This window comes from Cibotium barometz, chromosome 21, assembly GCF_041138505.1.
Source record: "Cibotium barometz isolate CiBa-2024 chromosome 21, ASM4113850v1, whole genome shotgun sequence".
NCBI lineage: Eukaryota > Viridiplantae > Streptophyta > Polypodiopsida > Cyatheales > Cibotiaceae > Cibotium > Cibotium barometz.
In genome coordinates this window covers 44988892-45049839 of record NC_141066.1, presented here as the reverse complement: position 1 = coordinate 45049839, position 60948 = coordinate 44988892, and the positions used below count along the sequence as shown (strand labels likewise).

The 60948-nt window shown below is 38.3% G+C and overlaps 1 pseudogene across 1 annotated transcript; it reads left to right on the top strand.

The window, feature by feature from the left end:
• Positions 1 to 778: 778 nt before the first annotated feature.
• LOC147627216 (putative pentatricopeptide repeat-containing protein At3g13770, mitochondrial) lies at positions 779 to 3687 on the top strand (annotated as a pseudogene). Its single transcript, XR_015268464.1, has 3 exons — positions 779 to 1114; positions 1191 to 1874; positions 1940 to 3687. The product of XR_015268464.1 is annotated as a putative pentatricopeptide repeat-containing protein At3g13770, mitochondrial (transcript).
• Positions 3688 to 60948: the final 57261 nt, after the last annotated feature.

The window sequence follows — 60948 nt, the reverse complement described above, 5'->3', positions numbered from 1 at the left end:
ATCTTGCATTAAAACAACTCCTATGCTCGATCCACTCGCATATGTGACACCTGGAAGAAAGCTCGAGAGAAGTCAGAGAGCTGGAGGACATGAGCAGTAGATAGTCAAGAGGTATTTAAGACATCAAAAGATGTCTTACTGAGTATCACCCCAATGAAAAACTATGCGCTTCTTGAGAAGCAAGGTCAAAGGTAAAGCAATGTGAGAAACATTACACACAAATTTTTTATAAAAACCAGAGAGACCTAAAAAGGATCTAACTTCATGCAAATTCTTCGGAATAGTCTCTAATGGCAGCTACCTTCTTTGGGTCAACACGAATGCCATCTTTAGAAACAATGTGTCCTAAATATTTAATTTCACTTTGAAAGAAAATGCTTTTATCAGGGTTAGTATACATGTGATTCTCTTTAAGCAAACAAAAAACAACGTTTAAATGATGCTCATGGTCACTTTCAGAGTTACTGAAAACCAAAATATCATAAAAAAAAACTAACAAAATCCTAGTGATGTAAGAAAATCCTATTCATCATTCGACTAAAGGTTGCAGATGAATTAGTAAGGAGAAAAGGCATCATTAAAAATCAAAATGGCCTACTTGAGTGCAAAAAGCAATTTTATAGATATTAGCTGAGTCCATATGCACTTGGTGATATAACGAGACTTGAAATCTATTTTACTAAATAGACTTGCACCTTTTAATTTGTCCTATAGCTAAAAAAAAAATTGTCTAGATTTAGTAATGCATGTTCCAAGAATCATGTGTGAGTAAGAGCCATGAAAAGGAAACAAGAGGCCTGACAAAATAGTGTTCAGGGAGGTTGCATGGAAGATGGCAGACTCTCAGGAGGGCATGAGGCTATTGGCATAGACCCTTGCAAATGGCTCATGCCCTACTTTCTTAAAATTGGCCAGCTTTAGCTGCTCCTCTACACAGAGAGAGACATACCTCCTCTTACACAGAGAGAGACATAGCTGCTCCTCTACACAGAGAGAGACATACCTCCTCACGCTTGGAATGCGTGAAGGCTACGACCATCACAGCAGCACGGAAGTCTTATGGAAGAAGTACTTCAGCGATCCCTCGCAGTGGTGGGACAATCGGAACAGCAAGGTAAGCACTGCTACACTACATGTTTCTGCCTGTGAGAGCTACCTGCTTGTGACAGAGCCGGTTGTTTTGATCACAGACCAACCCAAGACTTCCAGACCTTAAGCACAAAACTACAGGGGAGTCCTTGTGGATTGATGGCTCTTGCAGTCCACCTTGGGTTCATGAAGAGCTGAGAAGAAGTGGAATATCAACAGAAGTTCAAGAGAAAAAGAACGAGAAGGGAATTCATCACAGAGCGATTGTTAGCAACGGCAACCACCAGAATTTTCAAGAGATTGCCGCTTTTGTTGCCTTACTGAAAACTTGTGCCAAGCACAAGGACCTACACAAAGGCGCTAGTGTACATGCTGATATTCTCAGAAGGGGCTTGCTTGAAAAGAGCCCTTTTGTAGCCAGCACATTGGTTAGTATGTATGCCAAATGTGGTGCACTCGCTAAAGCACAACAAGTGCTTGACGATCTTCCAGTTCGGAATGTAGGATATGCCCAACATGGGCATGGTGAGGAAGCACTGAATTGTTTTGAACGGATGCAACGCGAGGGCCACTCCGCGGATGCAATCACCTTTGCTTGCATCTTGAAAGCCTGTGGCAGCATAGGAGCACTTGACAAGGGTAAACTAATACATGCTGAAATTGATAGACAGGGATTGCTGGGAGGAAATATTGTGCTTGGCAATGCTTTGGTGGATATGTATGCCAAATGTGATGCACTTGCAAAAGCACAACAAGTGCTTGATGAGCTTCCCGTTCGGGATGTAGTCTCTTGGAATGTGCTGATTGCAGGATATACCCGACATGGGCATGGCAAGGAAGCACTGAACAGATCTCTTGGAATGTGCTAATTGCAGGATATGCCCAACATGGGCATGGTGAGGAAGCATTGAACTGTTTTGAACAGATGAAACGTGAGGGCCTCTCCCCAAATGCAGTCACCTTTGCTTGCGTCTTGAAAGCCTGTGGCAGCATAGGAGCAGCTGAGAAAGGCAAATACACGCTGAGATTGATAGACAGGGGTTGCTAGGAAAAGATATTGTGCTTGGCAGTGCGTTGGTGGATATGCATGCCAAATGTGGTGCACTTGCTAAAGCACAACAAGTGCTTGATGAGCTTCCCATTCGGGATGCAGTCTCTTGGAATGCGCTGATTGCAAGATATGCCCAACATGGCCATGGTGAAGAAGCACTGAACTGTTTTGAACGGATGCAATGCGAGGGCCTCTCTCCAGATGCAGTCACCTTTGCTTGCATCTTGAAAACCTGTGGCAGCATAGGAGCAACTGAGAAAGGTGAACAAATACATGCTGAGATTGACAGACAGGGGTTGCTGGAAGGAAATGTTGTGCTTGACGGTGCTTAGGTGGATATGTATGCCAAATGCGGTGCACTTTCAAAAGCCCAACGAGTGCTTGAGGAGCTTCCTGTTTGAGATGTAGTCTCTTGGTCTTCACTAATCGCAGGATATGCCGAGCACGGCCATGGTGAAGAAGCACTGAACTGTTTTGAGTGGATGCAACACGAGGGCCTCTCCCCAAATGAAATCACATTTGTTTGTGTGCTTAATGCATGTAGTCGCTCAGGTCTATTGGATGAGGGCTGAATGTATTTCACAAAAATGAGCACAAACTATGGCATTATACCTAATTCAGAACACCACACATGCATGGTTGATCTTTTTGGCTGTGCAGGGCACTTTGACAAGGTGGTAGCGATAATCAAGAAGATGCCATCTTCTAATTATCCTCCAGTGCGGTCTGCGCTGCTGGGTGCTTGTCGAAAATGGGGAAATGTGGAGCTTGGAAGCTGGGCCTTTGAACATGCAGTACAACTGGATGGAAAGGATGCTGCAGCTTATGTCTGTATGAGTAACATTTATGCAGCTGCTGGCATGAAAGAGGAAGCAGACAAGATTGAAGCTATGAGAGTGAAAAATGAAGCATGGAAGAAGCCAGGATGTACTTGGTGGACTGACACGAGTGGAAATGTCGTTCATTTTGTGTTGGGGATACAAAGCATGCACAAAGCAAATGTATCTATGCGAAGCTACAAGAGATCACACATAAAATATCACAGGAAGGGTATTCCCTAAGTTTGCAATGGGTGTCACGAGACATTTCTTATGATGCAAAGAAGGATGTGCTCTGTGGGCATAGTGGCACCCTCATCAATACACCTGGAGGGGCACCTATACGTGTTGTGAATAACATGCGGATGTGTGGTGATTGCCATGTTGCAACATTGCTTATATCAAAATTAGAGAAGCGTGAAATTTGTGTTAGAGATGCAAACTGCTTTCATGTGTTAGAAGATGGAAAATGTGCTTGTGGGGACTATTGGTGATGGTAGTGCAGCTAATTGATGTCTATTTCAGTTGGAATGCGACTGTTGTGTGCAGTGAGTGTTTTCAGTTATCTCTTATAGTTGTTTTAGTAAGTTCCTTGATTCTAAGGACTTTAGAAAACAGAAATTCCAAGGATGGAATCTATATATGTAGGGGGGATGTTAACACCATTTTGAAGTTAACTTCTGGTATCTCTTTGCTACACGTGAGAGATAGCACTAATAAGTCATGAAATGGCACTATATTGATTAGTCTAAAGTTTTGGGTTCCTAAGTATCAAGAAGGGAAAGGCCATATATATGTGTATGTATGTATGTATATATATATATGTGTGTGTGTGTGTGTGATCTCATTATATAGCCTTACACATGTTTTCATGAGATCACATGGTCTTACAAGGTTTCCTTATACTCATAGATTCATAGCTCCATGGTCTTCTTATATGTATGCATGAGGTCATATACACATGGTTTCATATACAGCCAAACACGTGTCATTAGGGTCCATATACATCCAAACACACGTCATTAGGGTCCCAATGACTACCTAATGCTAGCTTCAAGGTCTAGATTAGACATTTACGTATGTAAGGGATAGCTTTGATCTCCTAGATTGGCCATCTTTCTTACGATTTACTTTTTGTTGAGGTGTTGGCTTACCTGAAATCCGATGCAAACCATTTGTTGATGCTTTGAGACATCCACCGGAGTTGATGCTTTGAGATATCCCTAGAGGGATGCAGCTCAAACATAAACTTGCAATAATACTTCATAGAAGCATTGACAATTTACTTATTTGTAATGGCAATGTATTGAAAACGGCAATTCATGAGACAAAGCTTCCTTCATAGGATTACATGGGTGTGGGTGTGCTCTCATCTATTATGTCGCTTCAGTAATAAATTGTTATTCTCTATCTTTTTTATTGTGCAATTTAAATTTTAAAGTTTTGTGCTGTCAAAGATCCTACTACTTGTGAGTGTTCTTCATACACTCTTTTCAACCAAGAAAAACCCTATAATCCATACATTCCATGCTAAAACTTATCACATATGGTCTTAAGGGTCTCTCTAGAAATTTCCATAGCTTCTTTTTATAGTACTTTTGTAAAGTCTTCTTAGCCCTAGTATAAGAGGGGGCAATAAAAATACCCTAATGGTGGCGGCAATTCGCAAACCAAAGCAACCCGTTTTTGGGTCTTATGGAGCAACATAGATATTTAAACATAGTAGAAGCTTCTCACACTTGGCTTATGGTCTATCAATGGCCATTTGAAGTCCTAATACAGAGGTGAAAAGCTACAACACAATTTTGAGTAGTGTGTGGCTCCCTCTTGATGAAAATCAAGCCTTCACACCAAGCTAAGGCCACATAATGCTTTGACTAAGTGTTCTCATCCTTCTATTGTGCTGCTTGATGCTTCTTTTCATATCTATGAGCTAAAGAAAAGCTATGAGAATTCTTATTGAGATATCTTTCTACACCATTATGAAGTTGATGTGGTTGGTGGACTTTATTTGTGTTGTCGCTTTGATAGCTAGCACATAGAGTAGTTGAGTTATGATTACACACTATGGGCCAACCTTGTATTTTATGTTTTGTACATTATTAGGCTCTTATCTTTTATGCTGTGTAGAGAGAGCTCATGTGGTAGAAGAAGAAGAAGAAATAATTTAGCCCTCCACTTCTTTTTCCTTATCTATTTTTTAGCGAGAGAGTAGATAGCTTGTATTAGAGCTCCATCAAATCCTCTCCTCTGTATCTCTTTAATTCCCTATGATTTTCATGACAGATTCATTCCATTCATATTAGTCTTTAAGCATTCTCAATGCCTACATGCTTAACCTCCTATCCTCATTCCATGCTCCAATGCCATATTCTTTGCACAATTTGGGGGTTTTCATCCTACCCCTAACACTAAACCACATTGACCATTCCCTTTGTTGATTCAACCCATTTAGTGGTCATTACATACTTCCCTTTACATTATTGATTGGTGAGAACCATGAGCAAGGAAACCCTAATCCTTGAACCATTGGCATGCTTCATGCTCTTGTGAATGCATTAATGACATCATATGCCCAAGAGAGCCTTTCATGCATTTGGAGCCTTATCTCATGAAGGGAATAAGTGTTAAGCCATCATACATGCTTAATTGATTGGATATTTTACCATTAGTTCTAATTATAATTATATTTGATTTCATCAAGCATATTTGGATGCATGTAATTGTTACCATCATTTTGATGTCCATTTGCTATGGTAAGGGCATGAATCTTATGGTTGATGTTTTTGATACTATGGAGTAATACTTGGAGATGTAATAAGCATGGGTGCATGCTAAGTGAGTTCATGGCACAAGTAATTCAATCATTACCTTACTCCTTGAAAATTAATTTGTCAATTCTGTCTTTTAAGTTTCAAGCTAGATAGATATGTGTGAGGGTATCCTTGGCTAGATAGATATGTGTGATGGTATCCTTGGATAGAGGTGGAAGATGAGCCAAGAGAGTGTTTGCTTGAATACATCTATCCCTCCCCGAGTGCCTTGGAAAAGGGGATAGATGAAGGATTAGGTACCCCTAGAGAGGAGGTGGTTTTAGACCATGCGGCATTAATGATCTACTTTGCTTGGAGATTTATAATGGCAATGTATTGAAAATTCAAGTTTCCAACTAGCTATCTGGAAGCTCGCTTCACAAGAGCACATGGTGTGGGTGTGCTCCCATCTATTGTATCACTTTAGAAATATAGTATTGTTCTTGATCTCTATTATTGTGGAATGTTATTTTTTATAGTTTTGTGCTATCAAAGATCCTATTACTTGTGAGTGTTCTTCTTACACTCTTTTCAAGCAAGAAAAACCCTAGAATCCATATATTCCATGCTCAATCTTATCACATATGACATCAAGGGCCACTGTAACACTTTACATACCTTCTTTGGTGCTTGTAAAGTCTTCTTAGCCCTAGCATAATAGGTGGCAATAAAAATACGATTCCCAAAGAAGAACACCCATTTTTGGGTCTTATGAGCAACATATATCTTTAAAACTATATTAAGCATAGTAGAAGCTTCTCACACTTGGCTTATGACCTACCAATGGCCATTTTTAAAGCCCTAATATAGAGGCGACGAGTTGTAGCTAATAATAAGCATACATACCATTAGGAAGTTATGCTAATCATCGGCCTTTAATCCAGAAAGACACTTATGTACTTGGGTAAGAAGAACTTCATCGCTTCCCTCTTTGATTTGGAAGCAAGTCTTTGTAGGTAGCTGCAATAGCAAACCACTAGCACGTAGGTAGAGGCATGGACGTGCATTACCATATCTTGATCTGCCCTTTGAGATGGAGCTCAATCAAATTAAATATCATAAGTTTCAAGGATAATTTTTGGAGCTACTTTCAGGGTTGATTTTGGCTTTGCAAGTTTTCTACAGGCAATCTGGGAGATTGTTGATTTTGATAATATTTCTTGGTTGTGTGCAAGATACACACATATTAGAGAGTAAAGTTGGTTATAAGAAGTATATTGACAGATAGTGCCATATTTGTTGGTCTACAGTAGTTTATGATGTATATAGGTCACTGAAAGGTGTGATTGGTGTGGTACATCTAGTACAAGGCTCATTGTAGGTATGTAATTCATGTATGTGGATGTATGTAGTATCACCGACGAGTAGAACTTTCATTGTAGGTTGAGCTATTTTTGAAATAATTTGTAGTTTGCATACTTGGTAGCATTTCAAATTTCATGAGGATTGGCCATATACATAATGCAAGGACTCTGAAGGAGGCCTGGGATAGCACCAATACCAAGGCAAGAAAGATCCAACCTCAAGAAATAATTCCATACTATCAAGAAGAATAACTTGACTATCACTGAGTATGCATTCAAGATTATAGGGATTATGGATTATTATAGGATCTTTGTTCTAAGTATTATGTAAAGACTTCAATTTAACCAAGCATGAAGACTTCAATTTAACCAAGCATGAAGACTTCAAAAACTTCTCAAAATTAAAGCACAAAACATAAGGTAGAAATACAAGAGAAAGACCAAGACAAAAGCATTGGGTATAATCACCCCCCTCTATGTGAGTAGCTCTCCAATTTCTCATGCGAGTGTTTAAAGTTGTATTTCAAAAATAGTCCTTGGAACCAATAATAGCATAGGGTTCCAAAAGTAGGGCTTTTACAAATAACCTTAAACTATTATTTTCAAAGACCTCAAAAATGAAAGTGATGCCCAATAAATTTTTACCAGGACCTAAACCGTATACAATTCAAAATGCAGCTTGCATGCACATGGCTACTAATCAACATATAAATATGTGCTCATGCCAATGATCGATGTTCACACGATCAAAACTCACATTCCTCATCCTTGAACTTAAAACCTATAATCATACGATTCACCATGTTAGTTTGAAATTAAATCGAAATCACTCAACAAAATAATACTAACATGTGAGTAATTAAATTGGACTCGGTCAACAAATTAATTACTACATGTAACATAGAATTGACATTGGACTCACTCCTACAATCAACTCTCGAAATTAATCTTAATTGCTCACAATTAATTCTCGCATTCATATGATATATAAATGCAAACACAACAACGTAAGGCCGTTCCCTCGACACATGTATTAAAATGGTTTAACCCATGATACTATGTCGGCGGGCATAATGACTCCTCAGTTGCGTGTTTGTTAAGAGTGGAGAAGATTTGGAGTATCTGAGAGGATGATCCATGTCAATAACAATTAATTAAAGTCACATCAATCAATCACAACATGTCTATGAGATTTAAACACAATAAAAATGGCCAAGAACTAACACATGGGAATCCACCCTTTGTGAAAATCACATCCACCGTGGAAGTCACATCCACTGATGATCATCAAGTTGTATCAAAGATAAGTAGGCCACAACACATAGCCAATACGCCAACACAAGGCCAATTCACATGGGTGTAGCCAATAACCCAACACATGGCTAGTTCACACTGCGAATGATGGAGAACTAAGAAATTGTATTCAATCCACTTATTTGGACGTCACATAAAATTTAAAATAATCACACCCATGTGACAGTACCCCAGGTGAAGTAGCAATTGTCGTCAATTGCATCTCTATGAGTGGATGACTTCACATGGGAATCTAGGACTCTCGGGTTGTGAAGGTGGCTAGAAGTCAATTGTTTATTTGGAAAGGTGATTGTTCTAGGATGATAGAGTCCATGTTTTGAATGGTAATAAGTCTAGGAGGAAGCTCTTATTTGAGCGTCATGATTAGGAGGAAGATCTTATTTGAATGTCATCATTAGTCTAAAATAAAGGACTACGTGTTGACATGTCATCAATGTTAAAAGTAAATAAGGCTAAATGCCTTAGGGCTATAGGGTTCCTACATCCTCTAGACATAACTTTCAATAAATGGGAAAGTATTTCCATGGAATTTATTGTTAGATTATGAGAGGGACTAATAGAGAGCATAATGCTATCTAAGTGGTGAGTCGACATATTGAAAAAGATGGAAATATTTTAACCATAAGGAAAATCATGAAAGCAATTGCGAATTGGCACAATAGTTTGTCAAATAGTATGGTCTATCTTGTGACATAGTGAGTGACAAGGACTTGAAGTTTTATGGACAATTATTGTAGCTAGTTTTCCTTAACTTGGAGACTATGCTGAGTATGAGTTCCTTTGATCATTCTTAGTTCGATGGGAAAATGGAGAGGGTGAATTAGGTTTCAGAGAATATGCTTCATGCATACATCTCCAGGAAAGAAGAAATTGAGAAACAAAAAACCTCAAGATCTTGTAAAGCAACAAAGCCACCCAACACCACACAAGGTTCTTCTTAATCTCTTTTGAGAGATTACATAATTTTATGATTTAGTTCTCTAAGTATGACTTTAGCATTTACTTGTGGAGATTCCACCTTGTGATGTGGAGATGTGGAAGAAGAGAGAAAAAAAAAACAAATAAGCATGATCATGGTAGATAATCTTCTTCTTGTTTTTGTGAATTATTATCTTAATACATTGTAGTTTTGGGTTTCACTACAATGTTAAATGCATCATGACAAAAAAACCAAGATATTGGAAAAGCATATCACTCAATATGTCTTTTATATCCACCAACACCATTGGATGATGTGGTATCCCACAACCCAAACACAATGTATGGGTGTTGTGGGGGTGATTATATTGCCATGGGTGTGGACTTCACCACCACAAAAAAGAGTGTACCATACACAAAAGCACATGAGTTTTTCTCAAACAAGGATTATATGCAAATGGAAAATAAAGTTAAATAGTCTATTGACTTTATGCTTTTTCTTGAATTTTTGACTTGCTATGTGATGAAGGGTGATGTTGGTGTTCCAACATGGAATAAACCTAGTGAGGATTACTTGAGGTACGGTATTATGATGGCTATGGCTAGCGATTCACAATCAAGATTTAGAGAGGACCAAGTCATATAAGTTTGTGGGGGTGTTGATTTTACCTACTCTTTCTTTGAGTGATCCCATCAAAAGTGTAGATTCTCTACCAAGCCATGTAGTTCTTTAAGGTGGTTTCCCAAGTCAAATTGAGGTGGAAATAGTAATGCTAAATCTATGTGGCATTAGTGAAATTCACTTAACTACTATGAGAAGATATAGCATGTTTCTAAGCAAGTCAATCATACAAAGTGATGAAGGATATTCTTGAAGATACAACTACACCACCAAGCTCTTGCTGTGATAACCTAAATGATGTACACATAATCATGAATTTGGGAGTGCCTTCACTAATGATTAACTTACCCTTTTCACACATGTATCAAGCTTATTATATGATTGTTGATGAAGAGGCCAAGTAGGGCTAATGTGAAATGTCATGTGCAAATGGTTTTTAATTGTCGTTTGCTTTAGTTAGAGCTCAAGGGTAGATAAGTGCATTGCTATTTGGGCTTATAGCTTTGCTACACACACTATGACATATAGCAATGTCCCTTAACAATTCTCACAACTAAGGATGATCTACTTTTGTGAGGAACATAGTTTAGGATAGGCGTATCAAAGTAAGTTTAAGAGAGGCATGTCAAAGTAAGTTTTATTTTGTGAGCAACAAAGTTTAGGAGAGGCTTATCAAAGTAAGTTTTACATTAACTTTCACCTTGTATATGTAGAAGGTATGTTTGTGATGTGAAAGGGCTTTAAAATGGGCACTATTAATAGACATAGGAAGGGGATGCACTTTTCATGACTTGAGATCAACCTTGAGGGTTTGATCCTACTTCCAAATGTAAACTTGATTGGACCTTGCAAACCATATATGGACTATACAAATTCAATATAAACTATACCGACTACAAATGAACTCCATGTAAACCATGCCAACTATAAACAGATCATGTGTGTGGACTACAAAAAACTAACCATGCATTGGGACAATTCTAAGAACTCATTCATTTTGTTTTTCAGAAAAATCTGGGTGGGTAGACCGAGACGACCTCAAAATACTCATCCACCATCGATTCTATCCAATTTTCCACCACTTCTCCTAGGTTACACCTGTCACCCTTAAGGAATCCTGGTTGTGCTTTGTGACGGGCTTCCTTCACATCATTGTTGAGTGCTTCTATATCTAGAGCTCATGATGTCCTGATTTAAAAATTTTCTTTGTTTTAGGGATTTTTTATTACTTTGTATGAACTGCTCGTAGAGTGCTTTAAAAAATAAGTTTCTTGTTATGATCAAAAGCTTGATATTTAACTTGTTCATCAAACAACTTTAGGAAAAAACCTTACAGACCCAGTCTAGATACAAGGAAATCTTTAAAAAAAATATTACTTTAATGATATTTATACAATGATTACTGACGAGCTTAATCTTATAGCTTTATGCCACAATGTTCTAAGTCAAAAATATTTTAGGTAAGAGAACTGAATTACATATGGTTCCCCTCTTTCAGAGGTTTTTTCCCCCAAGCATGTAAACACCCTCCTATATCACTTATGAGGGGTTCCTTATCTATTATGTACTTGGTACACTTTAATCCATGTTGAGTTTTTCGCCTCACATTTCTGCTTTCAGTTGTGTGTGTATCTGTGTAGGCTTAAGAAAGCCTTGTATGGCCTTCAGCAAGTGGTATGAAAAGATTCATGCATACTTTGTTGCACATGGATTTTTCAACTATCCAACTGAGAGTACCCCCTATGTAAATAGGAGTAAGGATTCTTTCTTGTTCATCATTTTATACATTGATGACATGCTACTCACAAGCCCCGATGAGGATTAGTGAGGTGGGTGTCAGGTATCATTAGCTTCCCTGTTAGAGGTCTGTGTGTGTGTGTGTGTGTGTGTGTGTGTGTGTGAGAGAGAGAGAGAGAGAGAGAGAGAGAGAGAGAGAGAGAGAGAGAGAGAGAGAGAGAGCGCACGTGTGAGAGAGAGAGCTCTCTCGCAAAAATTTTATAGTTTTTTATGTGAAAAAAATGTATTCCATCATTCTGGAGATAATTTTTAGTGGTTTAAAGACTTTTATGGCTTAAAGTTTTTAATGGTTTGATTTTTTTAAATCTTAACAGTGTAAAAACCTTTATCTTTTTATCTCTAAGGTTCAAAACCTTACCCCAAAGGTTTAAAAACCTTAAGTCACCTTACAAGAACCTTAGGTCACCTTACCATAGGCATTAATTAATTAATGGAGAAAAGCCATAGGTAAGCATGGAGAAAATCACTCAAAAAACTATTTCTCCACAAAAGCAATATGCAGAATTGCCAATGTACACTCACATGGAAACAAAATTAAGATCATATAGGAAACATGGAGAAATCCATAGAGCACATATATACGATTTTATTCATGGTTCTTGAGCCTCACATAAGCTCTTGGCTTCTCACACCATTTCCATCAAGAAGGCACCTAGACTCTTACCACTTCTCCTTGAAAATAGGCTACTCACACACCTAAGCCCTCATACTTGGGTGGGGGTTAAGATAGCTATCCAAATACCCTTTCTCTCTTGAAAATAGGCTACTCACACACCTAAGCCCTCATACTTGGGTGGGGGTTGAGATAGCTATCCAAATACCCTTTCTCTCTCTACCAATGGTTTTGCTTACTTTTTGGGTGAGAATAGTCAATGAATTTGAGGCACAAGAGTGACCACCAATGTATAAGGGGGCTTTTATCTAAGCCTACCACATTAGGGAGAGGTACATTAGTAGCAGCTTAACCTTTATCCCAAATAATTGTGTGAAATATTGGTCACATATGTTACATAAATTAGGCTGAAAAGACATGTGATGGGTGATCTAGTTCAATGCATAATCATTTAAGGACTAGCAAGTTAGCACAAGCATAAGTGGGCCATATAGTTGTGGAATGTAGGTAGTCGTCTGTGACATTATTATAACTAAAATCTAGAAAGGGAAAACAATGAGATAACGTAAGAAGCTTGGTGGGGGTAGCTTTTAGGTTACAAAAAGAGGGGAGAGAGAGAAGAGTATCTATGTGCCACATGAGAGTAGAGAGAAGAAAAGGCACGTTGTGAATGAGAAATAAACTTATAAAAGAGATTACATTATTTTGTAGGATAAAATTTTAAACCCTCATAGCCTTAATAATAAAGGATTAAGAAGCCCATTTTCTCTGAAGATTCAATTACCACATCATAAATAAACTCCGTTGATATGTTCAAACATGTCAAGAAGCACTAGAAGATACCTTAAAAGACTCAGAGATTACTCCTCTTCTAGAGGTTGAGGGCTCTAATATCCCATGGAATGACAAGACATCAATCATAGCGCTCTATCCAAGGGGTCCCATCCCCAAATAGATGGTTGGACAAGGAAACCACATTGATCCCAAGATGACAGGACCTATAGTAAACACAAACACTCTACCCAGGGAGCCCAACCCTAAGTAGACGGTCAAACAAGGTGACACTCTCGATCCTAGGCCGACATAGCCATTAGTCTCACCAAGGAAGGGTTTGACGTCACTATGAGTGTACACCTGATGTGTGACCAACGAATGGATTAGCTGACCTTATCTTGGCCCTCGCATGGCTAATTCCATGATATAATTTCCATGCCACAGCCCCATGTCAATCCATCACATCATTTCTTGGTGTCATATATCATCACATAATTTATCAAATAGTTCATTCTTTTTGAAAACCGTTCTTTTAGCAAAGAATATATCAAAGTTTTTTTTTCCATCCATGTGTCCATGTCTAGAGTTATGAGTCATTAAATCTACTTTATCCTAAAAGGGTCTAATTGTCCTTAGTCCAATTTGGGTCGAATCATTCTTTTATCTCTATCATTGGTCTTAATCTCAAGGTTTTCAAAGAGCTTTATTAGTCAAAGTTATGAGAAGGCTTGTGAGGGTCTATTTCCAACCCCCTCGACCCCACTAGGTTACGAACATTGCCTTACACAAAGATTGGGTCCAATTTGATGTCGCTTGGTTACGAACATTGCCTTATTCTACACAAAGATTGGGTCCAATTTGATGTCGCTTGGTTATGTGAAGCATAAGTCATTTTACCCTTGAGTTCAAGTAGCTTCTCCCTTTCATCTCTAAATCATATATCATTTATTATAATCAAGAATCCTTCTCTTATTCTTAAGTACTAATTGATGTCACTTGATCTTGATGTTGCCATATGACTTAATTTTTGCTTATTTATAGTGGGTAGGCTCTTGCTCTTTTTTATTGAATCTCTATCCCTCAAACAAAGGCTATTTGGCTTACATGTTTCTTGATATGTTGAGAGCTAAGTCTCTTTGAGTTCATTTTTCATTTTTCTTGATATGTCGAGAGCTAAGTCTCTTGGAGTTCATTTTTCATTTAACTCTATCATGCTACTAATGGGAGTGACTATATTTTATCATTTACTCTTGTGTCATAGGTACATAAAATGGGATACAAATGTGTTGGAGCCTAGATGAACCATTATTCACATGAAGACTAAGGTAAGATTCATAATTGAAAAAAGAAAATCTTAAAGAAACAATTGTGACCTTAGCAGACAACTATTCACTTAGTCAGCTTCTTTATAATCACTTTACCGTACCACTTAACTATGGCAATAGCATTCAATGTAACATAGCAGCATAAGAAGATTTAGGGGTAATAATTAGCATCATAGAATGAATTACACGAGGTTTTCTTGATTAAACCCCTTGAACCCTTCAAGTGTTATCATGATTAGCAAGACATTTGTCTTCATTAAATCACATAGATTCTTTTGAGTAATTTAGTATGATAGACAAGATATTTCAATAACTTATGTATACCTTTCACATATTAGCAAGAAAACAAGAGGTCTGCGTTAATTAAGTCATCTACATATTCGAGTCTTAGTATAGTAAACAAGTTAATTCACCAAATATTTTAAGTTGATGTGATAAGCATGAGTTTTCTTTACTCATTTCTTTTAAGCATTATCCTAATCCATTTTTATGAAGCAAGTGTATGAGATTAAGTAATTCTCCTCGTTTATACATGTAGGTGGTTGGACCGGCCATTTGAACATGTCAAACTAAGATTAGCTCTTAAGATAATAAAGAAGTTACGATTTAATCATCATAAAACTTCTTATGTTAGCAAGAATATTTTCTTTATAAAGCATTTTTAGTGAGGTAATTATTATTGTTACTTTATTGTGGCTTAGTCGATCATTTAAGTTTAATCTTGACATGTTTAAAAGCTCTCTAGATGTGTACTAAAGTGAATCAAACCATTCATGAAATGTGCAAGAAATAAGACTAAGTACTTTACCCAAGCATTTATAGTGATTAGTGTACTTAAACATGAGCTTAAGCTCTAATTACAAAACCAATATTTTCAGCTTTTTCCCAAACTATGTGAACTTCAATGATCACCTTTCCAGCTCTATATAATATTTACTATGAATCATGTGCCAAGAGTTTAGAATAACATATATACAACATTTATATATGCTTCATGCACCCTATATATGCTATCATACCCATCTCCCTAGCTCTCAAACATGAGCAGTTTGCAGCATTGATTTTCATCTCACCCTCTCTTGGGTAGTGCCCAATCATTAATCCTAGCCTTATCGGCATTAAAACATCACATTTGAGCCATTAATTGCTTCATGCAAGTGCTAATTGGATTAATGACAATCATTTTCTAACTATGTTAAAAATTATGAAAATTAGTAAGCTTCTAATTATGCAATAATATCGGCTACATGAATGGGTTGCATAGGGTTATCAATGCAAAAACCATGCTAATGCACTATCTAATAATGGTGATTTAAAACTTTACAAGATTTCTTCACATATACATACATATACATATATATGTATATACATACATACATAAATACATACATACATACATACATACATACATACATACATATATATATTCACATATATGGTATGGGAAAACCCCAAGGGGCAGTTTCCAAACTGACTAGTTGTTTCAGTTCAGAGTAATCAAGTCTCGTCAACCACCCAAGTGGGAAAAGCGAAGAAGTTCATATCAACCCGAGCCATCTACATCTAAGGCAATCACTATTGTAGATCAAGAGAATGAAGAAAGAGATCAAATTTATGTTGTTGTTGAGCATCAAGGCCAAAACTAGTAGTTTTTGGTAGTCCAAATTCCAGCAAAATGCCAAGGTAAGCAATTTAAGCTTCTAATTGATTCAAGCAGTACACATTTATTTATGTCACCAGGCTACTTGCATAAACTAATCTTAAATAAAAAATTGGAAAACCAATGTAAGTGGAGTTGTCCAGTGGAAAGATTCGTACCACTCGCCATAAAACTGACCCAATTCAATTTCTATTGGATGAAAACCCTACCAGTTGGTTGCCAGTTCTAAATCCTTCCTTTAGGAATATATGAGTAAGTGCACATTTTTCACTGACCATGTAGATTTCCTGGGATTTATAGTATCTAAAAATGAAATCTCTATAGATGTAGTCAACGTTCACATTATGATAAATTGGCCAGATCCTAAGATAGTAAAGAAAGTCCGGGGATTTTTGGGACTAATGGGATGGTACCACATCTTTGTACCCTGCTATGCCAAAATAGCCTCTCCATTAACAGGACTTCTAAAGAAGAACATCCCATTTCAATGGATTACCATGTGCCAAAGTGTATTTGACAAATCGAAGGTTGTCTTGGGGTAAACCAATCCTATCCTCAAACTACCAGAGTTTGGTAAACCCTTTGAAGTGGTCACCTCGAGACATTAGGTTTCCAGCATGGTGACCAGGGGGTGCCACTTCAATGTTGAGGGGGATCGATCCGGGGATTTTGTGCCATGTAATGGGTGTTTTCAAATAGTCAGTCCACTCGTGGGTTTGGCAATATGGTTTGAATAGCAGTCATGGTATTGGTTCCCATGATGCTAGTTGTTCTACCAGGCGTGAAGCAAATCTCAGTTCCTCGTGCCAACCCTCTAACGAGGAGGCTGGGACCCTTCGCTAGCCTCCCCAAGAAAATTATCCCTTACAATAATCGAACCCGTTTCTTCAACATGAGAAGATGGATGCCAGTGGTTTTGCAATAGGATGTGTTCTTATGCAAGAGGGCCGCACTGCGGCATATGAGTCTAGGAATGTCACGCCTTATGAGAGAAAGTATGTCGTCCATGACTTGGAATTACTGGCAGTGGTGCATGTGGTAAAATTTTGGAGACATTATCTTGTAGGGAAAAAATTTACCTTGATGAGACCAATCACAAAAGCCAAATGGTGGGGATTACTCTTTTTGAATAATAAAAGATAAAACTTATTTCACAAAATTTAAGAAAATTTTGCCATAACCTCTTTTGTATGGCTGACCATTTTTCAATTTTTTTTTCATTCTCAAGTTACTTAGAAATTATCCCAAATGGTTTAAAGCATTCTAAACTAATCAAATTCCACTTTTTAAAGAGAAACAATATGAAAAGTTTAATTCTAAGAATTTGATTACATATCTAGGATAAAGAAAGGCTGAATTCAAGAATGAAGAGAGGGGGAAAGCCTTTCCAACAAGGTATAACATCATTTTTATTTTAAAGAAAACAAAAATTAGAAAACCATTAAATGGAATAAAGAAAAAGTAGGATTTCTAGCTTACATGAATTTTTGTGAGCTTTCCTTTGGCTTGATGGTTTGAGGGATCTACTCTTGTTTGCAACAAGAGTGGCCACCAATTCTTTTGAAGAGGAAATGGTCAAAAACTAATGAATTATCAATAAATTCACTGTTTTTGGCTTTGGGGAGGAGTAGAGTAACAGTGCATAAAACACTATTAAGTTTCTACAAAGTGGGAGGCTTCTCTTTATAGGAAAAAGTGAGCTTCTAACCAAGCAAACTGATTCTAGAATTTTCCAGATCAGTTTGGTCAATTTTTGACCATTTTTGGGTCAGTTTAGTTCACTTTTTGGATCCAATTTTGAATTAGGAGAGAGGAGAGATAAAATATCTAATTTTATTGATTTAAAATTCAAAAGCAATGATGGGAAAAAGACACCTACTTCATGAGGGGGAATCCCCACTCTAAGGTGTCAAAAAATTATTTTTTAGTACTTCCTTTGGTCCTTAGTCCACTCTTCATCTTATGTGAGAATTTACTCATTTTTGGGGGGATTTTCTTTATTTTTTCAATTTACCTCCTCCCTACATTCGGATTAATCTTATTGGTCCATAGGAACCTTAATTTAAAATTTTGAAAAAATCTGGACCCTTAGGATAAGGCCTTTTGAACATATTATAATTTATTTCTAATGCACCTTCTGAAATTCTTATTGAACTTCTGTTTCGGGGGAATTTATTTTAATAAGATGAGATATTTTTCCATCCAAAAAAATTTAAAAATTGAATCACCTCTCTCTAGAAGATTTTCTCTCTAGGCCAAAACAGGTAGAAACAAGATCTTTTATATTTCTGAAGAGGGATTTGATTTACAGGGGAAGATACTGGACTTCTTGAGAGGCTAGGGAGGAATCTTACATTCTCTTCCATACTGATGCATTTCCACTTCATCTGGGGGATGTCTAATGGATGTAACTTCCCAGGCATTTTTACTCTCAGCCTTGACTTTCAGACATGTCAGACATTGACGTACATGATTAAGTACATGATGTAACTTCCCAGACATTTTTACTCTCTCAGCCTTGACTTTCAGACATGTCAGACATTGACGTACATGATTAAGTACATCCTTTTTTAGTCCAGGCCAAAAGAAGCTTTTCTTCACACAAACATGTAGGTTTTGATGAAACCTGGATGTCCTGCAATAAGGCTGTCATGGGCTTCATTCAGAATTTGATCCTTAGTTCCCTCATCATTGGGAATGCATAGCCTGTGATTATAATACATAATTCCATCATCCAGGCTGTACCCTTGAACTCGGTTCAATTCCTGTGGAGTTTTGCTTTCCTGCATAATTAGGGTAGCAATAGCGCCAAAGAATCTATCCTGCATGATCTTCTCTCTTGCTTCAATAATCAAAGGATTTGACACTATAGTAATTGCAAGCAAGGAGGCTTTTCTGCTGAGGGCATCGGCTACCACATTTTCTTTGCCTAGGCGGTACTTGATTTCAAAATCAAATTCTTGCAGGGTCTGCATGCAGGGTCTGCATCCACCTTCTTTGGTGCATGTTGAGATCCTTCTGAGTGAAGATCCACTTTAAGCTCTGATGATCTGTCATCAAAGTGAATCTTTGACCCAGTAGGTAATGTCTCCATAACTTTAGGGCATATACTACTGAAAGTAGTTCCAGGTTGTGGACATCATAATTCCTCTCATGCGTTCTGAGTTTTCGGGATTCATAGGCCACTGCATGACCTTCCTACATGAGTGCACCTCCCAGGGCAAAACCATTGGCCACGGTAGAGTTTCCCCAGAGATGACATATGCTAGGGATGGCATTGTTTGACAATCTAAAATTTTACCGCTCTATTATGCTTCACTCCATTGCCATGATTTAAAGCAAACTGGTTGGGAAGCCATGAATTTTTAAAAAATTGGCTCAAGCAATGCTTGGATCCACCATTTGGCCATGTCTAGAAGGCCATCTCCATCAGTCATAGTTTATACCAATGTACATGCCATATACTGGGTGTCCTAAATTATGCCATTTTCATGGATAACCCAACCTCTCATTCACATCCATCTTATTGGCCAACCTTGCTACATACTTAATTCTTGATCTCAAACCATGTGTAAGAGTCTAAGGTCAAGATACTCCCTTAGCTTGCCACCCACCACAGACCATGTTGCAGGTGCATGCTTCAAACCATACAACAAGGCTTTTTGTGTGCATGAACCCCATATCCTCATGGTGGCTAGCCCGTGTAGAGTTTCTCCTATAAGTCACCATGTACAAATGCATTCTTTACATCCATATGATGTAATGACCATCCCTTAGCTGCAACCATACCAATGACTCCTCTTAGAGTTGTCATCCTAACAAACTAGTACAAATATTTCCTCATAATCAATGCTATATGTTTATACATATCCCTTGGAAAATATCCCTTAGAAACCAGTCTTAACTTGTACCTTCTTACAAAACCATTTGAATTATGTTTCACTTTGTAGACCCACTTACATCAATTTCCTTCTTTTCCTTAGGCAAAGGCACCAAATTCCATGTCCCATTAGCCATTAGCATCTAGTGTAGTCATCTCTTCATCCATGGTATCTTTCCAATGCTTATATCCATGTGTCTCCTTAAAACATGTGGGATCTGACTCTTGTATATCTTTGGCCATATATGCATAATGATGGGCTATATATCTCAATCAATAACTCGGTATCTGACTCTCGTAGTAGACCTCTGTACACCTAGTGTAACAATAGCCAGGATCCTCTCGTAGTAGACCTCTGTATACCTAGTGTAACAATAGCCGGGATCCTAAACTACTTATCAAGGCTCTATTGTTCAGAGCCACTATCTCCATTAACAAAGGAATGACTTGTTGAAATATCAAGCATTATAAAAGGGAAATCCATCTTTTTTTCCCTTGCATAATACATGTGATACATGTTATCAAGAAAGAAGTGATTTATTAATATCAAGCATTATAAAAGGACGATCCACCTTTTTTTCCCTTTTTTTTTCCTTACATGATGATACATGTGAACTTGCTAAATTTTCAGCACTTGTAGTACAACCACATGACACATCAGAATTCCTAACATGCTACCTCAACCAGCCTCACAATAGAGAACTATTGTGACAAGACTCTCTTGGTCCACTAAGTGCCTGGTGTAGTATTGATGCTTAGTATTTAAGGCACCCATCTAATTATTTACTTCAACCTCTATAGAATTCTTCACTCGCATATACCAATTTGCTCATCTCAGCAAACATAACATCCCTACTCACTCTTTCACATGTAGTGGGATTATAGCATATATATGTTTTCTACTCAAGGTATATGCATATACATTTTCCTTGCTTGGGATCCAACTTACTTTTTGCCTCATCTGTACATAAGCAATGCATCCAAATACTTTCAAGTGTGCCAAATTTAGTTTTTTTCTCCAAGTAAACTTTTGTTCCAACATCATGCCTTGACTTGCAACAATGGGTGTCTTGTTCATGATATAACTACAAACAGTTATTGCTTCATCCCAGGAATAATAACGCATCCCTTTCTCATTCATCAATACATAGGTAACTTTTGCAATATGCATGTCTTCTTTTTTATAACCCCATTACGCTGTGGGGTATACCCATGGTCTCTCAAATAGTCACTAAATTCATTGGAGAAACATTCTACCCCACCATGTCACCTTAAGAATTTTATGTGCATGCCTTTGTCTTTCTCTACCATAGCTTTGAAGCTTTAAAAGTGAGTAAAAACTTCATTTTTCTCTTTCATAAAATACACCCCCACCATCTCACCTTTAGGAATGTTATGTGCATGCCTTTGTCTTTCTCTACCATATCTTTGAAGCTTTCAAAGTGAATAAATACTTCTTTCTCTTTCATAAAATACACCCACACTACCATAAAAACTGCCTTTATCTTTCTCTACTGTAAATGCCTTTGTTTTTCTTTAACTAAATCTATGAAAGCTCTAGAAATAAGTAAACACTTTACTTTTCTCTTTCACAAAAATATACCCACACTTTCCTAGTGTGGTGAAAGATACATAATAATGGCTATTGGAACAGGAGAGCAAGCTAACTCTAGGTGTAGAAAGGAAAGATGGCAAACATAATGAAATGGAAATGAAGGATACATAATAATGGCTGTTGGAACAGGAGAGCAAGCTAACTCTAGGTGTAGAAAGGAAAGATGGCAAACATAATGAAATGGAAATGAAGGAAATGATACAATGAACAAAAACTTACATGTAGACCAAGATAGCTTGATTTGATTGATGTGACGCACAAGTACATCACCCTTATAGAGTGAACACACACAACACTCAAGTACCATATGCTTATGGGATAACTCCCAAAGTGACATGTGGCACTCTCTCACACAAAGACTCATAAACTAGTTCCTAGTACACACTAGAACACACTCTTTGACTATGATTTCTCCAACAATGGCATCCTCTGATTGATGCCATCTTCAAACATCAGAATGCACTATATCTAAAGGCCTTTGACTTACATACTTATCATGTGGAAATGCATGCTTTGTATGCTTACCCAATTGGCAAAATGCACTATGTCCAAAGGTCTTTTACTTACATACTTAATCACATGGAAATGCATGCTTAGGAGGCTTGGGCATTGCATCCACTTTGAACTTGGGGAAACCTATAATAATACTTTGGGGCAATATATTCTTCATCCTGAATATTGACATTACATTTATGCCAAATATGAATATGTACAATCACATATGTACCATGTGCAAACATTGCAGCCTTCACTTTAGACATGCTACAACCAAGGGTGGGGCACTGGTTATTGAAATCTTTCACATAACATCCATGAGGGCTAAACCTCACTTTTTCTTGACCCTACTGAATCATTTATCCATCAAAAACCAAGTTCTCTACTATACTCAACACATGAAGCACATCAGGAAGACACTTCATTTTACCATCCTGTGTAGATAACAGTTTTTTACTTTACTCAATACATGAAGCATGTCAATAAAATACTTCACTTCTCCTTCATGGATAGATAAAGGGACTTTCCCAACATGTACAATAGAGTGCGATGTATCTCGCCTACTTTTACATAACCTGGTTTTTACAATTCCATTAATTCTTTGAACCATTCAACATGGTTGATCACGTGGCTAGATACACTAAAATCAACATACCATCATACATCTCTTGAATTCGGTGCATTTGTAATCATGGAACTAAGAATTTGTTATATCACTAAAAGTTACGTCTTCTTAGCATGCTTATTTAACGATGCACAATTCCCTTGCTTGACGATGCACAATTCCCTTACTGTAGCTTCCCACTTTTATATCATTCTGATTTTAATGACAATACAATCGACTATAGCATATCATACCATGCTAGAAGAAAAAACTCCTTTGGATCCACCTCGAGCAAGGATCTCTAAGATGAGATGAGCCAACTAAACAGAGATGTGAGTAAAGGAACATTTGGCAATAGAATCCACTCTCCGGTCCTCTAAGACCTAGGTTCATCAAAACTGGCTCTATAAAAAACACCAAAACTTCATGAAAAGGGCATTAAATCACTTTATCTTCGGACAAAGCTCCAAAGGAGGAGCAGGAACAAGATCAGGAACCTAAACATTTGTGTGCCCTGTGGAAGTGGTCAAACCATGTCAGACACCATAATGTTTTATACATTGGTGTCGGCCCAGAGCTAGGTTTATCATCCTAATGGCCAAGTATCCTAATAACCATAGTTTATAAAAATTAAGGACAAGTGTTCCTCAAAACACCGAACAACATGTACACAACACAATGTGGAGTCCCATTTTCCCACAAGAACACATTATAGGAGCTTCTTCACCCACGGAACCAAGTTTTAGTTCTTCTTTGTTCAAATGAGGGAATAGGGAACATGGGAGGGGTAAAGAGTCAATGTCCAAGACTACCTCAAACCAAAGGGAATAGGGAACATGGGAGGGGTAAAGAGTCAATGTCCAAGACTACCTCAAACCAAAGGGAATAGGGAACATGGGAGGGGTAAAGTTTTAGTTCTTCTTTGTTCAGATGAGGGAATAGGGAACATGGGAGGGGTAAAGAGTCAATGTCCAAGACTACCTCAAACCAAAGGGATCCACAAGGGCATTCACATAATGTGTCACACGCAACGAGTCTAATGCTTCAAATCCAGGATGGTGGAGGAAAAGTGCCATTAAAAACTGCAAAGCCTAACCCCATATGGTACAAGAAATCCCAAACTCATCGGATATGGCAAATTATCACCAGTCTTGTGGGAAGTTGTATGAAAGTAAGCTTTGGCATTGATTTGGTTGACCTAATTATAGTAAAATATCTGCTCCAAAGCCTTTTTTAAAACCACTCAATGCATGCCATTGTGATACTTTTAATCTTGAGTGTTTTTGCATATATACATAGAAAGGAACAAGATATATGATCATTCCTACCTAGCTCTTACCATGTGTGTTCAAGATTGTAGTTTACTGAGAAAGGTCACATTTTTGTGTGTGTGCACCTATGGGACTACATTGATTCTATTTAGATGGTGGATTCCAAAACCACTCCCTTATGTTCCCACCACCATGTGAATATGTAGAAGACATGCTTATGCTTGGGATGGCATTTAAAATGGGAAGGGGGGGGGGGGATTACGTCAAACATAGCACATAGAGGCTTAGAGTTGGGCAAAAAAAAAGCCAATCCATATCTCAAGGATGATAACCAAATTTGATGGGGCTGGAGATCCCATTTAATCCCTAGTTTTTGAGGCCATGGGAAGGTTTTATGATCTTACCAAGATTTATTCTTTTGGACTTTCAATTAAATTTATGAGGCTAGATTTAAGGTTTTGAGACACACATTTATTGTGGCATTCTCATTTAATGGGACTAAATGGAGCCCTATTGCACAAATCTATAACCTCAAGCAAGAGGAGGGCGAAATAATGCAGGACTATATTGCTAGAACCAAGTATCTCCACATGAAATGCAGCCCTCCCATGACAAAATAGATGACTTACCACACATTGATTTATGGTTATGCATTAGTACTGTGCAATATATCTCATACTGATTGCTATGTAGTACATGTGAGCTATATAGCACATGCATAGTGCTATTTGTGAATCTTAGACTTATGCATCATTGTAAAAATGCTATATAATTGGTTCAGTGCTATATAACTGGTTCAGTGCTATATAACTGGTTGAGTGTGTTGTAGAGAGTGCTATATAGTACATGGTATGCAATATAACCCTAGGCTTTAATGATGTGTGCTATATTAGGGGTGGTCATTGAACATGTGCTATGTAACTGGTTAACTGTGCTATGTAGCTTGTATTAGTGACTGATATATACTACATGGTCATGCAAAATAGCCCTGGGGTTAGTAGTCAATGTGCTATACCAAGGTGTTGTGAGCTATATAGCACAAAGATGGTATAATGATAGTGCTGCATAAATCATTGATTTATATCATATCTCTATGCTTGAGTGATCATGTGCTCTATGAGTAGTTCTTTGAGCTATATAGCCCGTGCACAATGCTATTTGTGAATCTTAGACTTATACATCATTGTACAAATGCTATATAACTAGTACATGGCTATGCAATAGAACCCTACGATTTCATAATGCGTGCTATATTAGGGATGGTCATTCAACATGTGCTATCTAATTGGTTAACTATGCTATATAGCTCGTAGAGAGCGCTATTTACTACATGATCATGCTATATTAGGGATGGTCATTCAACATGTGCTATGTAATTGGTTAACTATGCTATATAGCTAGAGAGTGCTATTTACTACATGATCATACTATATTAGGGATGGTCATTCAACATGTGCTATGTAATTGGTTAACTATGATATATAGCTCGTAGAGAGTGCTATTTACTACATAATCATGCAAAATAGCCCTGTGCATTAGTCAATGTGCTATACCAAGGTGTTGTGAGCTATATAGCACAAGGATTGTGAAACAGGAATGCTATAGAGGACACTCATATGCACCACAACTGCTTGCTTGAGATATCATGTGCTATATAACTAGTTACATGAGCTATAAAGAACATGCATTATGCTATGAATGGAGAGCACGTGCATTTTATTATCATGAAACTTCATTGAGCATGTATGGTCATGCATCATGGCTTGAGACTTCAATGACATACTATATCACGGGTGTAGAAGAGCTATATAGCACAAGGTAGTATATATCACCGGTAGTGTGAGGTATATAGCATTCTTCAATGAGTAATCCATGACCTCTACACCATGATATGCAAGACATGAATAACAAACTACATTCTTATCCACAGTAAAGGTATGTACCTGAGATTCATCCAACAAGTGTACTGGATGTTCAATTAATTGCTTGTAGCCAGTTCAAAGCCGACAAACATCTTTCTTGTTTGGAGACACCCTTGTATGCTCCATCCAAAATTTCACTACTATTTCCTTGACCTCTTCAGTCAACTTAGAATGGGAACTCTTTCTTTTACATGCTTCTAGTGGCAATGGAGATGCTTGAACATCATTACTAGCTCTACTTATCATAGCATAAAGGTTTCTTGGGTGAATGTTAAGAAGCTTTGCAACTTGAAGAAGGCTGAGTTCTTCACCATATCCGAAAACGTGATTTAATCCATGAACAAGCATTGTTAGAGTGTTGTGTTGCAAAAACAATTCATCCGAGGATCATGAAGTCTTCAACACCTGTAATGAGCTACTGATTGTAGAGACCAAAAGAGAGAGACTTTTTGATTTATCCTCTGTATATGGTAGAATCTATTCATTGAGGACTTGCTTAACGAATTTTCCCTGTCATTTTTGCCGCCGTAAGGTTTTAGCTCTGTCAAAATGTGCCCAACTAGGTGTTTTACACTTTTTTGTTTCCTTAATTCAATGTCTTCCTCATTGTCTATGACCTGTGATGGTTCTGTTAATAACTGACACCTTTTTCGATACTCCCTCTTTGTAAAAGCTTCATACTTTCTAACTGCATCATGTTCATCTTTAGTGAGAAGCTGATTTCTTCTTTTGAAGAATGGGAACATTCTTGAAATGAAATGGAAATTTGTGCCTGTGAAGAGTTGCTTGCAACCATCAAATGTGCAACATAACATCCTTCCTGATTTGATGGCTCTATTCTATCTTCTTTGCCTTCCATTAAACAAAACCAAGGATAGATATGGAAATAGCCTCAATCAAATATGAAAATACCCTGTTAATCTGTGTGTGCGTGTGTGTGTGTGCGTGCACGCACGCGTGTATGTGTGTGTGTGTGTGTGTGTGTGTGAGAGAGAGAGAGAGAGAGAGAGAGAGAGAGAGAGAGAGAGAGAGAGAGAGATGGATAGAGGTTCTCTATACGGCTCTCTGTGTGATGACGAGGGGATGGGCAGAGAGAGATAGGTACAGAGAGGGAGGAGGAAGCTACAAAGGCTTCTAAAGAAAGAGGAAACCCACGTAGCAACCCCACTACATATGGGAGTTTCAAATCCGTTATACATATAATATAATTTAATTCTTTACATCCATTTGATGCATTTTTCAACCTTTTTACACATCTAATGCAATCACATATCTCATTGTTTCCATCTTAGCAACGGGGTTGAATGCTTTATCGTAATCCAAACCATGTGTATGTGCGCATATCCCTTTATGACTAGCCTTGCTTTATGGATCCATCTGACTTACATTTCACTTTATACACCCATTTACAACCAATGACATTCTTTCCACTTGGTAATGCAACCAAATCCCATGTATCATTATGTACTAAGGTGTCCATTGCTTTCTCCCACACATGCTTTTCAATAGTTTCTCCAAAACATGATGGTTCCACATGTTTAACCATTGATGTTAGTATGCACAATCCATTGCATACCATTTATATGTCAATCTCTCCACTGGATACCCTATGATTTGTGACCTTCTCAAAACCTATGGATCACTTTGTACATCCTCCACTCTAGCATGTGGAGGAACATATCTATCTTGTCTTACACCTGGAGTACGTAAGGCTAGGATGCCAAGTTCTTCATCTAGAATTCTCGAGCTAGATGACTCATAAACTACTACGCCGATTCCTTCAACCTTCTTTTTTCCTTTGTCAAAAACACTTCACTTATGCTCACACTACCATGTATCAACCTTCCTGACCATGGACTTACATTATCACTTTCACTAGATGTTTCACCTGGCCCCAGACAATGAAGTAGAACTCTCTTTTGGCAAGTTCACATGCACATCTCCATTCATGTCATCAACCATACCATCCTCTTTGTTTTTGTACCGATTTGCCAAATCATCAAACACTACATCTCTAGAAATGAGCACCTTTCTAGTTTTTGGATTGTAACATTTGTAAGCCTTTCTGTCTTGTGTATAACCAATGAATATGCACTTCTCAACCTTTGGTGTGCCAACTTCCTTCTCTTCTCATCCGGCACATGTTCATAAGCAATACTTCTAAAAACCTTGAGATGCACAATTTCCAACCTTAAACTTGTCATCCTCATCTCATGATGATGAGTACTCTCATGTATGGCAGGTGTAGGTGTCTTATTCAAGATGTACATGCTTCTACCAATAATACAAAGGCATACTCTTTTCATTCATTAATTCTCTTGCCACTTCACCTATCACTCAATTCTTTCTCTCAGCAACCCCATTTTACTGAGGAGTATACCTGCATGTGAGCTACCATTTAATACCATGCTCTCAAGAACCCATCAAGTTCATGGTGAGATATACTCATCACCACCACCATCTGTCCTCAAAATTTTAATCCAATGACCATATTTCTTTTCCACAAGTGCTTTAAATTCTTTAAACGTGTCCAATGCTTTACTCTTCTCATTCAAAAAGTAAATCTATGTCATCCTCTTGAAATCATCAATAAATGTAATGTAATACCTACTCCCATTTATTGATTGGGTTTGAGTGGAACCCCAAATATCACTATGCACAACCTCAAGTGGTCTTCTACTCAGTTGACTATCCCTGAGAAATGGCACACCAACAATGCCCTTTGTTTGCATAGATCTTAGCTTTTGTATGTTCACATGGCTAATCATTTTGTGCCAAATATAAATGTCTAGCACTTCCCATGAGAAAACATGACTGACTTCAATTCTGGTATGCTTGCATCTAGCTTTGATAATCTCCCTTCTTTTTTAACTTTGGAAATCAATTTGTAGCCATGCTTAAAGTCCTTAATAAAACACTTGTAATCCTTGTTCTACCATTTGTTCAAAAGATGCCAAACTCTTTGTAATCGATAGCACGTTGGACATCATTGGTGCTTCTACAACCGTGTACAGTTCAGCCCGACTCTTGGTCTTCCTAGATCTTGCGTTTGGCTATAATCGAGCTTGTTTTGCATCAATGCCACCAAATGAGTACTTGTAGACTTCAACCAAGAGTGTATGCTTGCTCGAGGGTCAATTGCTAAGCTATTTATACCTTGTATGACTCCATTTGAGCTTGTTTGTGAATTTCCAACACTGTAGGAAGATTTGCATTGATTTCTAGGCTGCTTGCAAACTGAACTTGTGCTTTGCTTGAGGCCCCGGGTGTGTGCTAGTGATTGTACATCATCAAAGGTCTCTAATCTCATCACATTTCTCAAGTACATCCACCACCTCAACTGCATCATTTGGTTGTTTCTTGCTTCAATGGCCAAATACATGCTCAAGAGAGCTCACAAAAGCAAACCCTAATCATCACATTTCTCAAGTACATCCACCTCAATTGTACATCATCTAAGGTCTCTAATCATCACATTTCTCAAGTACATCCACCTCAATTGCATCATTTGGTTGTTTCTTGCTTCAATGGCCAAATACATGCTCAAGAGAGTTTACACAAGCAAACCCTAATGTTTATTTGCATTTGAATACACCTCTTATAGCCTCTTCCACTTGCCAATATATCCCTAATGGCAAATACATCAAAATATCTAGTCTTCTTACAAATACATGTGCACATATTGTATGAAGCTTCAATGGAAAGCTTCAAAAAACTGATTTTCCTTTGTATGGGGCAGCCACCACTTGGCTTCAATCTCACTGAAAATACCACCACTTGGCTTCAATCTCACTGAAAATACCTGCAATCCACAGTAGAGAGAGTGTCTAGGGTTACTCACCGGTTAGGCCACGCTTCAGATCTGCTACATTTTTGAGCGTGTTCCACAGCTTCTCTTTGCTCCATAGCTCCAATGGAAAGCTCCAAAAACTAGAATTTTCCCTCTTTCTTACTCCAAGAAACCCTAATGAGATCTACTTGGCTTTGATACTATGAAAAGATAGAGGGGAACAAAGGAGATACAGCAAAACCATACTTGCTCTCATTTGATCGACACATACCAAGTAGAGAATCTCCATAGATTTTTCTTCATTAAACATAGCACATTTTCTAATGATAAGTTGACTGGTTTCCACACACTACCACTATCCACCAGCTCCCAATGACCTTGCATTCTCAACAACTCTCTCCAACCTAGCCCAGTGTTGCATACCTTCTAGTTAGCTAAGCATCTACATTTAGTCTCTTCATGTAGAAAGGCCTTGTGAAGGTGAGGGAGGAGGAGGAGGAGCAACAAGTATAGCACTAGCAGGAGCATCAACACTAGTATGAGCAACAAGAGCAACTAGAGAAGCAATAGTAGGGGGTACTAGCAGGAAGAGGTAGGAGGACATGGGAGCAGTATAGGTAGTAGCATGAGCATTAGAAAAAGTAGCAAGAGCAATGTAAGATTCCTCCTCGGGTTAAATATTGATTAAGCCTCTACTTCAATCCCTTGTAATCATTCTATGTTTGTGAATACAAGAAAATATTATTTTTCCTTGCTTTGCCTAGTGAGATAAAAATTTCTAGAGAGTGGTAAATCAATATTGGGATATGTTTGGATAAATAAATTCTACAGATATCAAAAAAAATGTTTCCCTGAAACAAAAAATCAAAATAGATTTTCCAAGGTGCAATTGGAATTAATAAAAATTGGTTTAGAAGACCTTAGCCTAAGGGTCAAGATTTTTGAAATTTTTTTGATTATGGTCCAATTAAGGTTCCTATGGACCAATAAGATTAATCCAAGTGTTGGGACAAGATAAATCCAAAGAATAAAAGAAAATACCCAAAAAAAAATAAGTAAATGCCCACATAAGATGAAGAGTTGACTAAGTACTAGGTTTATTAGTTAAAAATTATGAAGTATTGATTTAAAAAAATGAGATATTTTGGAGTAATCATTCATTTTTTACACATGGGTAAGGAAAGGGGGCCCTTCAAGGAGGCTCCTATTTCACATGTGTGGATGATTTTTAAACTCAAAAATAATAGGATATTTTTATCTCTCCTCTCTCCTAAATAATAGGATATTTTTATCTCTCCTCTCTCCTAAATCAAACCAAATCAAAAAGGGAGCCAAAATGGTCCAAAACTTGTCCAAATTCAGCCAAACTGAAGCTGGAAAATTCTAGAACTCAGTTGGACTCAGTTAAGTGGCCTCCCTCACCTATAAATAGACCCTCATTCCTTTGTATTCTCATCTGTGGAAGAACTAAACTATGTCAGTATTACTCTAAGTTAAGCTTACTTTCTATTATCCTCTAAAACCCCTCTATAAATTGAAGAGATTGGAGCTTCTCTCTCTCTCTTCTCAATCTTCCTTAGAGACTCCAACAACATACCAAACCAATTGATTGGTTGGGGGCCTCTACTGTGATCAAAGAATCAAGTAATTTAGGAGGTAAAGTGTGGATTATTGTCTTCTTTTTCTTAAATCTCCAAATGTTTCTCTTCTCAATCCCTCTCAAGCTTGAGAAGCATTAATTTGAATGGCTTTTAAATACTATTGAAGTTCTTTAATGTATTGTAATGAAGAAATACATAAATTTCCGTTTATGCTTAATTTATAATGGTTTTTAAGAATTTCTCTCTCCCCCCCAAAGAATGGTCATTCCTATGACCTATTCTCAATTCGAATGAAGCTTCTCATGAAGCATTTCTCTAATCTAAAAGTAATTTCTATGCTTGTCTAATTGGAGGCCAAAATAATGGCTTTTTAATACTTTTATGCTATTAAATTTATGGTAAAATTAAGAATCAATCCATAATTGGATAATGATCCAATTAGTGGTTATTCTAGTCACATGAATAATACTAAACTTTATTCTTTCAAATTTATTGAGAATTACCAGTAATAGCAGCGGAGCTATATTAAAATTTTTGTAAAATTAACACATAAATCATTTTCATTCATAATATGAAAAGAGGACTTCCTACCATATTCTAGGATTAATCATCCTAGATAAATTGAATGATTCTCATTATAATCATGGAAAATTGATTTTTTATGTTTATGCATAAATAGTTAATTACGAAAAAGAATAATTTCTAGTAATCCATTTTTTATGTTAAAAGAGTAATCCCCATGACAATGACAATCCATGTACTCCAATGAAGTAAGAGAAAAATTTTGATGCTAAAATAATGCATATTTTATTTAAAAATTAAAGAAGGATTTTAGTTAAATTTATCATTTTGCATAGATAAATTTTAAATGATGAAAGAGGAATTTCCACTATATTGGAATCCAAATATTTAAATGAGGAAAGTGTAATTCCTAGTGTAAAGAAATTAATGAAGATTTTTATTTAAATTTTTAAGAAAAAATTTAGTTAAATTTATATTTTTGCATAGATAAATTTTAAATGATGAAAGAGGAATTTCCACTATATTGGAATCCAAATATTTAAATGAGGAAAGTGTAATTCCTAGTGTAAAAGAATTAATGAATATTTTTATTTAAATTTTAAGAGAAAATTTAGTTAAATTTATCTTTTTGTATAGATAAGATTAAATGATGAAAGAGGAATTCCCACCATATTGGAATTCAAATTTTTAAATGAGAAAAGTGGAATTTTTAGCTTAATGGAATTAATGGATATTTTTATGTAATTTTTAAGAAGAATTTTAAGTAGATTTAATTTATGGTAAAAGAGGAATTCCCATGATAATTGGATTGCACTCATTGAAATGAGAAAAAGAAGGATTTCAAGTTTATTCAAAAAAATAGGTATTGATATTTTAGTTAAAAGAAGAATTTTTATGATATTTAAGAAAAGATGGATTTGAATTAAATTTTAGTGTCAAAAGATGGATTTGAATTAAATTTTAGTGTCAAAAGATGGATTTGAATTAAATTTTAGTGTCAAAAGATGAATTTCCACCATAATTCTACCTAATGAATTAAGAAAAAGATGGATTTAAATTAAATTTTAGTGTCAAAAGATGAATTTCCACCATAATTCTACCTAATGAATTAAGGCTGAGAAATTATGTGGCATAAAGTATATATTTGGATATTTTAATTGGTAAAATCACTAAATTGATATTTACCCAAAATCTAGATGTTTAGTTGAAGGGAATCCTTGTAGAACTAAACCGAATGAATTTGGTTAGACTACGTGAGGGACGGACAGTAAACCTTATTGTCCTTCTCTCGATCTGAATCAGACAAAAACTTCGTGACCAATTCCAGTTACTAAATCCAAAGAATAGACTACCGAAACTAATCTAGTTTTTCCTTGACCAAACTCACCAAGAATCTAGTTGGACAAATGGACAAAATGATGGATAGATTACCCTCATGAGAGATCAAGGATCCTCATTATGAAACTAGGAATTATGGAAAAAGGGTTGTCGGAACCGATCTCAAACTGGAATTTTACTTGCATTGGAACCTCTGTTTTTTCATTCAAATCAAGGAATAAACTTGCACTTGGATCATAGAGATCAACGCTTTTTTCCCCATCGAGAGGCACAGCCGTTGATTCTTATCCATAGAACAATTACTATCCGGGATTTACGTCATCTATCGTATTATAACATAATTGAGTCTCATTTTACGGATCCATCAGTCCAGCCTAACCCCATCTAGTCCCATGGGTTAGCCTGGTGGGATTCTTTTATAAAGATTTGGTTGGGTTTTTGCCCAGGTACCCGAGGAAAAGAGTTCCCAGGCCTCTTAGCCGGCGATTCATGTAAAAATCAAGGTAGGCATACCACGTACACACCCAATATGAAACTGCCATTTATAACAGATTCGACTGGCTTTAAAAATAATCCTTCAATAGAAATCATAATATTTCTATAACAGAATTTCCATTTATAACAGATTCGACTGGCTTTAAAAATAATCCTTCAATAGAAATCATAATATTTCTGATCATCATTTTCCACGTACACACCCAATATGAAATTGCCATTTATAACAGATTCGACTGGCTTTAAAAATAATCCTTCAATAGAAATCATAATATTTTTGATCATCATTTTCCAAAATTTCAAGTCCATTGTATTACAAAAATGTATCCTTTGAACTCTTTGTTGAAGACCAGCTGGCCAACCAATGAGATCCAGTATCAAAATTTGGTTCTCAAAAATCTTTCCTTTTTGTCCATCTGAAATCTTCCTTGACGTACACATGGGTGTCCTAGAAACTGTGAGCCCATGCATCGCCTGATCAGAACCCTCTAGGATCCTCCTTAGGTGTCCTAGCACTTCACTCAGGGACCGCTTCGTCGGTCCTCGCCCATCATACCGGAAGCGTACCATTTTAACCATACCGAGGCTGGTCAAGACCTCGGTAGGCTTTGCCACCGCGAGCAACGTCCCTTAACGACTCCCTACGAGTTGTTCCAATGAGCCTCCTCTTAGAAAAACATAAGCCAAATGCTTCCTCCAGCATTCTCAATTCATCAGTTCTCAATCAGAATTTTAAAATCATATCAACCACATTCGAATTCATCATTTGGATAGCACGTTATTTAGTTTTAAATCCTGAGAAGACCTTGTTCTGTGGGAGGGGATCAGCGGGCTGTGCCTCATAAAATAAGGAAAAAGCGGTGATTCCATGGACTAAGTGCAAGTCTCTTCTTGATCTGGCTTCAGGTTTGGTAAGATCAGTTTATCTAGTTAAGACTTGACTCGTTAGAGTAATTTCCCCGTTAGAAGATTTTTCCCAATTGGCAGAATCGCCCATGCCTTCCGAGCGAGGGAAGTCTTCCGGGCTCGATCTCAGAGGAGAGAGTGTGTGGATCCTGCCCCACACGGGAGGCTGACGCCGCTTTCGCCGTCGGGAGGAGCCCCGGAGCGGGCGGGGGACATCAGAGCTTTGTTGAAAGCTAATAAGGATAAACAAATTCTTATCAGAAATTGATAACAAAAACTCAGAAAAGGCATTTTTCATAATCTATTTTCATTCCGTAAGGGTTTATTAATGAAGAATTTTTAATCAAAGAAATTATTTTTATAGATGGAAGTTCTGTAGTATTTATCTGGTATTCCCGACCTCACCCAGTCGCAAGACATGACTGTGTTGAGCATCTCATCTCTTCCACTCTGTAACTTGAACAAGCCGAGTTAGACTCGCTCGCCATTTCGAGGATTTATATTTTCTTGACCCAGCAGAGAGACGATAGCATAAGTGGTTTGCAGGGCCCTCTTGCGAAACCTCTCATTGGCCATGATTGTGATAAAGTTGAAAGTGGTACATGGTGTCATTCTATATCATTCAATGCCTCAAAATTTCAGACTCTCGTGCTACCAAATCTACAGACTCCTTAGTCACTTTATTCCTAAGGAGAAGATAATAGCTCCCTTGGCAGTAAGTGAATGTTTGTATCAGGGCATGGCTATGGCCCAGTACTGCCGTCTTATGCATCTCCCGAGGAGATTTTGATTTCTGGAACTGAGCTTCTCTATGTACATATTGAAACTTTTATATAAATAAAGAAATGTTTTTTGGAGAAAAATTCACTGCTGTATAAGTGATTGTTTATGGACGAACTGATAAAGAAAAATCTGTTATCGGACAAATGTCATAGATCTCCAATAAGATCATTTGTCTTGTTTAAGAAATTGTTTTCTGAACCTCTTAGGTCTTAGGATCTTGTGGACGATATCAAAAATAGAAATTCAATAATATATCATTTTTGGTAGAATCATGAGACAAGAAAACCGTGGCCATCATCCAGACCCTCTCTCTAAAGATGATGAGCTTGACCCTGACGTTCGCAAGGCTCATAGAACTCAGCCAAGACCCTTCAAAGGAGAAGCAGAGAACCTGTGCAAGGCTGTGGAGAAATGGGTGGAAGCCATGGAAGAATATTTTGACGTCATTGGCTACAATGAGCGAAGCAAAATGGCTTTTGCCAGGCTGACGATAGTGGAAACAGCCAAGGTGGCATGGAGGAACCATTATGACACCAACCGTCTGGACAGAAATACTCAGCCCTGGAACGACCTTAAAACCTATTTAAGGAAGAGATTTTGTCCCCCTGGATTTTTGGAAACCAAAATGAACGAATTCTTAGAGCTGAAGCGGGGAGTAAAACCATCGAGGAATATCATCAGGCCTTCGCTCTTCTACTCAAATATTCGCTCTTCTACTCAAATATTCACCACCTCTAGATGAAGAGCAACTCATGGGGCTAGATTCATTCGGGGAATGAATAAACCCTTGGACACACTGGTCAAAAATGCCAAGCCAGTGTCCATGGCTGAAGCTGTCACAATGGCGAAGGACTTTGCCAAAACCTTCATCGTAAAAGTCCTGCCAAAGCCAGCTCCCTCATCCTTTAAAAGATTTCAGACACCGGGAAGTTCTTCCAACTTTCCGCCTCCAAAGAGACACCAAGGTCCTAACCAGAATGTGGAGACGGGAAGCTTCAGAAATGAAGGAAGACCTTTCCCTCGAAGTACATTCTCAAGAACTCCGGCTCTCTCCCAGAATGCAAAGGGAAGAACTTCGAAGCGAGAACAAATGCTTCGGATCTCAGGGATTTGGACACCAGCTTAAGGATTTCCCATCTCCTTCAGTGGGCCAAGGAAGCTAGGGTCCCAGAGTTCAGAGACCGACTCCTTCATTTCAGTCCCCAACCAGGGTCCCCCACGCCAGAATCAAGGTAACCCAAGAAGAGTGCCAGCTCAGCTTGCAGCCTCCATGCAAAGCAGTTTTTGAACTCCCTCCTAGAATTGGAATAACCAAAGAGAGAGAGTTCCACCTCTCTCAGATTGCAGCAGCCAGAGCAGTCACCTTAGCTAAGGAAGTGGAGGAAGAGAAAGGACATATCTATGCAGCAATTGAGCATCAAGGGAATAACCGTCAATTCTCAGTCCTCCAGACTCCAGCAGAGTACCAGGGTAAGAAATTCAAGCTTTTGATTGATTCAGGTAGTACTCATTCTTTTATTTCCCCAGGATGTCTGCGTAAATTAGTCCTAAATCAAAAATCAGGGAAACCTATGCAAGTGGAATTAGCCAGTGTGGGAAGATTCTTTTCACTCACCTTGAGACTGACCTTATTCAGTTTAGCCTAGATGGGAACGTAAGAGAGTGCCACTTAAGAGTCCTACCCCTGGGAATATATAATGGAATCCTTAGAATGGATTGGCTCCAAAAGAATCAGGCTGACATTAATTGTCACAAAGGAACCATCTCTTTCCTTGACCTTCACGGGAGTAAAGTTCAAGGAATTGGAATTTCTGGATCCCCCACCAATGCTACATTTAGTCAAGGCTTCCAAATTATTAAATGGGCTCAGAAGAAGCAAGTTGTGTATGTCATTAAAATGAATCCAGTAGACATAAAATGCAAGGCTAGAGAACCAGAGTGGTTAAGTGAGTATGCAGATATGTTTCCTGAAGTGCTGATTGAGATGCCTCCATCTTGTGAAGTAGATCATGTGATCAAATTAACCCCTGGAGCTCAGCTAGTAGCCCAGCGTGCATACAAAATGCCACTCCTTGAAGCCATAGAACTTAAGGAACAATTAAGATAACTATTAGAGCAGGGATTCGTCAGACCCACCAGTGTCTCACCTTGGGGTGCGTCTATTCTCTTTCAACGAAGAAAGATGGAATGTTAAGACTCTGTATTGACTACAAAAGGATTGAATCAATTAACAACTAAGAATAAGTATCCTATTCCTAGGATTGATGAGCTTTTGGATCAGTTAAGTGGGACCCAAATGTTCACAAAGATAGATCTCAAATCCGGTTACTACTAGATCAGAATCAAGGAGCAAGATATCCCAAAGACAGCATTCAATACTCGCTATGGGCATTATGAGTTCACAGTCATGCCGTTTGGATTGACTAATGCCCCGGCGACATTCAATCATCTTATGCAGAATATTCTCAGAGAATACTTGGATGATTTTGTTCTTTTCTTCTTTGATGATATCTTAGTATACTCAAAGAATGTGCGCAAAGTCCTGGAAATCCTAAGGAAACACCAACTCTTTGCAAAGAAGAGCAAGTGTTCCTTCTCTGTTGACCAGGTTGAATACTTGGGATTCATAGTGTCAAAGGATGGGATTTCTCCTAACCCCACAAAGATCCAAGCAGTAGTTGAATGGCCAGAACCCAAGTCAGTAAAGGAAGTTAGAGGATTCCTAGGGTTAACTGGATGGTATAGGATCTTTATTCCTAGGTATGCTCAGATAGCGTCCCCTTTGACTAACCTTCTCAAGAAAAGTATACTTTTTCAGTGGATTGCAATGTGTCAGAGTGTCTTTGACAAGCTAAAGATAGCCGTAGTAACCAACCCTGTTCTTAAAGAGGTAGTTACTGATGCCAGTGGATTTGCCTTAGACCATTTTGATATGTGAATATTGCCGAGTACTATGAGCTAGGAACCATCAAAAAGACCCCTGAGAGTGGACAGGTGGTGAGCGTTTTGGTGCCAATGATGCCATAGGTACACTGAGGAAGGAATGATTGGAAATTAGAATTCAACCGAAAATTTTTGGAGGACTATGAGTGATGAGTGACTATGATTTCATTAAATGATTGTTTTAAAGATAGCTGAATCTGTGAAAAAGGTAATTTCATATTGGGTTATGATTATGAGTGATGAGTGACTATGATTTCATTAAATGATTGTTTTAAAGAGTGAATATGTGAAAAAGGCAATTTCATATTGGGTGTGTAAGTGGTGTGACTAGTTTTAAGTTTTCACAAAAACTGAATCTGTGAAAAAGGCAATTTCATATTGGGTGTGTAAGTGGTGTGACTAGTTTTAAGTTTGCATGAATATCCGGCTCTAGGGGGCCTTAGAACTCTTTTCCCTAATACTCGGGACAAAACCTAACCAAATTCCTAATTGGATCCCATCACTACAGTGGTTGGGCGGTTGGCTAACCCATGGGATTGGATGGGGTTAGGTGGGACTTATGGATCCCTAAATTGAGACTCAATTCTGTTATGGTACACTAGATGAAGTAAATCCCAGATAAAAACTTTTCTATGGAAAAGAATCAACGGCTATGCCTCTCAATGAGGAAAAAAACGTTGGTCTCTATGATCCAAGTGCAATCTTTTCTTGATCTGACTATGGGACTTACGGTTCAGCCAGATCAGTTCAATTAGTTAAGGCTTTTGACTACGTTAGAAAAAAATTTATCTTGGAGAAATCGTTCGAGCTTTCCGGGCAAGGAAAGTTTTTTTGGGTTCGGTTTTGGAAGAACTGATGGATTAGTCTCTTGTCCGGATATCCATGGGGCGAGGCCCCGAGTGTGGGACCCTACCCTACGCAAAAAGTGCTACTTCCACTGCTAGCACCCTTGAATTCGTTGCGCGGTGGGGACAGGGATCTTACAGCTGGTATCAGAGCAAAATTGGCTAAAGTAGATCAACTGAGAAGCCAAAAATGTCAAAAAATGATGAAGTAGCAGTAAAAGGTTAAAATTGTGTGATAAATTCATACAAATTGTTATTCAGACTGAAATTTATAAATTGATAATTGGGTCTTCACATGGAAGTACCACAATTATATGGAATCCCTGACTTGCTTGAGGCCTAAACATGATGGTATTTACCTTATAATTCCAAGGACCGTGACTACCCGTATATACCGAGGGTATAACTGCAGCTCTTTATTGGAAGTATATACGAGTAAATCTAAGATCTTGAAATTATAAGGCAACCAAATCCCAAGTTTTGTTATGGACCAATGTGTCCATCTCAACACCCATTGCCTTCTCCCATACATGCTTCCCAATAGCTTCTACATAGCATGTAGGTTCCACATGCTTCACCAAAGAGGTCATATATGCGTAATGCATAGCAAAGTCACGATATGTCAGCCTGTCAACTGGATACCTGACCCTTTGGGATCTTCGCAATGCATGCAGATCACTTTGAACTGACCCTTTGGGATCTCCGCAATGCATGCAGAACACTTTTGAACACCTGTCACTCTAGCATGTGGAGGCACATATCTATCCTGCCTTGCACCTAGTGTGCGTAAAACTGGTATGCCAAGTTCCTCATCTCCAAACTTTCTAAACTTGATGACTCATAACCTGTAATGCCAATTCCTTTAACCTTCTTTTTCCCTTTATCCACAGCACTATCCCAGTGCTTGCACTGAATTGTTATCCGCCGATAATGAGTTCTATATGAATATCTTTATCCCATGATTCTGTGAGAAATTGACCAATCTAAAGAACCCCAAAATCAGTTGAATCTAAAATCGGATTTAAATCATAAATAAAGGGACTTAACAAGAATTTTCATATTGATAGGAGCATGGATCGAGGTCGTTTCGTGGTAGAAATGATAACCCCCGGTGAGGAAGAGCTCAACTTGGATGTTCGTAAAACTCTTCATAGATCATAGCCTGGACCTTTCAAGGGAAAAAATTGGATGAGGCTATGGAGAAGTGGATCGAAGCAATGGAAGAGTACTTCGATGTCATTAGGTACAATGAGAAGAGCAAAATGGCTCTTGCAAGACTGAAGATAGTAGAAATAGCCAGAGTGGCATGGAGAAACCTCTGCGAGACAAACCGTCTGGATCGGAATACCTAGACATGGAATGATCTCAAAAATTACCTAAGAACGAGGTTCTATCCTCCCGGCTTTTTGGAAACAAAGATGAACGAATTCTTAGAGTTAACCCAGGGGAGCAGAACTATTGAATTATATCACCAAGCATTCGCTCTCCTTCTCAAATTCTCGCCACTGTCGGATGAAGAACAGCTGATGGCCACGTTCATTTGGGGACTGAATGAACCTTTGAATATCCTAGTGAAGAATGCCAAGCCAGTTTCCATGGCTGAAGCAGTGCAGATGGTGAAGGATTTCACCAAGGCCTTTGATGTCAAAGTCCTGTCTCATCGAAGTTAGCACCATCACCTTTCAAAAGGTTTTTAGTTCCAGAAGGTGATTCCAACCTTCCGCTGCCTAAAAGATATCAGGGTCAAGCCAAAACATGGGAAGTTCCAGAATGGAAGAGATGTCCTTTTCTCGAAACTCAATCCCATGGAATTCAACTTCAGAAGTTCCACCCTTGAACAAGGGAGTGAAATGCTATAGCTGTCAAGGATTTGGACATCACAGTATGGATTACCCAACACCTTTTGGATCAAGGTTTTCGGGGCAGGGAAATCAAGGATCAAGATTTGAGACTCTAGCTCCTTCCTTCTTCCAAAGTAATCAGGTTTCTTTCCGCCAAAATCAAGAAAATCCCAGAGGTAGACCCTCTAACCAACCTGTAGTCTCAATCAAAAGTAATGCAAGAACTCCACCTCAGAATAGGGGAAGTCAAAGAGAGATATTTCCAAATCGGCCATCCACTTCCAAGGCAGTAACGCTAAAAGTAATTGAAGAAGAAGAAGAAGATGAAGATGAAAGAGATCGTACTCCACCTGCGAGATGAGGAGAAGAAGAAGAAGAAGAAGAAGAAGATGAAGATATTTCCAAATCGGCCATCCACTTCCAAGGCAGTAACGCTAAAAGTAATTGAAGAAGAAGAAGAAGATGAAGATGAAGATGAAAGAGATCGTACTCCACCTGCAAGATGAGGACATCTCACGTTTTTCAAGTGGGAGAGTGTAAGATTCCTCCGCAGCCCCTCAAGATATCCAGTTTCTTCCCCTGTAATCAATCCCCTTTTCAGAATAATAAAAGATCTTGTTTCTACCTGTTTTGACCTAGAGAGAGAAAATATTCTAGAGAGAGGTAACTCCGTTTTAGATATCTTTGGATGGAAAAATGTCCTTTCTTATTAAACTAAATTCCCTTGAAACATAAATTCAAAAAGAACTTTTCAATGTGCAATTCAAAAAGAACTTTCCAATGTGCAATTGGAATTAATTGAAAATAGGAAAAAAAGGACCTTATCCTAAGGGTCCAGATTTTTTAAAAATTTTGGATTAAGGTTCCTATGGACCAATAAGATTAATCCAAATGTAGGGAGGAGATAAATTGAAGAATAAAAGAAAATCCCTCAAAAATGAGTAAATACTCACATAAGATGAAGAGTTATCTTAGGACGGTTTATTAGTTAAAAAAGAAGAGATATTTAGAGAAAATGATGTATTTTTGACACCTCAGTGTGGGGAATTCCCCTCATGAAGGAGGCTCCTATTTCACATGTGTGGATGAGTTTTAAACTCACAAATAATGAGATATTTTCATCTCTCCTCTCTCCTGTTTTAACTAGATCCAAAAAGTAAGCTAAACTGACCTAAAAATGGTCAAAAAGTGACCAAACTGATCTAGAAAATTCTAAAATGAGTTTGCTTGGTTAGAGGCTCACTTTTACTTTAAATAGAAGCCTCCCCCTTTGTAAAAGCTTAATGGTGTTTATGCACTATTACTGTGCTTCTGTCCTGAGCCATTTAACATTGAATTTCTTGATAATTCAATTGTTTTTTGGCCTAATCCTCTTCAAGTGAATTTGGTGGCCACTCTTGCTACAAACAAGAGTAGAACCCTCAATCCCTCAAGCCAAAGGAAAGCTTACAAGCTCCATGTAAGCTTAATTCTTACTTATTTGTAAATTTTTAAATCTATGGTTTTCTCAAATTTTATGCTTTGTAAATGTTGAATTAAATTCTGATGCTATGCCTTGATGGAAAGGCCACCCCCTTCTCTTCTTTACAATTTAGCCCTTTCTCAATCCTAGAAAGTTTAATTAAAAGGTTGATTAAACTCTTTTCATTTCTTTCTCTTGATTTTTGGAAAATGGATTAGATTAGAGATATTAGAATTCAAATTGGATTAATTCAAGTCATAAATTGAATGATAAAATTGAGAAATGGTCAGCCATACAAAGGAGGTTATGGCAAAAAAATTTTAAATTTTGTGGAACTAAAGTTTATCATTAGTTATTCTAAAAGAGTAATTCCCTCCGTTTGATGTATAAAAGATTTATATTTATTTCAAAAGTGTCATTCTCATTAAAATTGAATTTATTCATAGAGAGATGCATAAAAGATTTATTTTTATTTCAAAAGTGTCATTCTCATTAAAATTAAAATTAATGTATAGAGAGATGCATAAAAGATTTATTTTTATTTCAAAAGGGTCATTCTCATTAAAATTGAATTTATGCATAGAGAGATGCATAAAAGATTTATTTTTATTTCAAAAGGGTCATTCTTAATAAAATTGAATTTATGCATAGAGAGATGCATAAAAGATTTATTTTTATTTCAAAAGTGTTATTCTCAATAAAATTGAATTTATGCATAGAGAGATGCATAAAATATTTATTTTTATTTCAAAAGAGTTATTCTCATTGAAATTGAATTTATGCATAAGAAGATGCATAAAGGATTTAATTTTATTTCAAAAGTCTTATTTTCCTTAAAATTGAATTATGCATAAATAGATGCGTAAAGAATCTTTATATCAAAAATTAGAATCCTCTTAAATTCTATGTTTAAATTCTATGAATAGAAGTGATGAGAATATGAGGCGAATAAATGTGATGAGATAAGATGTGAATCAGATGATGAATGGATGGATGGGTGTGATGTTTGTGTGAATAGAGGTGTGATGAGATGAGAGGTAAATAGATGTGATGAGATGTGATGTGAATTAGATAGATGTGAATGGATGGATGGATGTGATGTGAATAGAGGTGATGAGATGTGAGGTGAATAGATGTGAGATGTGATATGAATCAGATAGATGGGAATGAATGAATGGATGTGATGTGAATAGAGGTGATGAGATGTGAGGTGAATAGATGTGAGATGTGAGATGTGATGTGAATCAGATAGATGGGAATGAATGAATGGATGGATGTGATGTGAATAGAGATGATGAGAATGTGAGGTGAATAGATGTGATGAGATGTGATGTGAATCAGATAGATGGGAATGGATGGATGGATGGATGTGACGTGAATAGAGGTGATGAATGGATGGATGGATGTGACGTGAATAGAGGTGATGAGATGTGAGGTGAATAGATGTGATGAGATGTGATGTGAATCAGATAAATGTGAATGAATGGATGAGATGTGATGTCATGTGAATTAGAATGTAAATGAATGATATGAGATATGAGTGAATGTGTATGTGAAGAATGGATGTGAATGATTATGTGAAAGAATGGATAAGGATGTGTACGTGGAGAATGGATGTGAATGTGTATGAGAAGAATGGATGTGAATGAGTATGTGAAAGAATGGATATAGATGTGTATGTGAAAGAATGTGATGTGATGTAAAGAGATGAGATGTGACATGAATATATGTGGATGTGAAGTGATAGATATGAATGTATGGATAGATGCGAGTAGTCGTACATGTGAACGATTGGATGGATGTGGATGAATGAGATGAGATGTGTATGAATGAGATATGATGTGGATAGAAGTGATGTGATATAATGGTGATGAGAATGAATGTGATGGATATGAATGAAAGTGAATGTGATGGATATGAATGAATGTGATGTGATGTGAATCGGGATAGATGTGAATGAATGAGATGTGAGGTAAAATGAATGACATGTGATAGGTAGGTATGTGGTAGTAGTAGTAGCAGCAGTAGCAGCAACAATAGTAGTAGTTGGTAGTAGTAGTTGTAGCAGCAACAATAGTAGTAGCAGCAACAATAGTAGTAGTAGTTTGTAGTAGTAGTTGTAGCAGCAACAATAGTAGTAGCAGCAACAATAGTAGTAGTAGTTGTAGTTAGCAGCAACAGTAGGAGGAGGAGGAGAAGAAGTTAGTAGTAGAAGTTAGTAGTTGTGGTAGTAGTAGTGGTGGTGGTGGTGGTGGTGGTAGTGGTAGTGGTAGTGGTAGTGGTCAGTAGTGGTGGTGACGTTGGTGGTGGTGGTGGTGGTGGTAGTAGTAGTAGTAGTAGTTAGTGGTGGTGGTGGTGGTAGTAGTACTAGTCAGTGGTGGTGGTGGCATTGGTGGTGGTGGTGGTGGTGGTGGTGGTAGTAGTAGTAGTAGTAGTAGTAGTAGTATTAATAGTTAGCAGAGCAGAAGCATTAGCAAGATTGGGGTGTGTGTGATAGAGAGAGAGAGATAGAGAGAGGGGGAGATAGGAGGAGGAGAAGCTGTTCCTAGTAGCAGCATAGTAGCATCAACAACAACCACGATGCAATGACGACCATATATGATCCATATGACGGAAGCAAAGCACGAGGATGGGACTTGTGGATCTCTTGTTTGAGAGACACACATAGAGAAAGAGAGAGAGAGAGAGAGAGAGAGAGAGAGAGAGAGAGAGAGAGGTCTTACAATAGACCACAAGTATCTGAGATCAAGGCAATACATCAAGAGTAATATATGCTAAAATAGTTGCATGACAATTGCTCTTCTTGTTGTATTCATCCCTCCAAACTGTTAAATATGAACGAGGATGTAGTTGGACAATGTTGGTGAGATTAAGATCTATTAAAGATAGGTGATGTCACCTTGGACCTTCAATTTTTAAAGCAAGTAGATAGGGACATTAGTCTATGTAATCTCACATATCAAATTTATGGGACAATTAGCCACTTTAATCTCATTTATTAATTCATCCAAAAAGGATAATAAAAGGGCGTGCTTATAATTTTGCAACCTTTATACTTCTAATGGTTATCATCTCAAAAAAATCTTGCATTAATTAATTCATGCCGATCGGCTGTCAGAGCCAACATTAATTAATCAACATTTACACTAAGGTTAGACTTTGCACTCCTCTGGTTTATAGACCTCAAAACTTCAAAGGTTTATAAACCTCAAAACTTCAAACCAAGCAATGAAAACCACTTACATTTAATAAATGCCACTTTCATTAAAAAAGGCTTACACCAAGCCTATGTGGCAATAAAGTTATCCATATACACACAGAGGTGGAAATATAAGCAACAAACATGCCATGACTTTAAAATGACTATTTGAAAATGCATATGATTTTGTGTTCCACCACCCTCCTCAAGAGCGAAAAGACCACTTACACATTCTGCCTACACAAAATCCTCTGATGGCTCCCAAAATGCAAGGTCTATATTAGTGCTACCATCACCAATACCATCACCTTAAATAGTTTTGTCATCTTCACAAGAGTGGGCATGGTCACCTTGTTTATCTTGGTGACCTTGTTCACACTAGTGTCAAATGGAATAGTGCCAACAACAATAGCATCAGAATTAGTAGACCTTGCCCTGCTTCTCACCATAGGGTTTTTAACTACCATATTTCCTTCAGGAGGCATGATAACATGGGGAAATACATGTTCTATTGCCTTGCATGTGGCATTGTGGATTCAGTCGAGTCTGCTGCTACTGTGCTACAGCCAATGAAGGCACACATCAAGATGACCATGTTGGCTGAGAAGGCTTGCTGCCCCTATTCCCTTGACCTAGTCAAGGGGTGTGCCTTTGAGGCCTAAAGCATAACGAGGTGCCATTACAAATGCCTGATAGCATAGAAGCCACCCAGACAATAGGGATTTCTAATTGCCCAAGAGGCATCATAACACATGGACACACGTTATAATTGTCATTTCATCGAGTTCTAATAATCTTGATTATTTGATCATGAGATTGATTATTTTTCTTTCAACTCATATAGGTTTTGTCCAAATGAGATGAAATTTTATGAGGAGAGAGCTATGGTGGAGAATGACATACCTATAAAATTTCGTGAAGAAAGAAATAGAGTAGCACCTCAAGGCTGGAGGCCACCGTCTCCCCATCCTGGTCTCTATGGGCTGAGCCTCCAAGCTCCATCCTAGCGAATGGCCAAATATGGGTGAGTACATTGGTGATGCAAAGATTATGAAGATGATGAGATAGCTCACCTACCTGACCCTGGATGGCGGCAGTCACCGACTCTAAGTCCCACTCCATCTCCTTGGGGCTGCACTCAAAGGGAAAGAGAAGATCATCATGCCATTCTCTAGCGTAGAGGGTTTGTGGTGAAAACCCATACATATCCGAATAGGTGAGACTATCGCCTCAGACATAACTATCCCTTCCATCGGAACACAATGGAAGAAGCTATAATTGATGCCCTAAGATCCTAGGGGTCCACTTGGGGACTCTAGCAGGAGAGCCCTCACCGAGAGGTGACGGTGGTCATCTCAAAGGGAGGGGGGAGGGCAGGCTCCGATGCAGAGGACAGGGCTAAAGGAACTGCTACGAGTAAAGACGGGTGTGAGGATGGAGGAGGAGGGGGGGGCATGGGAGGAGGAGGGGGAGGGGGCATGGGAGGAGGCGGAGGGGGGTTGCAGGAGGGGGGGTGGAGAGGGGTGTTGCTGAGAGAGATCCATCGGAGAGGAAGGCTACTAGGAGAGGCTCACCAGGGGCTCAGTTGTTAGGTCTACTGGCCTCATGGAGCGCTCAGAGTCAGGGGAGGCCTCATGGAGCGCTCAGAGTCAGAGTCAGGGGAGGCCTCTCGACGGGGAATCGACTGCAAAATTGGAGGGGCTTGCTCAATGACTCGAGAGGCATTGTCACTGACGGGTGGGTGCTGATAAATGCTCAAAACGGTTCTTTAACAGAACCAAATCCTTTTGTGCTCTGCCAGCCTAGCGTGCACGTTGATGGCACTCAGCCCTGGTGGTCGCGGCCCGAGCGTGGGCCAACCGTCCACCACTCTCTGGCATCTGTGTTGTCCATGCGGGACCTGGTGCTCTACTGCCTTAGAACCTGCCTCTCTTTCTACCCCTTGGTGAGGATATGAACGGGATACGAGGAACCGGGGGTGGAAGCACTGGTGGTGGTCTCTTGGACTGACGCTAAGGGCAAGCTCTCGCTGGAAAGCTAATTATAAGGCTGATGGCTCACTTGAAAAATGATTGCATGGGGATTTGCACAGGTAGAGGGTTTCGACTTTGATGAAACCTTTGCTCCCACAACTCGTATGACAACTATCAGGGGGCGGTACTTGCCTTGGTTGCTCACTAAAAGTGTCCAGTCTTTCACATGGATGTCAAATCAGCATTTCTGAACGGCCATCTCAAGGAGGAGGTATATGTAGCTCAACCACTAGGTTTTGAGATGACCAGATCAGAAAACAAAGTTTGCAAGTTGAAGAAGGCATTGTATGGGCTGAAACAAGTGCATGGTATCACAGGATGGACCAATTTTTCAAAAAGATTGGGTTTATAAGAAGTGCTTCTAATGCTAACTTGTATGTTCTAAAAAGTCATGGAAAGATTGGTTTGGTTGTCTTGTATGTAGATGACTTGAACATTTCAGGTGACAATGAAGAGATGATCTAGAAGACAATGGATATGCTAAGCCATGAGTTTGAGATAACAGACTTAGGTCTTATGCATTTCTGTTTGGGGATTGAGGTTTGGCAAGAGTCAGGTAAAATCTTCATTTTGCAACAAAAGTATGCTTGGGAGATTCTCAAAGCATTTGGGATGACAAACTGCAAGCTTATGTCTATGCCAATGGAAGTGAACATGAAGCTTTTTGCAGGGGATTCTTCATCACTTGTTGACATCAGGAAGTATAGGAAGTTGGTGGGGAGTTTGATTTTTCTCACTAACACTAGACCTGATATTAACTTCATAGTTGGTGTGTTGAGCAGGTTCTCCAACAAGCCACGAGAGAGTCATTGGAAGGAAGCGATGAGGGTACTTAGGTACATCAGAGGTACTCTTGAGTATGGCATCACTTATAGCATGGGAGACACTCTGACAGGTTATTGTGACTTAGATTGGGTAGGAGATTGTGATTCTAGGAAATCAGTTTTTGTATATTGTTTTTCACTTGGCTCCAGTGCTTTCTCTTGGACTAGCAAAAAGCAACCTACAATGGAACTTTCTTCCACAGAGGCCAAGTATAAGACAGCTTGCTTTTTTTCATGTGAGGTAGTATGGCTGAGGGGAATCTTAGTTGACATGGGAGTTTAGATCAGGGAGGCTATAGTCTTGTGGTGCGACAATCAGAGTTGCATGGCTATCTTTAAGAACCTTGTGTTTCATGCTTGCATGAAGCACATTGAGATTTAGTGTATCATTATGTGCGCGATCTGATAGAGGATGAGATAGTGGAGCTGGAGTACAGAGCAAAACTATGCCAACATCTTCACCAAGGCTCTTGGGAAGGACCAGCTCATTCGGCATCTACATCGACTTGGCATTGGGCCAAAAAACCTAGTTCATCTTTGGGTGGATATTGAGGGAGTATGTTAGTATACACTCAATGCCCGCCTCTCAGCATGTATCTCACTTTGATGTATAATGCACATTTGTTAGGCCCCCTTATGAGAGGAGTAACCATGGTGCATATTTAGTGGAAACCTCGTCTTAGACGTTGTTATTATTGTGACCATTGATGATGGTTAGGATATGGTCAAGGGTATGAGCGTTAGCTAGGACCCGGGGCATCGCCCCGACTGGGGAGTCCCAAGGGGGCTAGCAGCCCCCTTGGGGTTTGGGTGTGGCGGGAGCCCCAAGGAGACAATATGAAGAATATTCCCTAGAATATTACCTCAAATACCATGTCCATCATTAGCGGGCGGTGGTCAGTGGGCCATGTTCTTGATACACAGGTGGTGACCATTTTTATCCAGTGTAACCGCCCTTGTTGCATACGTGTCTACCACACTGCCTATAGTACTATATATGGACATGGTTGTGCCACAAGAGCTAAGGCATCCAATGCTTGTGAATATCCACCCCCTTCTACACCTTGTACATACTCCATCCTGAGTCTATCTAAATCACCATCTAAGCTCTACTTGTTGAGAGTGCATGGGTGGACAACACCATCACTTGTACCTCTTTCGTATAATCAAAATTTTAAATTCTTTCCATTGTGTATCTATTGCATTGTCTTGCTATCTCTTTCCGTTGTGCCATATTCTTATAATCTCATCACTTTTCTTAGGTGTTGTTTGTGTTCTTCTAGCATCTTGCTATAGATGAAGAGGTCATCAATGTAGATGATTAAGAACTCATCCAGATACTCCTTGAAAATATCATTCATCATAGTGCATAACGTAGCTGGTGCTGCATTGGTTAATTGAAACAATAGCACCAGCCACTCATAGCCTTTGTATCTTGTTTGGAAAGCCATCTTCTCAATGTCGTGTCTGCTATTCTAATATGATGGTATTATGATTGTAAGTCAATCCTAGGGAAGTAAGTGAATTGTTGTATTCACTAGATGAATCCATGCAAACAGTCACCTTGAACACTCTTGCATGCAATGTACAATTGTTATTACGGGAGGAAGAAACCTTGCAAGAGCTAGAACTTCCAACATATCTTACTGAAAAGATCCCTAGGATTTTGGTTGGATTGGAAATTTTGAATAAAATCACCACAGCTCAAGCACAACTTTATCCAACACGAGAACACAATCTCATGACCCTCGAGCTATGGGGTTTGTTAGATCAACCCCAACACTCACGGCACATCCTGAAAGGATTACCTTTACACAAGACTTGAACATGCCATGTTTGGGGTACTTTGAACATACAATGCATATTGAAACCAACCCCCTCACTTGCAAGCTTTTTGTGGTTGAGTATGTGTTGGAAGCATATTTAATCTTGGGGCATAAATGGATTGTTGCTGCCTAAGCACCACTGTGCTTTGCTACTAGCGATAGAGTCATCATGATGGTCAACCCGGCAAAAAGTTGACAATACCATACTGCTAGGAAGAGGATCCAACTTTAATGGATATCTATGATGCTAAACATAAAAGGATACAAGCCTCTTCCACACAAAAGCCCCTCTACACAATGACCTACCATCTATATCAACAAACGATTCCGACAAAGCCCTCACCTATGAAGTTTGATGCCAAAACCTCGCAATCAACAGCTATTCTTAAAGAAGTTCCCATAGCCAAACCAACTATCTCTAACAAGAAACTCAAAGGAAAGACCTCCGATCCTGTGCATCTTCATCAACAAACCTCACCAAAGGAGACAACCACATGCTCAAAGGCCTCGTCTCATCGACAGCCACTCAATAAGAGACTCTAACCTCATCATCATCAACAATGCCCATGAGTCTCAAACCTGTAGCCTCGGCACCAACCAAAGTCAAGAAGGGCCCCAAACCTTCCACATCACCCCAAAAGAAAACTCCACCATGACAACCACAATCAAGATATCTTAATAGTATCAAAATGTGGATGGAAAAGCAGTTACTTGTAGCTCAAGGCTAATATGAAGGTGTTAATCAAATTTGGGTGCCTCGACAGTCAAAACCTCTTCCTCAATGTAGCATTCAAAAGCCAAGGAAGAAGAAAAGTAATCCACAATAGGGTACTACCAAAGAAATACCAAAGCTTGGGTCCCCAAGCGCATCACAAACTCCCCTAATCTTGCACAAAGAAGAAAGCCTCAACACCAAGCACATTGGCAACCAAATTATAGTGTTCATCAAAGATGGGTGCCTGTACATGTGCTTAAACAACAAAAATGCTATGATGGTAATTCCATCATATGGTTTGCCAAAATCAAACAATGTGAAGAAAACCTCACCACCGACTTCAATCCTAACAACTTCACCTAAAGTTTGATAAAAATGGAGGCCCAAGCAACAGCAAGAAAATCACTCAACCCCTCTCGTGCATTCAGCACCAACATAAGAGCTTGTCTGTTCAAGCAAACAATCAGCAGTTTTTCCTACTGCCTCGACATCATTTCAACAACTAATTCAAGATCAAATACGGAGACTTAGGAGCACATAAAGAACAAAATAACAAAGCTCTTGTCATCCCTTTGGAAGTAAGAAATGAGCGCATAAGAAGCTGTTGCTTGCAAGTCATGACCTAGAAGACCAAAAAAAACACCTCCAGGTCAAAAACTACAAATTCATGGAATTACAATTTACAGAGTTCCATCTCATGGCTTAAAAACCTGCACTTTCACGATTTAAGCCTCATCATGGATTAAGCCATATCACACAATAGCCACTATATATTTGTTAAGCTTATTGCTTACTATTCTTTTGGCTAAATTAATGTAGCAGATGCTCCATGGTGGGGTACATATCCATACTCATGCACTGGAGAATATTTGCACCAAAGCTTCACCATCAACAACCTCCAGGTACATCTCTGGATGGGGGGACCATGGTGGGCGAAAGCTTGGTCAATGGTACAACCCATCGCTTGGAATTTTCCTTCAAATTACAAACCTCTCCAAATGATGCCATAATCTTCATAACTCAATGATTTTCAATCCCTAGTGAAGATCTCTATATTAGCCTCGCAAGTCGACGTAATTCTTTCAATCCTCACCAATCCTCACCAACAAGTGTGGCTACTTCAACACAGAGTAGTTCAATAAGAGTCTATATGACTCAATTCTTGTACTTCATGAAAAACTACTTCTAAGAGCACTTAATTATGCATAAAAACATAAAAAGCACATGGGTAGAAAAAGATAGGATTAGGTCCTAATCATTTGACAAGAATCCTGCCACACAAAGGGACATCATCACAAGAAGCCAATTACTTCAAATGATGAATGTCGCTTCAATTAATCAAATGAGAAATTGAGAATCACCATCTCGTTCTGATGATCAAGTCTACGTTCCTCCTGATCCTTGTCTCTATTCTCTCCCATTATTAACATCTCTTAGTGTCCCCATTGATGAAAAAAATCACATGCAACTTTGCCGATGATTGCCAAAAACAAAGTGGGAAAAAAAAAAGAAAAAAAAAAGAAAAAAGAAAGAAAAGCAATAGTGTCCAAAGCTACAACTTAGACGGGTGCCCGTAATGGTGTGACGGAGTATTTATGGTGATTCCCGCTTCAAGAGCGTGTGGTAGCAAGATAGGATGAAGTCCTAAGTGATGTATTTCATGGATATATTATGAGAGTAGTCATTGTAATAGCATTAGGCCTCTTATGAGCCTAAAGTGCCCGGCCGGCCACAGTTTTGTATATAAGTGAATTTCTCTCATAATACATCATACTCTCCCATTGTGCAAGCCACAGTTTTGTATATAAGTGAATTTCTCTCATAATACATCATACTCTCCCATTGTGCAATTGAGTCTTGCTCTTGCTAATCCTCTTGCTAATCTCTCTTGCTAATTCATGCTAGTGAGTGTGTGTAAGTGAAGTGAGGTGAGAGGAGGGACGAGGACCCATAGTGCAATGCAGCGGTGTGACAACACTCGCGGGGAGACGCGGTGGAATTGCTTCTCAAGGAGTTGTAGAGCTTGGAGACCTCAAGGGTTACGAGCTCAGCCATTGGAAAGATCCTCACACGACAGTTGGTAAGCTCTTTTTTGATGTGTTTCAAGGAGAATTAGGGTGAGCCATAACAAACACAATAAAAATAGACATGAGCATAAATAAACCCAACATAAATAATTAAATTTACAAAAGAAAACCACACACATGCGCGCACACTCATTCACACACAATTTCTTTATTTATATAGAGACCAACGAGCCAAGTTTCTATCACCTGTAGAGATCTGGGGCAAACTCAGCCATGATGGAGGCTAGCACTTTCAACTAGATTAGGAAACCAATCCTACCTTAAAAATACTCCTCTTCAAAAGTTTCGAACTCTTACCCTACATGTAGGTAATTTCTTATCTTTCCACCTCGACTACACCACGTCTGTGTTTCCCTTGTCCTTCGCTTTTAAATGGTTTTTTCTCAGTCTCCAACTCTATGATCTACCCACTCTCTTGCATAATTTGACTCCTATATAAGTGAAAGAGAGAGATCACAACTACACTCATTGGTGACGTAGGAGAGAGAGAGAGAGAGAGAGAGAGAGAGAGAGAGAGAGAGCGAGATATATATATATATATATATATATATATTGAAAGATCCCTACCCCCTCCGCGCAACGGATTCGGGGGTGCTAGCAGCAGAAGTAGCACTCCTTGCGTGGGGTAGGATCCCTCACTTGGGGTCTCGCCCACACAGATATCCGGACAAGAGACTAATCCCTCGGTTCTTCAAAAACCGAACCCGGAAAAACTTCCCTCGCCCAAAAAGCACGGGCGATTCCTCCAGGATATTTTTACTCTAACGTAGTCAGGGTCATTTTACTGACCAAACTGATTTGACCAAACCTGTGAGTCTCTTGGTCAGATCAAGGAAGAAAATTACACTTGGATCATAGAAACCAACGCTTTTTTTCCCATCGAGAGGCACAGCCATTGATTCTTTTTTCATAGAATAATTACTATCCGGGATTTACTTCACCTATCGTACTATAACAGAATTGAGTCTCATTTTACGGATCCATCAGTCCATCTATCCCAACCGCCCAACCACTGTAGTGATGGGATCCAATTAAGGATTTGGTTAGGTTTTGTCCCGAGTACGAAGGAAAAGAGTTCCCAAGCCCCCTAGCCAAATATTCATGCAAATTTAACGCCAGTCACACCACTTACACACCCAATATGAAATTGCCTTTTTCACAGATTCAGCTATCTTTAAAACAATCATTTAATGAAACCATAGTGTCACTGATCATAATCCTCCAAAATGTCCGCCGATTGAATCCTAATTTCCAATCATTCCTTCATCGTTGTAGCCATGGCATCATTGGCAACCAGAACGCTCACCACCTGTCCCTCAGGGGCCTTTTCGATAGTTCCTAGCTCATAGTACCCGACAATATAATCACTTATAAAAATCAAGATGGAATCTCCGTTGTGAAGATCGGCAAGATCAACCAACAGCTCCATATAAAAGAGCCATGGACTCATCCGTTGAGGACCAGCAAGGTCAATCAACCAGATCCATGCCCGGTTTCAGAAAACAACTCTTACTCCTTGTTCCAATATCTTCCTCGACGCATGTGTGGGTATCTTCGGCAACCCAGAGCCTGAGCACCGTATGGTCAGCACCCTCTAGGATCCTTTGCAGGTGGTCTTTACTTATAGGCCACTTCCTTGTGGTCCCTCATCCACCGTACCGGAAGTTCACCATTTAAATCAAACCGAGGCTAGTCAAGACCTCGATTGACCTTGCTACACGAGACGTCCTCCGTTGACTCTCCGTCAGCTATTGCAACTTTATCAGATTAGGTCTCCATGACCTCATTCACAAGACGGTCAAAATGCTTCTCCAACATTCTTGACATAAAACAGTCATTTAACACGTCATAAATACAGTTTCTATAATGAACTCCAGCATTCTTGACATAAAACAGTCATTTAACACAAGTCATAAATACAGTTTCTATAATGAACTCTTGTCTTTCACATTGTTCCACATCTGTCCACATTATTTAATCCATATCTAATTCATATGTATACCCGTTCTCATCCAATCACATCATTTTCCATCTCATCCCATCTTTCCTAATTTATTCTCATCACATCTCATCCACTCACATCTCATCCAATCACATCATTTTCCATCACATCTCATCCAATCACATCATTTTCCATCTCATCCCATCTTTCCTCATTTTCTATCTCATCCACTCGCATCAACCCACTCATTCACTTACATCCGGATACACATCACATTACATCTCATCCATTTACTCACATCAACATCACATCCTTTCATATACACATCCACATCCATTCTTTCACATACACATCCATATCCATTCTTCCCCATACACATCACATCCATTCTTCCGCATACACATCCACATTCATTCTTCCACATACACATCCACATCCATACATCCACATCCACATCCATATCCATTCTTCCACATCCATACATCCACATCCATTCTTCCACATACACATCCACATCCACATCCATTCTTCCACATACACATCCACATACACATCCACATCCACATCCATGTACTTCCCATCTCACCCTTTCTCATATCCTCTCATCTCATTATTCACATCCACATCCATTTCATTACATCACATCTTATCACATTCATTCACATCCTATCACATCCCATACACATCTTATCACATCCATTCACATCCTATCACATCCCATACACACCTTATCACATCCATTCACATCCTGTCACATCCCGTACACATCTTATCACACCCATTCACATGCTATTCCCATTTAATACCTTTTTCTAATTTGATACCGATAATGGGACTTTTTCTAAATTTCTACCAATTGTTTGGCCTAATCAAAGGTTCTTTTTCTCGACGACTATTTCCATATTCCTTCTCAATTCCTCAATTGAATTATATTCAATATTCCTCTTTTGAATAAAAGAATTCATGGGATTCGTTGAAATCATCTCTACCCATATTTCCACTTTTGGTAAATAATCATAAATTGAATTATACTAAAATTTCCTCTTCTTCCCATTTAATTTCTTAGATCTCAAATACCATGGGAATTCCTCTTTTTGCATTTGATTATTTGCATTCCAATTCCTCTTTTTTCGTCAATTATTTCTCATAAAATAAATTCATCTAAAATAAAATATCCATTATTTCAATATGCTAGGAATTTCTCTTTTTCCATCTAAATGATGGAATTACAAATGTCATAGGAATTCCTCTTTTAACATTTAAATATTTCTCATAGATAGAATAAATTTATCTAAATTTTATCTTTGAATTTAATTAAAATACTCATTAAATCCAATATGCTAGGAATTTCTCTTTTCCCATCTCAATGATGGAATTTCCAAATGTCATAGGAATTTCTCTTTTAACATTTAAATATTTCTTATAAATAAAATAAATTTATCTAAATTTTATCTTTGAATTTAATTAAAATACTCATTAATTCCAATATGCTAAGAATTTCTCTTTTCCCATCTCAATGATGGAATTTCCAAATGTCATAGGAATTCCTCTTTTAACATTTAAATATTTCTTATAGATAAAATAAACTTATCTAAATTTTATCTTTGAATTTAATTAAAATACTCATAAATTCCAATATGCTAGGAATTTCTCTTTTCCCATCTCAATGATGGAATTTCCAAATCTCATAGGAATTCCTCTTTTAACATTTAAATATTTCTTATAGATAAAATAAATTTATCTAAATTTTATCTTTGAATTTAATTAAAATACTCCTTAATTCCAATATGTAGGAATTTCTCTTTTCCCATCTCAATGATGGAATTTCCAAATGTCATAGGAATTCCTCTTTTAACATTAAAAATGAATTACTAGAAATTTCTCTTTTGCTAATTACTATTTATGCATAAACATAAAAAAAATTTCCATGATTATAATGCGAATCATTCAATTAATCTAGGATGATTAATCCTAGAATATGGTAGGAAGTCCTCTTTTCATAATATAAATGAAAATGATTTGTGTTTATTTTTTTAAAATTTTACCATAGCTCCGTTGATATTACTGATAATTCTCAATAAATTTGAAAGAATAAAGTTTAGTATTATTCATGTGACTAGAATAACCACTAATTGGATCATTATCCAATTATGGATTGATTCTTAATTTTACCATAAATTAAATAGCATAAAAGTGTTAAAAGCCATTATTTTGGCCTTCAATTAGACAAGCATAGAAATTACTTTTAGATTAGAGAAATGCTTCATGAGAAGCTTCATTTGAATTGAGAATAGGTCATAGGAATGACCATTCTTTGGGGGAGAGAGAGAAATGCTTAAAAACCATTATAAATTAAGCATAAATGAAAATTTATGTATTTCTTCATTACAATACATTAAAGAACTTCAATAGTATTCAAAAGCCATTCAATTTAATGCTTCTCAAGCTTGAGAGGGGTTGAGAAGAGAAACATTTGGAGATTTAAGAAAAAGAAGACAATAATCCACACTTTACCTCCTAAATTACTTGATTCTTTGATCACAGTACAGGCCCCCAACCAATCAATTGGTTTGATATGTTGAAGAAACAGGGCCGAACTCAGAGGTTTTGATCAGTTGTTTCACCTTCACTGACATTGTGTAAGTCTTTGCCTGGAGCCAAATGGCTTCTAAAAACCATCTGTAGCATTCCTTTGCAGCCAAATCAGTGCATCCAGAAAGTTTATACTCCCCACTGATTTTGGGACCAAATTCTGTCTCCATCTCGGTTACAAGAACCGCCATCGTTTTGCTAGCAACAATAGCTCCGTGTGCAGGCAAATGCAGCTTTTGCTGAATGTATTCCTTGGTGAGCACCACCGCGGCATCCTGTAGGTCCACCACATCGCCAATAGCTAATTGCCGTAAAAGAAGGGTAAGGACTGTGGGTGTACCTGCACACGCTTCCAATGGAAATTGGAGTAAACACGGATGCGCTTATCTGTGAGCCATGCATCAATAGCAGGCCGCTCGAGATGAATGATTGGCGTTACCGGCAAGAACTACGCAAGAGAGGCAGTCATGGGTGGTTGCTACGCAGAAGAAAAAAGCGCAAGGAAGAAAAACAGAAGGCAGGCAAAAAAATGAGAGAGAAAATAGAATGCCTTTCCACAAAAAGGAGGGAGTTGTTGCATGCAAAACAACGACCGCTTTTCGATGCGCAGAAGAAAAGAGCGCAAGGAAGAAAAACAAAAGGCAGGCAAAAAAATGAGAGAGAAAATAGAATGCCTTTCCACAAAAAGGAGGGAGTTGTTGCATGCAAAACAACGACCGCTTTTCGATGCATGATTGTATGACACTGGAAAAAGCCAAGAAAAATGAATTGACGAAAGTCGTCCTTGGTTTGGAATGACTGAAACCATCATTCAGTATAATACTAGCATGGTATAGTTCTCATATATTTTTACAAAGGGCTAAGGATCTATTTATAGGTGAGGGAGGCCTCCAAGTCCAACTAGTTTCTAGAATTTTCCAGGTTCAGTTTGGCTGAATTTGGACAAGATTTGAACCTAGTTTGGCTCCCTTTTGATTTGGTTTGAGGAGAGATAAAAATATCACAATATTTTTTAGTTTAAAACTCGACCACACATATGAAATAGGTGCCTCCTTGAAGAGCCCCCTTCTCCTTACCAAGGTGTCAAAATTGAATCATTATATCCAAAATATCTCATTTTTTAGTAATACTCATAGTTTTTTACTAATAAACCTTGTCCTTAGTCAACTCTTCATCTTATGTGAGCATTTACTCATTTTTGGGAGGTTTTTCTTTTATAAATTAGATTTATCTCCTCCCCACACTTGGATTGATCCAATTGGTCCATAGGAACCTTAATTGGACCATAATCTAAAAATTTCTGAAAATCTAGACCCTTAGGATAAGGTCCTTTATACTTCTTTTCAATTAATTCCAATTGCACATTGAAAAGTTATTTTTGAATTTTTGTTTTAGGGGAAACCATTTTAGACACTAGGAGGATTTTTATATCCAAAAATATCTCAATTTTGGATTACCTCTCTCTAGATATTTTCTCTCTCTAGGTCAAAACAGGGTAAAACAAAATCTTTCTTTTATTTCAAAGAGGGGAATAATTACAAGATCAAAAGGGGAGGTTCTTACACCTGTACACCTCAAAAGCTAGAGGGAGGAATCTTACATCCTACCCCACTTAAAAACACGAGATGTCCTCATCTCGTAGGTGGAGTATGATCTCTTTCATCTTCTTCTTCTTCTTCAATCACTTCCAGCGTTACTGCCTTGGAAGTGGATGGCCGATTTGGGAACATCTCTCTTTGACTTCCCCTATTCTTAGGCGGAGGTCTTACATTACTTTGGATTAAAACTGCGGGTTGGTTAGAGGGTCTACCTCTGGGATTTCTCTGAATTTGGCGGAAAGAAACCTGATTATTCTGGAAGGAAGGAGCTGGAGTTTGGAATCTTGATCCCTGATTTTCTCGCCCTGAAAACCTTGTTCCAAAAGGAGTTGGGCAATCCATACACTGCGATGTCCAAATCCTTAACAGTTATAGCATTTCACTCCCTTGTTCAAGGGTGGAACTTATGAAGTTGAATTCCAAGGGATTGAGTTCCCGAAAAAGGACATTTCTTCCATTCTGGAACTTCCCATATCCTGGGCTTGACCCTTATATCTCTTAGATGGTAGAAGGTTGAAATCACCTTCTGGAGCTAAAAACCTTTTGAAAGGTGATGGTGCTGGCTTCGACAGGACCTTGACATCAAAGGCCTTGGCGAAATCCTTCGCCATCCGCACTGCTTCGGCCATGGAAACTGGCTTGGCATTCTTCACTAGGATATTCAAAGGTTTGTTCAGTCCCCGAATGAACCTGGCAAGTATTTGAGGAGGAGAGCGAATGCTTGGTGATATACTTCAATAGTTCTGCTCCCCTGGGTTAACTCTAAGAATTTGTTCATCTTTGTTTCCAAAAAGCCGGGAGGACAGAATCTCTTCCTTAGGTAAATTTTGAGATCATTCCATGTCTGAGTGTTTTGATCCACACGGTTTGTCTCGTAGTGGTTTCTCCATGCTACTCTGCCTGTTTCTACTATCTTCAGCCTTGCAAGAGCCATTTTGCTCTTCTCATTGTACCCGGTGACATCGAAGTACTCTTCTATTGCTTCGATCCACTTCTCCACAGTCTCACCCAAGTTTTCCCCTTCACCCTTAAAAGGTCCAGGCTGCGATCTAGTTTTATGAACATCCAAGTCGAGCTCTTCCTCATCGAGTTGGGGGTTATCATTCCTACCATGACACCTCGATCCATGATCCTATCAATACGAAAATTCTTGTTAAGTCCTTTTATTTACAATTCAAATCCGACTTTAGATCCAGCTGATTCTGGGGTTCTTTAGATTGGTGAGCTCTCCACAGAGTCATGGGATAAAGATCCCTTATATAGAACTCATTACATATAACAATTCATTCAGAACATCTCATTCATATTCTTAACACAATAATGGTCCATTAGACCGAAAATTCCATTTGAACATTCCTCCATGGAAGTTTCAGTTATGCAAGTTATTAATTTGTCATCCCTTAACTGGATCCACTAGGTCCAATGTTAAGGGTAGCAATCTGTCAGCACAATCCACTAATCTCGTAGTGATTTGTTGAAGTCATTATCGTCATTCCAGTTTACGAACATCATCATAGGGACTCGTCCCATTCATCTTCGTTGTGGCTTTTCTCAACTTATCGCTAAAATTTAGGAATAATCATTTTTTAATCAGAATCCATTACACAATGCAACGACACCTAAAGACACGTGTGAAGATACCTTGGTTGTTAAACTATATAGCACAAGTATCAAGGCTAAGAAGATGCAGTTAAAGTAAGAGTTACATAATGTGCAAAGGA